This window comes from Sylvia atricapilla, chromosome 4, assembly GCF_009819655.1.
Source record: "Sylvia atricapilla isolate bSylAtr1 chromosome 4, bSylAtr1.pri, whole genome shotgun sequence".
NCBI classification, from domain to species: Eukaryota; Metazoa; Chordata; class Aves; order Passeriformes; family Sylviidae; genus Sylvia; species Sylvia atricapilla.
The window spans coordinates 72,862,860-72,934,676 of NC_089143.1; the positions used below are offsets into that span (position 1 = coordinate 72,862,860).

Here is a 71,817-nt window from a genome sequence, read left to right on the forward strand (position 1 = left end):
AATAGTTCACCAAAAAACAACTTCTCCCAGTGCTTTGCTCCTGCTCTTCCGGAATCCGTACTATATAAGTTAGGAATGTCAGTTCTTTCATCCCTGTTGGCAGAAGCAGCATCGCTCTACAATGTAAAAGCAGAAGAATCTTTTCCCCGTTGAGTCCAGAATCAAATGCTGGACATGTTTAATCCTGTAAGGTTATTATTTCCATGCACAGGCCTTTGTCTATTGAAAGGAATGGAAATACCTGTTTCATAAGCAGAAATGACACACGCGGGCAGTCCTGTAGCTGATGATTCTGTCTTTGCACAGCTCCAAGAACTGTTTGTGTCAGAGCTTAAATCCACATGAAGTACTCCTGAGCTACCAGGAAAGTAGGCACAACATCTCATGTCCTGCAAAAATCTGTTTCTTCCTTCAGATGAGGTCCCAGTAGGTTTGGATACCTGTTTCTAAACAGCAGCCTTCTTAAAAACCTGAAGGGAAGAGACAGTCTTGCACGTAGATTATCAAGTAATGCTTGCTGAATACTCATTCACCAAAATTTTCTGAAAAAAAATAATTGTCTAAATACAATTCCACTTAAAAACCAGGTTTTATTCTTGGTTAGAGATTACATGATGACAGTCGGATTCATTACAAGAATAATTTGGAAATAGAAAGCCGCATTCACTGAGAAGTTAAGCCCATTTCTACTAAAATTCTTGCAATACAAATAAGTACACAGAGAACAAAAAAAACCAAAACAACCAAACCTGTGATTATGTTTTACACGTAATTCTAGAGGCAAAACAAAAGGAGATCTGACCCAGACTCAGAAAGGCAAAGTGGGCACCTCTCACCTGGCACAGCACTGGTGGTACCCTGATTACAATCACACAAATGGGTTTAAACAGGAAGCAGATTTCCCGTTTACCAACCAAGAAGGAGAGGACAGAATTCAAGGTGATATATCAACAAATCATTCCCTGGAATAAAAAAACCCCTCATAATTCCCTCATAAACAACAACAAGAACAACAAAATATCACACCAATATTGAGTTTGTAAGCTCTTGAATGTGACATTCAGAACCAGAAATGGCACTCCGAATCCCCAGCAAGAACTGCATCTCTTCTCATCAGGCTTTCAAAGAGATTCTCACAAGGCAGCACAAACAGCATCTTCAGAACAAAGGGCAGTAATGCTTCCCAGCAGAGTTTAACTGGATCCTGAGGATCACCACACTGTATGAGCTGCTTTTCTATTGTCCTCAAAGGGATTTTACCAGACATAAATCACATGCACTGAAGAGATAAGGAGCTAGGGGCAAAAAAAAAAAACCCCAGAAAACCCAACCAACCAACCAAAAAAAATCAAATCAAAACAAAAAAAACCCAACCCCAAACCAAAAAACAACCCAGAAGAAAAGAGAATAATGAAGTTGCAAGGGTCCCTTGCAGCCTTTGGTTTACACTTCTCCAGGCTGGAGGCTGTCAGCGATGGGCTCCCTTCTCCAGGGAGGAGGCTGCAAAAGCAAAATCAACGGGAATTATTGTGACATTGAGAAATGCAGCTCACTTAGGAGCCATTTTCCTCTATTTTGTAACCCTCTCACACACAGAGCCCCCCAAAGCCAACACTGTTCTTCATCACGAGACTAATTAACCAATGCAAGTGGCAGGCAGTAGGAGTGAAGAAGCAAAAGAGAGGGGATATCACAGAGTGCTCCAGGAGTCTCTGTCTCAACTTCTCTCTAATCCTGATATTTGACACAGACAGAGCAAGCAGGAGGGTCTAATGGGTTAAAGCCCCCCTAAAAAATCTTTCCAGACTTCTGAAAAGATCAGCTGACATTCAGCAGCGCTCAGAGGTGTACATTGGCATTAGGTACACCCAAGAGAGATAAATCTGACAGAGGCAATAATTAGGTGGTAGTACCCATGGCTAAGCAGGTGTCTGTGGTTCAAAATTGTGTCTGATAGTAAGTCATTCAAGCTAGGAAAACAAAACAAAATTGAAGAAAGGAAATAGACTATTGCTGGTGCAACACATGCATCCTGAAGCTTCAAAAGGTTTTGGAAATGCTCTAACACATCTCTAGTGTTAGAACAGAAGTGCACTCAGTATTTCAGTTTAAAAGAAACATTAGGAATGATGAATCCTGATCTGCTGGCTCAGAGAAATAAAATTATCAAATCTGCAGCTGTTTAAATCACAGAGCCTGTTCCTCTTCCCATGAGACTTTTCTGCCTGCTACTCTGAAGAACTACAACACATTCTGTGATCTTCAGCTCAAGCTGACTTTTGAAAGCACTTTATCTGCACATGTTCTGGAGTTAGGAATCAGAAGTGTGCTAATGGCCTTTTTGCAATAGCAGAAATCAAGTTGTATCAGTAAAAATGCTGAAAACAATCACATTTTCATTCCCAATGGGGATGGCAAGCTGCTAATTAAATCTGTCTTGACTACTTGGAAGCACTGATAATTTCTCATGTAATGTATGCACTGAGGACAGGCTAATACCAAAAATGTTAAGGGTCCGGGATTTTTTCCAGGAAAATTAAGATGTCAATTAATTGATTTTTTTTTTTGGTGGTCTGGTTTTTATTGAAGACCTCCACAAATCCATTTTTTCCCAGGTTTTCGTATTTTCCCTCCTCTCCCTACAGATGTCATTATTTTCAGTGGCAAACGCCACACTTCTCCCTCCTCTTCTTCCAATTAGCTGTAATTATAACAACATTAGCAGCAAATTAGGTGCCTCCAGGGCAAAAATCTGGGAGGCAGCAGAGTCTGGAAAGGAAGAGGAGCTGAGATTGTAATGGAAGTAAGAGGGCACATCCATGTGGTTATCTGGGCACCCTTAGGGCTTTGCAGGATGAGCTCTGCTTTCCCTGAGCATGCCAAGATGAGGACGTGACCAGCTGCTCCCACAAGCCTCCAGAGCTACCCCTGGAGAGGGAGACCAAAGGCTCCATTTGGGCTTTTCCCCATGCCTGGCATCACTGCATCCAACACAAAAACACCCAGCTCAGGCTGGAGAAACCCATTTGGTTCTATCTGATGTTCTGAAGGGGTAACCGGCGCCCTTAAATGTATCTGCTGGGAATCTTTCTGCCAAGGAAAGAACTGCAGTAGGATTAGTTGTGGAAATGAAAAAGTCAAGATATGCCAGCAGATGCAGCATGCAAAAGGGTTCTTGCTCCAGCAGGCTTTTGAGCAGTAAACCTTTTTTCCAGAGAATTTTGCATTAAAAATCTGGGTCCAGGGAAAATCTCCAAGATCAAGCTCTTTTTTACAACTGTCTTTTCAATTTTGCACAGTTGGATAAGGAAGGAAGTCAACACTGCTTGCCAAATAAAGTGACATTAAGTACATTTGCTGGAAACCTTTTTGCCTTGCTCCTTAAAAATTAAAAAAAAAAAAAAAAAAAACCACCAAAAAACAAACAAAAACAAACAAACAAACAAAAACACACAAAAAACCCAAAACCAACTCAATACAAAAACAAAAAAACCCAACCAAACAAAAAACAAACAAACAAAAAAACAAACAAACAAAAAACACAAACAACCCAAACAACAAGAAAAACCAAAAAACCCAGAATCAACCACAAAACCCAAACAGAACCACATAACCAAGAACAAAAAGGTCAGAAACTGACATCAGGGTGTGACAGAGCACAGAGAGACTTAGGATCTAAAGTTCCTCCTAAAGCAGCACTGTTGGTCTAACAAGGCAAGGCTGGGAGAATTTAAGCACAATTTAGAACTAAGACTTCCTGCACAGCAAGGTACCTGGGGAGGGACCAGTCTAGAGGTGGGAGAGAAAAGTTATTTCCTTGGAAATATATTGTCAGTGCAGTAAGGAAATATCTCATCATCTTCCTTAATCTCTGTCTTGCATCACCTACATTTCCACTTTGCTTCTCCTTCTTTATTGGGACCTTAAAGGAAACTCCTTTGGTTTTTTGGAAGACAAGCTAAACTCTGCCATGAGTTATCTGAGGCTCTAAGCAGTTATTTGAGGGTTGGGGGTTTTATTTCCTCTCATTTTGCCCACTCTATTCCCCTCATCCTTCCCTGTTTTCTGATGAAGTTATTCCCAGTTTATTAGAAAGGGCTCAAATCCAAAAGCGCCAGATCTAAACCATCACACAACCATGAGAGCTCAGGGCTGGACACAACATTGCATCAGTGCTCCTCTGCCAACTACCAAAAACACATCTCTGGGTAAAATAACAGTCTGGAGAGCAAACTTTAGAAAATAGCATCAAATAGTGTTCATCAAATTTCTGTAGCAAAAGTTTCGGGGTTGTTTGGTTTGTTTGTTTTTAATAAAAAAAATCTTCAGAGATAATTCTATATTATTTAAACACAATAGAACAACAAACTGGGCTTAACAAAGGCAGCAGTCCTTTGAGACAGTCTCCTCTTACCATGGGAGCAGCTAAGGAAAGTGGTGCCAGTCAGAAGAAAAGTACAGATATGGTTACAGGAGAAGCAGACAACATGAGATTACAGCTGGTTACAGCAGGACCTGCAGAACCCAAGTCAAATCCCAAAGTACCTGGGCGCAAACACCTTTCTCCCTCACAATGAAGGTGAGAAACTATACAAAACTACAAAAAAATTAGTAATTTCTGGTTAGTGACCTTTAAAGTCCCAATCGTATTATGAAACTTTCACAGATTTCAGATATTTCTAAACCAGGCTTTTTAAATGGAATATTACCAAAAATACCAGTTTCCTGATTAATTTCACTTGTGTTCAGCTCTGAAGTTACAACCTGTGACCTGTGTTTCATTATTATTACTTAAGAAAAAATGCTCAGCATCAAAGGAAAATTTGTTAAGGGAAATTCAAAGGTTTTCCCTAGAAACATTAATCTACTGAAACAGCATTCCTAGCGGAAACTGTTTCATGCCTAAAAGTTGCTGCACTGCTGATTTGCTTCCTATCATGAAGATCTAGCTCAGCAGAGAGATTGATTGGTGCATTTATAATCTGCTGAGAAAACCATGGATGAGAACTGAGAATCAGGAATGCTGCTGCACATATGGGCTCATTTGGACCCACCGGTGTAATTAGCACTTGTACAAAATGGAGCAAATGGGAAAGAAATGGGAACATCAAGAACTCTTGCTCGTGACATATTCTTGGAGCTTCTGTCTTGGAAACCCTTCTCAAAACACTAACAGGCAGATTAAATACAGACAATTATATATAATACATAAAGGCAGGCTAGTGACTCAATATTTTGAGAGTGGAGTTTGACCTCTGCGCAATCAATGGATAAATCAAAATAATCTGTTTTAGCAGCCAGGATAAAAAGAATAAGAGCACAGAAGGTGTTAAAGCAGACATCCCACACACAGCACTATGACTGTTAAGAAACCCTCTTTAAAGGGACTGGAGCAAAAAGGGAAGGGAAAAGTCTTCAAGTTTCCAAATCCCTGTTCTGTTGTTTGGATATTCTGGCCAAGGAACAGAAATAGAAAGATAGAGCACAGATTTGCAAGAAGTTTTTTTCAGGGAGTGAGAAGTCAAGTCACATAGTTGAGCAGGGCAGAAGAAGAATTCTCTTTTTTCAGATCCCCCAAGTGCACTGCTCTGGACCACAGCTGCAGTTGGTGGCTGGACTGGTTTCATTGCCTGTTATAAGCATCCTCCCTGCATCCTCTGGTGCAGTAAATCACTTGCAATTTGAGTGGGAGGAATGGCAAAATTAATCTCCTGTTCCGTTGTGCAGGCACAGCACTACTTTCCCTGTGACCACATCAGAACCCTCCAAAGAGTGGCTGTGTAATTATGGGACATTTTGGTGAGCTACATTCCCACCCTACCCTCTCTTCTGGGCAAACGTGAATGACAGCAAATAATAGAACAGTTCCTCTTTAGCCATCTTCTTCCAGGTGTAACAAAACAGCTTCTGGACTCAGCAGTCCCTGCTGCCCCACAGGGGTGGCACCATGGGATGGCAGATTCCCACCCAGAAGAGATTCCTTGTGGTGTCCATCTCTTGAGTGGTCTGAAACAAGTACTTCAAAACACCCAAGAATGATTTCAAGTCCAGATACAAATATTAATTAGTCCTCCCCGTTTCCAAAAAATTAGTGTGCACTGACCCTTTGGCAAGTATTTAACTCTGTTCACTCTGTGGCTCTATTTTCAGACCTGGCACCCTGGACTACCAGAAGAGATCAGGAACAGCAATGGGCATTTTGCCTAAAGGTCCTAAACCCTGCACTTTGTTACCAAGGGCTCCTAAACCTGCCCTATGCCCCAGTTTTGGCACATCATTAAATTTGCCTTTGGTGGAGCAGCAGAAGCTCTAAGGAGAATTCTGAGGGTATCTTTTCTTTAGGACTATTACTAGGTTTTTAATGAGGCAAAAGTGTGACCCTATAATGTGTAATAGAGACATTTTATGAATTGCAACTAAGCTATAACATAGATGGTGTTACATCAGAAACCTCACCTGTGTTGCACCTTGACTCTCTGAGGCCAAGCTGTCACATAAGCACTCAACAGATAGACTCTACATCTCTCAAAGGCCTCCATTTGAAAAAAAAAAAAAAGTACATTTAATACATGCTCTATACAGCTGTTGTCTTACCATTTGCCTTGTGCTGCACATCTGGAGGAAGCTGGTCAGGAACATACCACTGATAGTCTGGCTGCACAGAACAATAAAACATTATTGCAGCAATATGGACTTCACAGGCACTTCAAACAAAAGAATACTGACATGATAAAAACATAATTGTGCTGTGAAGCTTCTCATTAGCCTTACAAAAGCAGTTTACAAAAATAAAAATCTAATATTTAGGTTGGTATCCACCAATCCCAGTCTTCCACCTTGCTTCCTCTCCTATGGCATTAGAAAAATTGGTGTAAACCTTTCTAGATCCCATAATCACACCAAAACATTAAGAGAACCAAACCAGATTTCAAAAGGACTAAGGAATAAAGTGCAGCAGAAGATACCAGCAGGCATCTCCCTGCACCAAAGAACTCCACAGAAACCTGTCCCACCTGACAGGTGAAGTCTCTTCAGTTTGAATGCATCTGTAACAGCTGTAAAATGCTCCAATGTGACAGGAATTCACCATGGAAAAAAGTTCTCTCCCCTCCTCCCTCTCCTCACAGGTTAGCATTGCTGTTACTATAACATTAGCTATTATCAAATAACTTTCTGAAAATACCGTGGGATAGGGAAAATCTTTCCCATCTTTCTCGTGAGAGGAAGTACTGGGAAGGTTATGTCCATGCAGACATAGTTTTGTCCAGGGAAATCTTGGAAGAAATAGTGCAATACAGTTTATACCACCCACTGTGGTAAATGAGTAGCAAATTACCACTAGAGAAAACAACTGTAGGACCAGCCATTTCAGCTGAAGCTGTGTTAGGCTGTCTGTCTGGAGTAAGAAGTCCATGCAAGCTTGTCAAATTCTAGGTAATTGCTGCTTCAAATTAGTTACACTGGAAAAATGATTCTTGTTCTGCAGAAATTACTCTGACAAAATCATTGACTTGTCCCAAGGGGAATCCTGCAGATTTCAATTTGCAGGAAACAAATTTCATAGACTCCTACAGAAGTTTTGCCTGAATTAAGATGGCAGCATGAAGCTGTAGATAGAGAAAACAGATCTAACTTTAATGTTTTGCTGCATTCATGCATGTACAGCAGTAATCACTCTCCTATATTGTCAGGAAAAAAAAGGAGCTACTGTATTTTAACTTAAATTGTACCAGTCACAGGAATAATCAACTAATTCTGTGCTTGTGGGCAAATAATGTGAACTTCGATACAAAGCTATAAGCACAGGTAGTTCTTCACCAATGGCTCAAATTACATTCATTTGCATTGCTTTTTTTAGTTTCTGGTTAATTTTATGTTCTCTGACCACTTCTTCTCTTTTTACGTACGTACATCTTGCAAACTTGAATGAATTTTAGGAACAAGATGTGTGTTTCACATTAGACTAACCAAAATGTTTCTACTAGAGTGCAAAAAGGAAAGAAAAAGCACAAGAACAGAAAAAGAACGAAAAAAGCAAAAGCACAGACTAAACATGCAGGATTATGTATCAGGACACCCATTAAATTCTAACACCTTTCTCCATTGCTAACAAATTGCTCAGGGAGGTACCCAAAGCTCAGAGCAGCAACTCACACAGGCAAAGAATTGAAAAAAAAAGGGTCAGAATGAAATGGGGAGTTACAAAGCAACCAGTCAGACTGACACCGGTGCTCCAGCAGGAATGACAGAGTTGTAAACCCAGTGATCCCTCACAGAATTAGAAACCCAGATGATGAAAGTTCAGGGAGAAGAGCCAAAATAATCTGGGCCAGTGTCCAAATTGCAGGGAAAAACATTCTGCAATACTTCCAACTCTGATAAATAGGCAGATAAGCACACTCCTGAAGCACAGAAATTACTTGTCTGACCACAGCTTTTCCATTGGATTTCTACAGCCTGAAAGCCTTACATGCATTTTGCAAAAATTCAGCTATAATTTCTCAAATAATGAGCATCTTTCCATATGTGACAGCTTTATAGCCAGAAACAGATATTGTGTATTTAAAATGACATTCACCATGTTTAAATGCATTCTCACTGGATTGGAACAAGCCAGCCCACTTAGATAACCCAAAGCACTTAAAAAAAAATGTTCTTTGAAGCAGTATTTTCCTTGGAATAAATAACTCCCCCTCAGAGAACCTGCTCCAGTGCAAAGCTATCCTTCTTCACGCTGAGGAAGACAGGACTTTGTTGTGTTCCAGGAAAAAAGGCACATTTCCCATTGTGTTAGCCACACTCAGACAGAACTTCCACTTCCGCTGATTTGGTTTTTATTATCTTATGTTGAAGGCTCAGAGCAGATCCCTACTTCTGAGGTGAGGTAATTATAGAAAAGACTCTGAATGTGTGTCATGGAAATAAATTAATCTAAGAAATCAGCAAGACTCCAATCAAACAACCTTATTTTTTTTAATTAACCAACAGATGTAAAAGAATCCTGTTTTTCTTCTTCGCACTGTCACAGATAAAGAGTATTTGCCAAAGCAAATTCGATTTTGATCTGGACTAAACAACACACTAGGAGAGCCCAGATTCAGTTGCTGCTGAGGATGGCAGGGTGATGGCCACCACGCTGTGAGAAAATCAGTGTCCTTGTCACACAGGTGATGGTGGGAACCTTACCGAGCGCTGCTCCTGCTGCTTCTGTGCCCTGCCAGGCACCGGATGCACTCGGGGGTCTGGATAGTGAAGAACCATCCCACAGCCCCCATAACTGACACATGGAGAGAGGAAGAGTGGAGCTGGGTAACTGGGCCTCTCAGGCTGTACTGGGAGGTCTTTTGTCTGTCAAGAAAATAAGAACAAGAGGAAATGCATTAGCAGTGGAATGCAACCAACAGAACATTCAGGTACAAGTGGGTTGCAGCACTGCTTGTTTAGACCCTTCAGAATACTTATAATTAAAAAAATCATTTAAGACAGCTGACTTGCGCCACACCAGAGTCTTGATGCCTTTTATGGGAGGAAAATATTGGTTCCAAGATACGACAAGCACGTTTCTGTGTGTCTTTTATATTCCAAAACAACTCTATATTTTCATTACACACAGCAGCTTTCAAGAGTTCAAAGCAGAACTACATGGACAGTCACTTGCATGACAAGATAAGTAAATCATTTTGGTACAGGACCAAAGTTGTTGGCCTCAGATTTGGGTCTGCCTTTTTTAAGCCCTCTGCTTTCCAGTAGAGCCAATAGGAATTTGCCTAAGGACAGAGTAAGGAAGGGTAAGAGATGATTAATATTTTGTGACTGTGAGTCACAACTAAATAATTTGACTTAAGAAAACAAACTAATAAATATTTTATATGCTTGCTCTCATCTTTGAAATCCTCCACAAGCTCTGTTTAATCAAATCCCAAGGCAGGAAGAGACAAACAGGAAGATCTCCAGTGTGAACTGTTGCTGCACTGCAGGGACAGTCAAGCACAACACCTCTGAACCTGGCCAGAGTGAGGGGCACAGGGCAGCACCTGGCCTCTGACACTTCAGCAAGGCCCCTCTGATGCATGGCTTGGCTGAGAATGAGACAATCCTGAAGTTTCTGTGTCACAACAGTGTTGGGGAGGACAATAAATCACCACAGAGCATTTTGGTAATCAGCCGTTCTTTTAAAGTATTGCACAATTGCGTCAAGACAGGAAACCTCGGAATTTCACCATTCTTAAATGGGGATTGAGAAAGCTCAGAGTTTTGTACACCATGATTTTACTATGGCTTCCTACTGACACTACTTTGAAGAGATAAAAAGGATGTTGCAATAAAAAATTATTGCAGAGGCTGCTCAGCCAATTTGTATGGAGACCTTTTTTTACTCAGTGATATTAACATCACTCTGTAATTCAATTGCAGAGGTCAGGATTAACTACAGAAGCTCTTTATTTCAAAAGTTGGTTTGATTTTACAACTCCTATATCAAATGCCAGTGAAACAATCAAAGTCCTCTGGATTTGTTTTTGGTTGCGTCCACCCTCTCCCTCCTCCATTTTCAGATATGTTTAAGAAGTTTCTGCAATAAATACTCCCTTCATCTACTCATTTTGGAAGTCTTCTCTAATCGTTTCTCATCTTCTCACTGCATTACTTCAGAATGATTTCATCCCAGGTGGTGACCTCATATAAAATCCAATGTCAATTAATGGAAGCCAGAAAGCCTTGAGCTGTGTGGAAAGTGAGAAAAAAAAAATACACATGTGCTGGCAAGGGGAGCTTTCTTTTGACTCATACCTGAGAGCTGAGTTTACTCAGTTGAGATTGCAATCTTTCATTAATTTTCTGCAATGCTTCTTTCTCCTCATTAAGCCTCTCTCGGTCAGATCTCTCCTTTCTGAAGTCTTCCTCGTATATTTGGACCTGCAATCGTGGTGAACCGTGTGTGAACTTCAGCAGAGCCACTTTGTGGTTTGGTTGCTTTCTAAACACTGCCCAAGCAGAAGAGTGAATTCCAAGCAGGGGGATCCCTGCTCTGTACAGTTCTCCAAACAAAAGCTTCCCTGGTCTTTTTTTGTGACCAATACAAAGTGATAAGCAATGACCATTCTCCAGTGGCACACATAATTGAAACAGTCCCCAGTGCCAGTTTTTGTACAGTCTTGCAATTCAAAAAGCTGACTGGCAAACATCAGTTCCAAATTTTATAAGTGAGATAGCAAATACTAGCATTGGTCTTTTTAATGGACTGGCAGTAGCAGGAAAAAAACTTTACCAACGTTTTCCCAGTTTTCTCTTCAGTTATGGGCACTTTTAACTCCCTCCTGTATCTCAAGTGCAAGGAGTTAGAGAAGAACCTCCCCACCCCAGTGTAGAGGCAGAGGGGAGCATAATGTACACAATTCCAAATGGAATGTAATGCTCACAGTTCCCAGTGGAAACACAGATGTTTGTCCTTGTTCCTAGAAAATAAGCTGCCTTGCAAATGCTGAAGGATGCAGTGGCTTAGTTCTTTTTTTTTGTGGTCAGGAATTACAGAGCCTCATCCCATTAAAAAATATCTGACCACCTCAGGCATAGGCAGCGAGCACACAGATTTGGAAACAAAACAAAAATCCAGCAATTATTTGGTGTTAAGATGACTGCCTTAGTTCTTCAGCTAATGGGCAGGCATCCACCTGGTGAGAAGCTGGAGGACGGTGGCACTCTACTGACAAATAACAGCAAAGGCATGTTTGGGTGGGAACCACCACCAGAACTTTCAGAAGCCCTTTCATGTCCTCTTGGTTGCTCACTAAAGCCTGCTGACAGTCTCCTCCGAAAAAACTTGCTGTTGTTCATGCCCTGCCCATTGGTCAGACCCAGTTTTCTTTTGCTGGAAGCAGTGCTATGACTTCACAGAAGGACTAGAAAACTTAATATCTCAGAGGAGGAAAAGGGTCAACACAGGGCTCTATAAACTCTTTTCCTGACCCTCTGAAACAGAGACAAAGCTGTTACTTGCAGAAATCCCCGCATCCCTTGTCCATCTACATGCTTCTCTCCTCAGTATTTCCTCATTTCTTCTCTCCCAGTTCCTTCTCTGTTGTCCATTTCCCCTCCTACTCCCTAGCTGTACAGCTCCTGGCTGGAGCTGCAAGAGAACCTCTTTGGCACAGTTTTGCCAAGGATTCTGTTGCCCTGAGAAAGAGGGGACACCTCCCACACCTCCCAATGCCTTCATCTCTGCTGCCATGACCAGGGATGGGCTGACGACAGCCAAGCCCCTGTGGAACTCTGTCCCCTCACTCCTTGTCCCAAGAGTCCCTCCTCCATCAGTTAGAGCTTTCTGGTCCATTTCATGTAGAAGGAATCACTGTACTGATTTATACAACTAGAAAAACACATTCATGAAATGGATACCCCATGAGAATTTTGGAAAAAAAAAGCCGGTTTACTCTATTTTATTGTGTAGAATGAAATAACTCATTACTGTACAATCAAGTGCAGGATTTTGTTCTCCAGCATGTGGCAAGCATTACAGTAGAGAGAAAAATCTGGCTCTGCTGTCAAACGTGACAGAAACAAGTATTTTATTCCCATTGAATAAAATTCCCATTCTGATCACATCCATTTGTGTGTCAATAACATTAACCCTGACACTATCCAGGACAACAGACCTGAAGTGTTAAAACTATCTGAAAACGATACTGTTTTTAAACTGATTCTCTCATATGGAAAGAAAGACAGTGCACAAAACACTTGAGCTGCTCAGAACAAAGATGGAAAAAATAAATAAATACATGTCTATAGTGATACTATAGACACTATATACATGTCTGTAGGGCTTGGGATACAGGTTATGGGTGCAAATGGTTTGTCTCACACTGAGAAAACTGAAATGCCAATGCTCTAGTTTTCCAAGACTGAGATCCTTGGATATTTCACTACACTGGCAATTTCTAAGATAAAAGGAGCAGAAGAAAAAATCGGTAACTCATGAAATTTAACATTCCTTCTGGATGACCATCAGCCCCTAGGAAAAAAGCTGGCAGGACACCCCCAGGAGTCAGGAGAGCCATTCTGCTGCTTTGAGTCCTCCACAAGTCCTTGCTCCAGTCCTTTGCCAGGACTCAGTTTCACTTGGTGGACACTGCTGTGATGACAGCATCCGGGGAAACATCACTCCAAAGGGCTGTGGCTAAACTGGCTCTCTTCCTTTCAAAAGCTCTACACAGCAATCTACCAGCCGCAGTCTCTGCCAGAGAAGGCAAAAAATTATGGTGTATGAAATCAATCCAGGCTCTCTTGAGCTGTTCTCACCTGCTGTTTAAGAACTTCAAGTTGGGTTCTCATCTCCTCAATGCTGCTCCTGTCACCCTTCCCTGGAGGAGTCCCGACAACAGGTGGGTGCTGCTTTTTCAACACATCCAGAAGGGCCTGCAATGTCAAACAGCAAAATCACTAAACAGAGATTCACTACATGAAAAAGAAAAAAAAATACTTTAAAATTATTAAAAAGAGGTTTCCCTTCAGTTGTAGTTGCTTCAATTATATACATGGGATAACAAACCCACTTTACTACAGTGAAGTCTGCCTGAAACGTTTTTTGCTCTAGAAGTAGAGATTCCTTCACGTGGAACCAAGTAAACCCTCCTGTCTGAGGAAGTTGTGTAGTCTCGATAGCTTGTCACTAGAGGGAGTTACGGATACACACAACACCGGTACCACTCTCAACTCTGTTTTACACTGAAATTCTGCCACGGTTCTTTGCAGACTCTGTTTATTTGTAACAGCACTACACAGCGCTCCCTTGGACTGGAATAATCTTTAAATCACTCCGACATCTCTCTGTCTATAACCACACATTATAATTATCTATTATTTTCTCTGCTCTTGCACAAATACCATTCAGCACTTCTCAAATTCGGTCACAAAAGATATGAATCCCTAACTTCACCCCTTTTAGAAGTTGAATTCATGCCAATGAGCCTCAGCTCTCCCTTGCTGCTCACACTCCATGCGGGAAGGATGGAAGATATTTGGAGGAGAAAGAGACAAAGGGGGAAGAAGTGGTCAAGCAGCAGAACCAGTATCCAAAGCAATCCAAGGATTGGTATTAATTATCCAAGGCCCAACGAACACCAAGCACTTTCCACGGAAGGCACAGAAAAGGAAGACTTCTTATCTGATGAGCTGCTGTCCCTAAGAATGGTGCAGAAGTGAAATTGGCATAATAGTGGCAAAGCTTATGTTCCATGCCTGTACATAAAAGAAGGTTGAACTTAAACTGGGAGGGTGAAAATACTGTTACCCTGATTAACCCTTCTTCTGCCCCTTTGAACCTCCCTTTAATACCTTTTTGAGAAGATTCTACAACTCAGAGTTATGAAGGAAAAAAAAAAAAAAAAAAAAAAAAAGAAGAATCCATAAAATTAAATCTTCAAAACGTTAACTGTAAGGTGAAGATTATTTTCAAACTGCATTTGGAAACAGTATTGTGTGACCCTGCTTTATCCATTCACATAAAAAGAAGAAAAAGTTGTTTGATTTCAGAGAATTTGTAATAACTTCAAGTGGCTGAACCTGAAATAGCAGGCAACTAAAGTCAGAAGGGCACGGAGGGCCCCTTCCTGTCTCATGTGTATTCATGACATGAGGCTTGAAGGATGCAAATGCACAGAAAAATCAGTAAACTGCTTTTGGGAAAGCGTATATGAAATTGATGCTTCATGCAAAAGAATGCTCTATATACCCATCTGTCTTATTACAGCCACATCATAAGACAGCAAAATAAAACATTTAAACAAGTTGTTTAACAAACAAGGCCTTGAATTAGACTGGTGCTTTGAGCAAGTCTTGTCAACGCATTTCAAAAAGAGCTAGAGACCATGGGGTCTGTCCTATTTTTTCTTATGGTAGCATTATGTTTTCTGTCTTGATTTCTATACCTCATGGTCCTATAGCTTATTAAAGCATGTATTAAAGTTACACAGCAATGGTTACTGCAGTGCATTTCCTCAGGAAGTGTTCGTGGTTCACCATGAAATACAAAATTGTTAGAAAACACCCACTGCTTTATGTGATCATTTGATTAAACGAAATTACATTTATTACTTTCCCTCAGTTAAAAAAAATTCCCATTTAGCTATTTAATGACAATTTTCTCAGTGAGACATATATACACATAATATTATAGGTATGAATATGTGTATGTATGGACAAAACCAGTAAGGCAGGACCATGTCTTGTGAAGAGAAGCCATTATTCTCAAACACAGAATACATGTACAACAACAGTTTTAAAGTGTGTGACCTTTCTTTTCAACCACAGTCTTTCACTAGATGCATACAGAAGCATCTTTGTGCTACTTCCCTTTTGCTCTGAGGGGGAAGGATGTAGAAAAGGCTTAGACATGACATGTAGAGAGGTTTTACAGGAGAAGCCAAACACTCTCTGAATTTTTCTCCTTGCACTGCAGCCCTACTACCTGCCAAGAGCAGCATGCACAGGTCTGAGCTGAAGTGAGGTCTTGTGTGTTTCCCCAGCTCCCAGATGGTGATTATGTTTCTGCCACCAGGTTGTTCGCCCAGGATTGAACTGATGGCATCTGGGAGCTCACTGACAACAGAGATCCCAAAATCAGAGGAATCAGTAGCTCACTCCTGTTCCTACCTTGTTGAGACGACTTATTTCACTCTCATAGTGTTCGTTCTTTCTGGTCATTGAGGCGTTTTTCTGCTTCAGGAGCCTGTTCTCTTCCTTCATTTCATGGAGAGCTTCACTGAGGACCTCTGTATCTCTCTGGGATGCAAAAACACAGAGAGATGCTGCAGAAATGCAGATGGAAACATTTTTCAAGAGCAATTTTTCAGAATACTCTTCTGTCTGACAGATGTGCTGCATTTTTGTTGTCCCAAACATAGTTGGGAAGGGAAGCAACAGGAAGGCAGATCATTAGTACACCCAGATATGATAAAGTCTGTAGAAATTGTTTTGACCACTCACCATATGATGAGACAGAGACAACATGCCAGACTAAATCCCTGCTCTCTCCAGTTGCACGAAGGCATGGGAATGCTGGCAAGCCAAGCAGATCAAAATCACATCCAGTTACCCCAGTCCCACATTCCTCTTATGTACTCAGAGAATAAGACCAGGGCTAAATGCTGGTGGAGTCCCAGCCATTCCCAGTGCTGAACAACGTTGAAGAAAAAAAACAGTATTTCAAATATTTTCTGCAGCTGCTTTATGTGAATAAAAAAGTGAGATCCAACAATCACAGGCACAGCACACCACAGGAATGGGGTTTTTTTTCTGCATAAAAGGCACATCTTTGTGCAGCCAGTCACAATTTGAGCTCATCAGAAGCTCATCGTGAGCTAATTAAGCCAGTGAAAAACACCCCTGAGTAACTGTTGCTTAGACAGGAGGAAGCTTGACTCTGCTGTGTTCTAAGTTATCTGGAACATTTCATTTTCTCCAAAAATTAGGCAGGATTAGCCGGGTATCTCTGTAATAACTATAGGAACTCATCCTAATACTTATACTAGCTTGAGCTAGCTCAAGCTAACAAGCACTCACTGGTTGAGTGTGCAACTCAAGAGAAATTGCAGATTTGAGACCAAAGTTCCATGCTGGTTAACCTCATAAAAAAAGTTTTGGACTATACTGTCTTTTAGTTCATTAGTCATGTACGCAGTAAAAAAATCTGGGAGAGTGTACTACTCATCCTTATTTTTATAAAATGGTAGCTATTCTCCCAGGTATCATACATTAAAAGGCAGGCAGTAACATGAACAGAAATATGGACTGTCTCACACTGAATCAGCATTCAGAGCAAATATGAGCAATGATTCAGCAAGTACATAACACAGCTTGTCCTAAAACATGTGAACACTGCACTATAGATTTGGAATCAAGTATGTGCTTAGCTAAGACTGATAAGCAGCTAAGATGAATGCTCTGCTTATGGAGATGTAAGCTAAGGGGGTTGCATTCCTTTTCATGCAGCAGCTAGCTCACACCTTAATCAGAGCCTGGAAGCAATGCAATTGCCACTTGTTTCAGGTTACCACGTGAATAGAGAAGCCCAACTTCAGCCATCATCACCATCTAGAAACTCTCACTAGAGGTCAGGAAGTACATGATACCATGAAGCAGAATGAGAACAGGAAGCACCACTCTGTGGGGTTTCTAAAATGGAGCACAAAGTTTTGTGTAGGTGTCCATCATTCAGGTGGTTTTGCTGAGGTGGGAATCCAGCTCAGGGATCTACATTTAGATGCAAAAGCCCACCACAAGTGCCAGTGCCCAAACAGTCCTGAGAGAGCAGTTCAACCATTCTGAGGGTGAGGTGAACACTACTCCGGGGCAGCTGATCAGCCCAGACACTTCCAGCCCTGATTACTGCACTGATGGGGTTATGAATATTTGCAGGGAGCTGAGACAGCTAGCACATGTATGAGAGCCTGTATTGTCAGTACCAAAACCCGGGGAACTGGAGCTGCGTTTATTCCTCAAGGATTTCTTGCCAAGCACTTCATGTAACATCTGCACTGGTGCTTCTCTTCCATTTGAAACAACAGCAGCGTTTTCCTCCACAAACAAATTCACCCTGAACTGAACCCTGAAATCTGTGCAGTGCAGATAACAACCTGCTCTTTACTCCCCTCCTCCACACACAGTAATGCTGTGCTGCCTGCCAGTCCTACTGAAATGACTCTTTCTCTACACACAGTTCTGTGATGAGGCAGCCCGGCAGCCGCTGCCTTGGGTAGGATATTGAGGAGCCACAGGCTCCCCTCTGGGCTGTGCACAGCCCACGCTGTGCCTCGTGCAAGGGGAGAACGATGAAAGGCAGGAGGCAGCTCACCACAGAGCACAAAAGGCGTGCACAGGGCACTCTCCTACCTTTTCCTGCAGGAGCCTCTCTCTGCCCAGCGCTCGCTGCCTCTCCTCTGGAGGCTGCCGGTGTCTCTCCTGCTCCAGCTCACTCACTCTCCTCTCCGACATGTCCAGCTTTGCCTTCACCTCTGTCAGCTGAAAAGCAAGTGACAGACCATGCTGGGCTCACCGGGGATTCTGAAAGGCACAGCACCTTCAGGGCGTTGAGCCAGAGGCATGAAACAGTACCAGATTAAATGAGGAAGAGCCATCTGGATTCCTCTTTTCTTTGGGGGAAAAAGAAAACGAATGATTCAGGATCTCAGTAAAGCTTTCAGGAAAATATTAGAGAGAAAATTTTCCTGATAAGCACATTAAGTCATTCGATAAACTTCCTTTTCACAGAAGGAAAGAGTAGATGAGATGTGTCAGTCAATGAACCAACCTGGGGTCTGGAATAACAGACAAAATTGTAAGCACTGAACTTCACTAGGGAGCTGATGATAATGTCTGCAGCAATGATGCCACACAGCCACAAGCAAGGAATAAAAGCTATATCACTTGGATCTTGGATGGGGAAAAAAAAAATATTTATTTACAATTTATTTTGAAAGTCTCGGCTTAGAGAGTGAAGTAAATTCTCTTTGATGGAGAATTTACCAGAGAGCTCCCAGACTTTACAAGAGATGGGACAAGAACCAGCATATATGTGATAATGTGGCACACCAGGCTGATTTTCAGTTAATTGTACTCTCACTTATGTGCAATTTTTACTTTTCTTTGCAATTTTACACACTGGTCCCTAATATTTTAGGGACACCCTGCTTCTCTGGTTAGTTTGTTCTACTGAAGATTGACACACATTGGCTTCACTTTTATATGATGAAGCCTTTTAAATTTATGAGCTCAAGACAAAGTAAGGCATTGACCATGGCTATGGCTGGCTGACGTTTGAACACAGACTTAGCCGTCAGCAGGTGGCACACATATTGCAGCAGAAGTTGTCAGCATTGTTACCTGCTTTTCATAAAGCTGTTTCATACTTCTAAATTGATGATCCCATTGCTTGTTCACCTCCAGAAGCTGCAATTATCAGGAAGGCACAGTAAATAACACTTATTTCAACATTTTCAGTAAATCAAAACCAGGTTGGCATTCTAATCCACTGTCAGTGAGTGTTCCCAACCTCCTCATCATCTGGCCAGTTCATTGATTTCCAAAGAAGCAAGTTTAAGGTTTGGCAAGCCTTGCAGCCCATCTTCCAGTGCTTTGGTATTTTGGTTAAAGCCCATGAATATTCAGGAAGCAACGCTCAGGAAACATGCAAATACACGATAAGCTACAGGTGGATCATTTGCAACCCTGCAACTCCTAAACGGCCAAGGACTTTCCTGCTACTTTGCTACAAGTTCCATGAACATATTTCCAATTAGGAGGTGTTTAACTTCAAAAAAATGAATGGAAGACACCTACTGACTGGAATACTACTGGGTGCAAACCCTTATTGTTCCTTGGCCTTTAGCAATAATGGCCATTAATAATTTTTTCCCTTTGAACTAAATAAACCTCTGCTCTTCCAGATTCATGGGCATGGTACAATCAATCATCATGTGGTTAAGGGTGTATTTAGGATTACCTCTCGTCTCTGTCTTTCCAGTGTGAGGATCTGTTGCTCCAGAGAATTGGATGATAGAGGCTTCTTTTTGCTCAGTAATGTGTGCCTTGACTGGGAAAAAGGAACAAATTAAAGCCTCTGGCCTATTCTCTTCAAGATTCTCATGTAAAGCTCCCATCCACCCTGACAGGTGCACATAAAGAAACTGAAACAAACATTTTCTTATATCAAATTTGTATCTAAATGCCTTCACACCTGCTGACAGCTGATTCTGGAGCATACGCTTGCTTTAAACCCACTCAGGCTGTGTTTTAATTGAAGCATAATACAAACAGCCACTGAAATAACCAAAATTGTATCTATTTGTACCTTGTGAGACACACACAGAACACAAAATAGGATTTTAATTATCTTGCTGATGACAATTCAAGCAAGTAGTGCAAGCCACAAAAGTTGAGCATGACTTGGAGTGGGTGTAAGTAATTCCCCTCACTTACAAGAGCAAGAATAATTAGTAGGATTGCCTCTGGTGAGTGCTTGCAGGCCCAAGGTGATAAACTTTAGGGCAATGGCCTCAAAACAAGCAGAAAACAAATAGGCCATTTGGAGAGATTTAGAAGATCAGTCTATAATTGTTCCATTTTTTAAAAGCATGGCATTTCACCCATGCAGAACAGCAGCAGCTAGACCGTAATTTTTATAATGGCAGTGTTGTAGATCATAATTTCCAAGAAGTTTCTATGGATTGTCATGAAAACAAACATGTGATCTATTAGAGAGAGCAAGAACTGTACTGGAAAAAACAAGACAGCCTCATAAAAATAGAACATACTCTGTTCAGATCCATGCTCAGGCATTTTTGCTTCCCTCCCTAAATTGTCAACCAATATATGAAAAACGAGAATAATAGTGTGAGCACTTCTGAGGTCTGGAATAAATTTTCTGTAGATAGAGAATTTAATGCTGAAAACCAGTGAAGATCAAAGAACAGTTCTGCTGTGTCTTTTCAAAGGCAAAAATCCCAACCACATATTTACCCCATGGCTAGTCCTGCTGAATTCTGATGTGGAGCCCTTGACTTCCAGGCCAGAAAACACTTAATCCCTCTTCTTGTAGTTCACAGACATGTTTAATTTAGAGTATCTGAAGCAATACCTGGCAGCTAATGGAATTATTCCCATGCTGAATTGCTTTCAGCATCGGGGCCTTAGGAATATGTTGAAGAGCATGTTTAAGAATAGTAATAAAGTGAATAGGACAACTCACAAATCTAACAATTACACATATGCTTGGCACTAACTAGCCCAAATACTACTCACAGAAGTTGTAGGGTCACTCAAATGAACCACTTTGCACCCTTTGTGCAGCTCCTGGAGGGCAAAAAACACCCATTAGGAAGGGTTTTTTTTTTCTAAGAATGCCACATGCAAAAAAAATTTCTAACATTTCCTTCCAGTCTTAGACATTTCAAATAACTCAGAAAAACCTATTAGAACATGAAGATCAGCCCATAACTGTCAATCTACAAAGTGACCTGCACCAGCTCCTGTTGATCAGAAAACACTTCAGGGAACAGCCAACACAGTCACTTACTTGCAGTGGTTCTGCTGGTGCTTCCATGTCACTCGCACCTGCCCAGGTGCATCCAAGCCGGCCTGGAGTGTTTCCTGCACTGTGGGTCTGTGGAGGAAGAAGAGCAATGAACCAGAGATGTTTATGTTGGATAAAGGAGCAGGAGAACTGCTTTCAGTGCCAGAAGATCCAGGAGTGCTGCCTGTGGAAGCAGCCAGGGTCCAGAAAGACGTGGTGGAATTCTTATTTTTACCTTTTCCTCCTTCCTGGCTGGGGCTTCCCAGAATGAACGAAGCACAATGCCTATGACTAACATGCCAGGCAAGGCAGCTCTCTGCTTTGTGTGCATGGAAATCACAACTGCCTGGCCAGTCCCCCCCAGAGAGGAAGTTGCATGTGTAAGGGAAGGAAGGGTATTTGTTTTTCCAGTAAATAAGAGGACAGGCTTTCCTATCTCTGCTTCCAGTTATAAAAAAGGACTGAAATAATTACAACAATTATTGACACTAAGGTCAACTATCAGAACAGAAAAATGAGTGAGTCATGCTTCTAAAGGAGGTGTAGCAGAGTCCGTTAACAGATACAGGGAAGAGTACCCCCGTAGAAAAACCCCAAGATGTTTAGGGGAAAACCAAAATTGGAAAATTTATTTGTTTCCCTGAAGAAAAGCTGCACGAAGATAAAGAATGACAGATGTGTTATTTGCACTTCTGCCACTTGCCTTATCTGAGCACAGATCCAGCTTCAAGCTACTCAAGACTTGGGTACTCAGAGGTACCCAACACTCCAAACCTGTGCCTCAGTCTCCCATTTGGAGGAAGACATTAGCCTTAACCAAGTTAAACTCACAGAAAAGGTTAACAAAGAAAAGGCTTCCATGGACTTCCTATACAAAGTCAGAAAGAAACAGAAAAGTGCCTAGTGTTCTCATCTTCAGTCCTGGAATTCTGAATAGTAATGGATTTCAGAGGGAAGCATGAAAGAAAAGGTCTGCTCCTTATTGTGGAATGATGTCTTGGGTCTGTGGCTTTTGCAGTTGTTTATTTCATTTTCAAGGAATGAAATGAAACCTAGCCAGTAAAATTTGACATAAAATAATAGAAACTCCTCTTTCAATTTCCAAAAATGGATTTAGATAAAGTAAAGCAATCCTGTGAAATGCTGGAATTTTGCAGGCACATTCCAGATCTCTGGTTCACAATGTGTGACTAAGCAACTCCTCTTTTGCAAGATACAAACCCCAGTTCCCAAGACAGCTACTATTTTAGAATATTTGCATATGAAATATGTCCTGTTACCCTGAAGTTCTTTCCATTTTCCCCCCGGCTTATGGACCAGCTGGAAAACTTGTGGAGTTCCAAGAGAAAAATAATAATAAAAAAGGTTATTTTAATGAGGACATTTCAGATTCTACACAGGACACATCCTGCTCATCAAAAAATTAGAAGAATTTCATCTGTACCTAGTTCAAAACTAGACATTGAGCATACTAGGTACAGCACTGAAGACTATAAACTGGTGGAGAAGAGCACCAGCACTGGGCATCTGAATTATGAAAACATGATCACAAACCTTCCACATTGCACATCTGCTCTTGAGGGCAACGCTTCTCAAGCCCAGACAACATGGCCCCTTCCCCAGCTCCCACTCTCAGCAGTCTCATTCCCACTCCAGCAGCACACTCACTTTTGGAGAAAGCTCAGGTTGGACAGCTGCATTTTATGGTCTGGCCTGCAAAGGTGAAGCATCCCCAGTCTCTGGCTTCCTCCCAAGAACACTCTGGGATGTGGTGAGTGAGGCACTGAGCGGTCCCCGCAGTGGGGACAGAAGGGCAAACCCAGGGCACAGTCCCACTCAGCAATCACAGTTCCCACTTGAAAGATATTAATGCTCAAATTACTTTGAAGAGAGGATGAGGCTGAGACCTCGGCTGATGCTGTAATCTAGGTCACAACAGTTTCCTGGAGAGCTGAGTAGTTTCCTGGAAAGCTACCTGGACATTAGGATGCTAAGTCCCTTGTTAGTGATTTTTGTCATGGCTGCAATAATGACGACTTAAAATCAATGATTTTACATAAAACTGGACAGACTAGAACTCAGACTAAAGTACTTTTCAGTGCCTGTCTCATCCCCCTAGTAGTCATAGGAAAAAAATCAGTAATAAGTAATAAGATAATCTGTTAAAACATATTGGAGAGAGAAGAGTATGTCTGAAATCTGTATGAACAGAAGAAATGCCAATGAGTAGGGAACAAAAGCTCAAGCTCTTCAAAGGTATTCTAGTGGTATTCTTCCAGCAAAAACTGGGAAGTTGAAGCAAAATCATTGCCTGTTTCTGGTGAAAACACTTAATAGCACCAAAAAGAAAGAGAAGGAGATGACAACATTAATTTTCATTGATACCGCAGCAATAAAGACACTATATTTGTTTGTGTTTACTGCTATCAAGAAAACTCTCAGCTGTACAACAGCACTCCAGAAACCTGAGATATAGAGAAATCCTTAAAAGAAGGACACTTTGAGACCTATCAGGTTTCAGAATTCAAAAAGCCCCACAAATATTTTGAAGTATTTGTATTTGGTTTGAAGCTATTGAACAAAATGCAGAGTTTTAAATTGCTTGGAAAATTCCAGTTGACAAACAGACTGTAAATGCAGTCACAAACCTAAAAATCTGCCAGGTGTGGAAAAAGCTGCTCAGGAAGAAAACAGGAGAATTATCTGCCCCTCACACTCCCTAAGTTAACTCCCAAGTAGCATCTAACAACTACTTAGAAGGCTCTTAAGTTATTTCTATTTTATTTCCATGATACTCCACAATTTCTATTAGTAGCAGCTTTAAGATCATTGTTTCATTTTCTTTTAATATCCTGTTTAAAAATGAGAAATATTTTAGTTCGTATTCTAGAATGACCTGGGCTCCCTGAGCACACAGGGCTTTTAAGCATCTTTGAGAAGCTTGCAGTGGGAGAAAAAACAGAACCTTGGAGCTGTGGCCAGTACTGAATCCTCTCACAAGCCTTGGCATCACAAGAAGATAAAAGTTCTCATTTTTCAGAGTGCTGGGTCTTAATTCTGGGAACAACTTGTGTCACAGTATTACAAAATATCACTCAAATTCAGATAATGAAAACTATTTCTCACTTCTGAAAATTCTGTCTGTTCAGCAACTGCAGTTAAACCAAGAACCATTAAAAGGCTTGATGAAAGCAAATGTGAGACTTTCCTTGAAAACAAAATTATACAAAATGACAAAGTCATAATTTTTTTTTCCTAGCTGATCATGCATCTGCTGTGAGGTTTCCTGGGGATTTTTTTTTTATTTTAATATTTTAAAAATTTGTATGGAAAATTTTGTTCAGTTTCAGACGTGTAGAAGCTAGATTAACTCTGAGATTACTTGGGTTAAAATTTGGTGGCTTTTGTGGAGCCTTACTTTGCTTAGGTTTCAGCTGAGCTTTGTTATTTGGCTTTATTGCTGAAGCTGTTATGCCAGCAGTGTTTGCCACAATATCCATTTTCCCATTCTGAGGCATGTGGTGAAATGGTAGACAACGAGAGATTTTGGCTGAAGAATGAAATTGGCTCTTGAACCAGAAAAAGAATCTGCCTCTTCCTGCCTCCGCCTGGCCCCTGTGCCTCACCAGAGAGGTGTGCTAGAAAAGGGATTTTCCCTTCAGTAAGACTGTCAGCCTCAGCCTTTTGTGCTGCTCAGTTATGTACTGCCTCTGACAGAAAAATAGGTGCAGATGCAAATTTGTGTCTTAATATGTGGGAGCCAGATAAAATTACAGCAACACATGGTTTCAGTGTAAATCAAAATATTTGCGCACAGGCTCCTGCTTCAGGATTTCCTTTATCCACTAACCACAAGGGCATGGCTTGTACCCAAGTACCTAAGCATTTGCAAACTCAGGCCTGCTGATGAAAATCCAACTTTCATATGAAAATAATTGGATGACAATTTGCAAATCTAAAAAATGCAAACCTATTCCCTTTCCTGGAATAGAGAGTGCAGCATCAGGACAAGCTGCAACTGAAGGAATCATGGACTCGAAGGATGTGCTGAGAGGTTCATTCTGCAGAACTCTATTTTCTCTGTCTCTCAAATATTTGCATTTAAAACCACACTAATATAATAAAATTTTATGGAAGAAAAATTCTGGCAAAAAGGGGAACTTAGTTATGGACATTTACAGATCAGTCTTGAAAGCGATTTAAGGTCAGATGGAAATGCCTTTCTGCAGAGTGCAATTTGTACTCTTCACTCCAGAAAAAAAGTTACAGAATGAAAATGACCTGCTGGCTCTGACAAATAACTTCCTGATGAATGACTGACACTATGGTGAAGGGTACACTTGTGTTTCATTATTACCTTTTTCTTAACTCTTAAACATATAATTTGCCCCTCATTTTAAGTTAAAATCAGCATAATTTCACAAATGGATATTTTCTGGTGTGGGTTTCTAAAAAATATTATTTCATAATCTTCACAAAGTCTACTAGGTGTTAAAAATAGGACCTTCTTTCCCAAAACACACCATCCAAGACAGATACTCCCAGCACCTTACACTGAGGTGGTTGAAGCTCATCAGAACTGTCAAGCTGTCACTCAAGCTGTCACTTGAACCCCAGCTTGATAAGCAGCCAAGTGAAAAGTTGCTTGACTTAAAAGTATAAATGAAAAATAACCAGCAGGTGTCTACTGCAGAAATATAATGAAGTGTCCCTCTTTGAGCTCTGAAAATCACACACACACACAGACTTTACAGGCAAGAAGTGCCATAAATGCAAAGAGCATAAAAGCACCACAGATTAAATACCGCTACAGTCTCTGTGTGAAGCACTGCAGCACCCCTCAGAAAGGGTCCATGTAAGCACATGTGTTCTCTTTCTACCCCATACTCCCCACATCCCCCAAATCCTTTCCTATGTCTCCTTCTGCTGGAGAGAGGCTAACATATGGAACCCGGTGTTTGCATGGATTACTTGCATCTTGTAATTTCAGTTTGGTTCTGCACTGACTTCTGCTTTACCACGCTTATTTCTCCCCTGCCTCCGGGAATCCCCATTCCTCCCTGTGGCTTCTCTCTCACCGTTTCTAATCCCACTGGTCTGACCCTGTGGCGTCTCCTTAGGCTCGGCTCAGCTTCATGCCTGAGGTCATGAGTCATTCTGGAGAAGGCGGTTTGCATGTGAAAGGAGCCGTGTGTAATTTCGGATTTCGTAGAAGAGAGTCATCTCCCTTTTACTCCTCACCAATTTCCTGCATCGTGCCCCGGGGTGCAGCCTTCAGAGTTTTCCTTTCCCCGTCCCGTGCTGGAGTCACACAGGTAAGAGTGTCATCCCTTGCAGGTAGATCATTCACGGTTTAATCACTCCTCTCCTCAGCACCCTTCCCTCCTCCTGTTCACAGTCTGTGGAAAAGGGTAAATTCCTTCTATTCTTGCTGTTTCAGGGGAGAGGAGCGAAACTGAGAGGGAAACCCAGAACAAGTTTCTGTCAGGCTTGTTAACCACTGCTTCACTGCAGGCAAAGACAACCGCCTTAGCAGGTGGCTTACGATTCTCTGTTTGCAATACCACAGAAGTGTGGGTTTGAATCACCATCCTTTTCCTTCTCCTCTCTTCCTATTCATCTAAAAGCCTTTCTGACACTTCCACAGGTGTTTGTGTCCCACCCCTCTGCTCATTCCCAGTTAAATCAGAACTTCCAAATCCTCAAAAATGACAGCGTTCTGGGGGTTACACAGTTCCAAGGCACTGTGTTATCCAAAAGGCACATCTGGCTACAGGATTTGACACTTAGGATAATAATCAGTGGGTTTAGATGACCTTTTAAAGCACTATAAAATGTACCTTCTCAGTCACTCTTCCTCATACCAGAAAGTAGCTATATCAGGGGAAAAAAAAAAACCAACAACGTGTAGCAAGTTCATTGCATCATTTCAGAAATCCTAAAGTTTCATGCATAGTCAAGTCCCACAGAGAACACCCCCCGAATGTTCTTTCCTGGCAGATAAATATTGCAAAAGCACACTGATTACCTTAAGGGAACACGAAGTTCTCTGAGGGCTCAGCCTCTCTTGGGCAAGAGGTTTGGGGTCCTCACACGACTCAAAAGTGCTGCTCTTCCCTATCAGGTTCCTTATTTCAACATCCAGCTCTTTACTTTCACACCTGCTTAGGAAGAAAAAGCAGTGTTAAACTTTACACCAGAACCTGAGGCTTTCTTCTGAATATAAGAACGCAGAGCTGGTCCTGCACCAAGCTCCTGCTCCCTTCCTTCCTGGTAACACAAGCAGAAAGCACCAGGGCAGTGACACACAATAGCTAAGTGCTAAGGGCAGAAATTCATTTGAAATACTTACACAAGAAGCCTTTATGAATTGTACCGCTTTTCACCTCCAAAATCCAAATCCACCCTTTCGGAGATTATATGAGGACTGCCATGTGCCCTCAACCTCACCCACTCAGTTTCAAGAGTTTTAAATTCAGCTTAGGCAAAAATGCTATCAGAATAATTTAATAGGTTTAGAATTGCAAAACTAGGTAATCAGTTTGCAGCCTTTTGATGGCACATTCGTTTTCTCTAACACTTTGTAGCAGACACGTGACATGCATTTTCAATTTTTTTCCCCTTAAAGGTTCCTTTAATAAACATTTCTATCTTGAAAAAAAACCACATTTCTATCTTGTAAAAATTTGTCTGTTGAGAAAACTTAAAATTATCTATTCTTAATGGGAAAATGCTTTTCTTTCAGTCTCTCTGCTAAGGACATAGAGGGCTTAAGTGCACCATAAGGACTTGTTCCAAATTCACAGAACAAACTTGCAACTAGGGCTGATTCAATTGAGGCACTGTAATGGTGGAATGTGACTTCCAGACAACTAACTGAGATGTAATTAACAGAAGCCTCTAAATTGCCCAGATCAACCCAAGTTATCGAGAAAAATTCATCTCTTTTGCAAGCTTAGACTTGTTTAATCAACTCAAACCAATTCTAAATATTAAGTAATGCGTGACCAGAAAGCAAATGGCAAGGCTCAATATCACCAGCCTGTTATAGCAAGATTACTTCTTGATTTAGGCAGAAAATACAAAATTCTTTATTTGAACCATCAGAAAAACTGAAAGCTGTAGGAGTTTATCAATTATACTTCCTGAAGTTTTGACAGGCAATCCCCAGGGATTGCACCACAGGTTCTGAGGAAACTCTTGAAGCAAAATTGATAAAACTACCTAATAAACAAACCCATTCATCTTAATCATAAGAGTAAATAAGTGTGGTGATTTTCATGCTGATAGCATAGAATGATTCATTTAACGCTCCATATTTAAAACACAGATACTGTAGCAGGAATATATTTTCACTAAGCACGAATACAAAATTATTTCCAAGAGGAAATAAAACACCAACAATAGCAAATAAGGGCTAGGAAAATTCTAGAAGTTGTTGTTGTCGTGGTTGTTTTGTTTCTTGCGGGGTTTTTTTTGTCGTTGGTGGTGGTGGTTGGTTGGTTTTTTGACTTGCTGCTGGCAGTTGGATAAGCTGTACTTTCACGGCCACGAGGATTAAAAAGCAAGACCTTCCCAAGGCACATTTTGAGGAAGGCCACGGTGGTGCAGGAGGCTGCAGCTGCTCTGAGGGCTGCTGGCAGCTTCCAAAGCCTCAGCTGTGTGTGGGTGGCAGGTGAGCCCCAGCCGCAGCTCAAGGAGAGAACTGCAGGGAGAAAGCGACGAGTCTTGCGAAAAAAAAATCCAGCCCTTCTCTGTCTGGCTAAATGTTGCAAAATCCTGGATAACCCGGGACAAGGGGCACTTATTTTCTAAGCAATTCTGCGCTGAGGTTCCGGGACCTCGGGCAGCAGCCAGAGCAAGCGCTCTGCACTCTCAAGCGCACTTCCCTGGAAATCAGCACCTTCAGCCCGTCTGAGCTGATAGCATCTGAGGGAGCTTTGTGGAACAGAGGCGCACACAGCCCTGAAGAGCCCTGGCTGCTTGTGAGGCTGCTCAGAAGAGCTGCAAAGCCACAGCACGGAAGCAGGCGCCCGCTGCTGCACTTTACCACCCGCAGCTGCCGGCACAGCCCACTCTCCCAGCTCGGGCAAAGGAGCCCGTGCTTCTTCAACTCTTTTAAGCCAAATAAAGCAGCTTAGCCTAAGAAAAAAATGACTCAGAACACAAGAGCAATGCCCAGGTGCAGCCCTGGGGACACTCAAAGATGAGTCTGGCGAGAGTGCAGCAGCAAATGCTTAGGCAGGCTGCACTCAGCCTTGGCTGCTGGTTCAGCCACAGCAGGCGGAGATGTGTGACCACAACCTCCTGAGGTCAGAGCACGAACCAAGCTGAGAAATACCCCATAAACATGGGCGGTTGGCTTTTAATATCCTTTTTTTCAGACAGGAAGCGTTCATTCCTCTGCTCCCCACATTCTGAAGTTGTAGCTGTAAATGATATTCACCTCCTGCTGCTCCTACCCTTGCCTCTCTCTCCACATTCCTCTTTCTGGACTTACCTGGGAAAGAGCACGACCCAGCTGTGCCTGGGTGAAAGAAAAAGAACTACAAGAAGCTCAGATCTCTACAAACCAATTTCTGCTCTGTAATATCCATATGTTTGACAATTATCATGAAACTCAGAAAGCTACTTCATTTTTAGACTGAGGAAGGATTACTGCGTTTATCTGCATTATCAGCCACTTTGATAATCAGAAGGATACATTCATGGTGAGCTAGAACATTAATCACATCTGGTGTGTAGATCTGATTTAGAATCTGGGCTTTCAGAGCACACAGATGCTATGAGTGCTTGACTACATCAAGGGACTCGTGACGAGGAGCTAAAGCAGACGAAGACAAGCTGACCACCAGAGCTCCCCTCAGAGAGCTCTAGAGGGCACACAGCACTGAGGTTCTACACAGAACAGCGTTCAAAACTGCTTTTGGTTTCCTGGAGTTCACAGGCACACCTCTGCACCATTAAAACTTTTCAGAAAATATTTAAAGCATTTTTCTGTGGTCATACAAGACAAAGTATATCCCTTCTATGTGCTAAAGCTTTCTAAAATATACAGAGATATAAAAATTACACAGAGCAAGCTGTGATTACTGCAGGAGACAATAAAAGATTAGAGTGTTAACTCTTCTCTGTAAACTTTGAGCTAGTTTGAGTTCTTGTTTTGAAAAATTAAGGTATTTTCCATGAAAGCAGCAGGTACAGATGTAATGAAGGAAGCTGGCCTCCCACCACAAGTTTTAGCAGCTTGCAGGGAAAGAAGAGACCCCCACCTTCCTCACCATTTCCATATCATATCGGAAAAGCCACGTCCTCCAAGGATAAAAAAATTAGGCGTGCTTCCTTTGGTTTTCAAGTTGTCTTGTCCATGCAGAACTTCACTGTGCACTCCATTGAAGGTGTTTTCATTTCTCCCACATGTTCAACTTGCTGCCTTTAAAATGGTTTTCACTTCTTGCCCTGTGATACATCTTTGCACCACTTCAGTTTCTAGGCTCCATTGGCCTATCTATCTACAATTATTGATATTATTTTTAATAGTGTAGTACTCTAAGTAATGATTGGCATTTTTATAAATCGTTGCATACTTTTTACAGCAATTCCATTTTTTAAGCTGAGAGCCAGAACACGATCAGTCCCATGCTTTGGGCTTGAGCAGCACAGATTGAGGGCTGAAAAAATAGAAGTTTCTCAAATAAGAAGGTAGAAGCTCCTTAAGAGACCCAGTTTTGCATCTCTTGGCTTTCCCTGCTTTTCACTGGAAACTGACATTATTCCTTACTCATAGCAGTTACATGGCAACAATGGACATACCTACGAGATGTCCCAAGGCATTTATTGCACAATATTAATACCTAAGCCACATAATTCTAGTTGAAATATTAATTTCAAGGCTGGTAGTGCTGGGGTCATTCTCTTGTGGTGGTGAAAGCACAAATACACACGATAAACAATTGTGAAAAAACGTTTTCAGCAAGGATTTACAGCCAGATGCCAACACCATGGACTCCTATTTTGATGGGAAATGAATTCCAGAGTTTAATGGTAAAACACGTGCTTCATCCTCTTGGGTGGGCACTTGGGATGTAGGATTCTTGCTTGGCTAAGCCTAGGGAGTAACTTCATGGAAAGAAAGAAATTTCTGCATTTGAATTATGGAGAATGAACTGGTCAGATAAATTACAAATGTGGCAAATTTCAAGACAAATTATTTCAGCTAATATTTCCCTTATTTATGATAATAGACTTCATGTCGGAAAAAGGCCTGTAGAATAAAGGGGAGAATCTGATTGAATTACAGAATATTTAATCTAACTTGTACTAGAAATAGACTTAAAATAGGAATAAAATTAGGGCTATAATTATTAAAAATGACAGTTTATCTATAGAATGAGCCTATTCTCTTATGTTCCATGTGATTTTACAGGATTTTTCCTCACTTTTAATTCAGTTTTGTAGAATTCTTAGGGTTTTTATACAAATACATCGGGATTTTTATGTTAAAATCTTCTCCAGTTAAGACTAAATAACAACAAAGAATTTCCAGTCCAGTAAGCAACAGGAAGAATAAAATTTTGCCAAGAAGACAAAAAGACTTTTGTTACAGAAAAAAAAATTTTGCAGCCCCATAAGCTCTTAGAAGTTTAGCAGACTCTGAGCTGATAGAGAATAGTTAAAATGTGGTGCAACTCCCTGAGGATCAGCGGTGCTATGCCAGTACTCAACACTCCACTCAAAGTTTAGGCTCAGGAATTTGAGCCGAAACTTTTGAAATTGAGCTCCACTCGTTCTGTGTTCCACCTCACATGTACAACCATAAAAAATAGTTTATTGGGCATAAATCATGCTGTGCTGAGACAAACACAAAAAGAACATCTGCCTTTGATAATTATGAGTAGATACTTAAAAAGTGAGTTTGGGGGGGGGGGGGGAAGGTAACACGTTATTTCAAACTGTTTCTGGCTTAATATTTTAACCTGAGTTTCACCTCAAAAAAACTTAACCAGTATTTCAAGAGCACAGCTGGAAAGCCAGCCAAGCATCAGCTGAGATTTACCTGGCAGAACTGCGCTGTCTTCAGAATGAGATGTCCCACAGGTCAGAGTGGGATTAGGAATAATCTCACCCCAGCACCAAGAAGAGAGCTCCATAAGGTCTATGAGAGGGGTCAAAACATTCACTGCGACCATAGCAGAGAAACCACTTAAAACTTTCCCTCAAATCTTATGTAGCCAAAACATCTGCCTCTCACCCCATAAACGTCCCCACACTTCTGTTCCCTTTACGACAAAGGAATGAGCCTTTTAAGGCACATTTAATAGCCAGCAGCTGTTGGGCTGTCAAATGCCACATCTGGAGAAGCTGTGTGTTGTTAATGTGAGCAGAAACAATCATTCTTTAATACTTTTGCTTAATTTTAAGAATTACACAAATGACAACAAAAGGGGTGCATGTTCTTAATGGAAACACATCTGGTTTTCTCTGAAAACAAGCCAAAAAAAAGGGGGGGGAGGGGGTTGCCCATTTATTAAGTGAAGCTGCACTTATAATCCATCCCAGCTCAGTGAGGAGAAGGACAGCTACTGATACACAGACACTCAGCGTCTCTCAGTGTTTGACTATTCCCCTCAGGAAATTTGCAACATGCGAGACGACCACGGCTGTTGGTTTGCATTAAACGATGTTACTTATCACACGGTGCAGTTCCCTCTGTGCCCGGATATTGCTGTCCCTTGGGAAGCTTCCATGCTGCTGCCTCACTCCTCTACCCTATACAGCATGTGCATCAGGGAAGGAGCATCATCTCCCCTTCATTTGGATCTTCTACTTAATTATATCAGCAAGACATTGACTGTCTTCCTGATGGACAGCATTTGGGCTGCATTCAAACCTCAGGAAAGCCAGTTAAATTATTTCCACCAACTTTCTCAGGCTTCAAATGAGCCGTGAGTGAGCTGCAGACAACTGTCTCCCTGGAGAGGCAGCAAGTGGGGCACTGTCACCCAGACTCATCCCCCAAGGCCCCTCACGTAGCTGCATGTGGATCACCAGTGGAAAGGGAATTGATTTTTGCCATGAAAATCAATCAACTGGAAAGCTTGGCCAAGCAGAGCCACCAAGCAGCACGTGCTGTCTGAGCAGATGAGTTCCCCCACTGAAAGGCACACATGCAGAAAGCTGTGGGGATGTGGCAGGAACGTGTTGAAAGAACTGAAAGCCAAAAGGACCTGAAGGGAGGCAAATCTAGATGTTTTCAAGTGCTTACTTGTTTTCTGTGGAGATCAATGTCTAGGAAAGCTTGTGCCCCTTTCAGGGCACTTTCCTGGCCTCCGTATGTGCCTTTTTGGAATTGTGTCCCTCCCATGGCCCCTTGTGGACTGGCTGTTTGCCTTGCAGACTCAGCTGGAGTCCCACAAGTCTTTTCACGTCCCACATGTGCTCGTTCCTCTGGAAAGCTGGGACTCTGATGCAGTGCAATTGCACAGAGCTGACATTTTAAACTCGTACCTGACACCACTACTCTCTTTTTGAATCAGACATCACCACAAGCAGCCAATTTTGCCTCCTAATTCAGCCTGGGTCACTATGGGGATGCTTCACCAATGCCTTGCTGAGCTGGGCTCACAGCTGAGCTGAACTTTTGGAGGTAAACAAGGCCATGATTTGAGTCGATGTCTCCCACACAGGGCTGAGGTATTTGCAGTGATCTAGTAATAGCACAAGCAGGACAGACAGATGAAAACCACTTGGAAATGCAGCCAGGAAGTGTAACATACAGCAGCTGATAGGGGACAACCAGCTCTTTAAGTCAGGTCGGCTCCTTGCCTGTGGTGGCTGCCAGGCAGCCTCAGCTGAATTATACTCATTGCATTATACTCAATACTCTCAGAATTATCAGTAGAACTAATACTACCTCGTGAAACTGCAGGTGCCCCCAAAAGACATTTTAGCAAAGGAGTTTTTCCATGTAACGTTAACACAGTACCTTTCCATTTCAACACACTGATGGGGGCACAGCTCCATGCAATCCTCTGCCTCTTTCTTCTTCATTTTGAGCTCCTCACAGTGAATCTATTAGGAACAGGGCGAAAAAACAAGAGTTTTTAAGGGAAAGTAAAAAAACCCCCAACAATCTAAGAAGAAAAAAGCTAATTATTCAATTAGAATGAGAACAAATACCAGTGTCTTGTATTTCTATTTTGTTCATCATTAACTACAAATGGTTGACAAGCAAACCAGGAATCCACTTCCTCCTTCCCAGCACCATGGTCTATTAAGTCCTCCACTGTCAGGGGACAACTCTGCAAGAGCAGGAGCAACAAAAACCTCTGGTACAAAAATCTACCCAAGGAACAAAGCTGCCAGCAGTCACAGGAACATTGGAAGGGCTGCAAAAAGGGCTTTTATTAATCACCCTAAAAGAATGAATTACTTTTTATACTCTAGAATTCAAGCATGTCCTCACATTGTCCAAAAAATTCCTATGCTTCATGGAAATGCCCAGTAGAACTACTGCTCCAAAATGAAGAGAATTTGAGTAATGACTCTAATCTAAATCCCTTGGAGAGAAAAGAAAAGGAGCCACATGTAAGTTTTGAGCACGAGTGTGTTGTTCAAGCACTCTACAAGCTCCTAACAAGCTTCCCTCTGGTCAGGAAAGTTACTCCCCAGCACTGCATTTCCTAAGAGAAGGGAGCTAAATAAAAAATCCCATACCAAGCTCCCAGAGAAAAGAGCTGCTACAGGTAACTGTAAGCAGTCCACATTAAGATAATCCCTTGAAACTGAAAGTTTTGAATTAAAACCCTGAACATGAAAAAAGCAAGTACTACCTCTCCATCTCAAGTGGGAGAAGAGATTGTGTAAAGAGTGAGCCAACTTCATCTCATCCAGAGGAATCATTCTGCTCCTCTGCTGCAGGCTGGTGACAGTCCTGTGTATGCTTCCTCAGACACCCCTAGTTCATCGGAGCCCAGAAGCCTTATTCTTCTCTTTAGATCAAACAATATCGTTATGGTAGCTGCTAGAACTGAAAATTGATAGGTTTCATAAGACCCATCTTAAGGACAGCAAGGTGACCACTGAAATGAAGTGGGGAGCCATCCAGAGCTAAACCTGATATTTATAAGCAAATAAGTTTCCAATTACAGGTCACTCTCTTTATTGGTAACATCAACTTAATGTGAAACCACAGCTGAACATTTTATAGAAATCATGCTGCTTCATCTATGTGCACGACAGAGATTTAAAGGGAAAGGTTGCCAACAGAAGATCTGAGGCGTTTGGCATCCCTCCCCCTTTTTAATTCCAATTCCTGCAGGCATCTCACACATTCTAAGTGCATCTGGTAATTACACTAATTACAAGGATCCTATTAAGAAAAAAAAAAAGTCAATTCAGTTTCATGTGAAACTTGATTCCAGTTTGTCTGAGTTTTATGAGTGTTTATTCATACCACAATCACGTTGAAGTACGGAAAGCTGCATTTGATTGATTTCAATGGGAGCAGCAGACATTGGGGACTAATGAGGATTAAGCCTTATTTTGGAGTGCCTGAACTTGGCCTGCATGTGTCTAACTTAAAAATATCAAATTTGAAAAACATTGACCTGGAATGAACACGCTCTACTGCCACTGAAACAACAACAAAAGAAAAAATTAAGCAAAATCACTAAAAAAAAAATCAGAATGAAAAAGAATCCCAAAACTGACCCAGAACACCACAGAATTCAGACTGCTACTCCATCTCTAATTTCTCCCACTGAGCTTTGACATTTCACCAGTTTCAGATATATTTGCCAAGCTGGGCACAGTATTGCAGCCCACATTAAAGGGACGCAGGTTACATGCTACTGAAAATACGACACCCATGTTGGTAAGAGCCATGTAAGAAGCAAGCAAGGTTCTGAAAAACTTGAAGGGAAAACAAAGCAACGGTGAATGAACAAAACTATATTTATTTAGTTATGAGATGTGCTCTTTCCTGGTCCTGCAGTGTGAGGCAGATTTGGGGGCCCTGCTGGGGGGTTCTCTGGGGCTGCATTGTGGGTGCTCCGGGTTTTCCGTGTCCCTGCTCTGCCAAGCCAGGGAAACACAGAAAAAGCTTCTCAAAGCTGACAAGCCCAACATCCCTGCCTTGCCCAGCTGCACACCCAGGCAGCATAAACACGTATTTCTCCAGAAGCTCTGCTGCTCACGCTGCTGGGGGACATGTGGCAGGTCTCCTGACTCTTAGTCATATGCAGATTTTGCAGCTGAAATCCAAATCTCCACTTGAGAACCTGAACGAATGAGATGCGACCCAGTCGTTGTGCCCTGTGCAAGTGTTTGTTATTAAAAAACAACCAGCAGTTTTTATAATCATAATATGCAGTGTAATACTGTAGGTTTTTATTAGATCTGGCAGACTGAAGCCAAGATGGATAAAATTCAGCTACTTCAAAGAAGTAAGGCTCTGTAAAAGAGGGGGTTGTAATGGTCATGTAAAGGATTGCTCAGAATTACATAATTTTTCTGCTTTCTGTCAAGGCTTTTAAGAACAGGAACACCCTGAAGTAAAACAGAATCAGTTCTACTCACAGATTTATGGGATTTTGCAATAATTGGAAATGTTTGTCAAAAGGGTGCAGAATTTCCTTGGTGCTCAGCCACCAAATTTATCATGGCTCCAAGACCTAAGTATTTCCTAGATACTCCCAGAATATGTCAAAAAGGCTTTTTTTTTTTTTTCTATAGTATTAATTTGCATTAAAAACAAGTTTCTCATATAGAAAAAAAACCCCACATTTGGAGAGGAAAAAAATACATTGTTCAAGAAAGACAATGAGACTCACTAATTTTAATGAGATCTTAACTGTAAAATTGATTACAACCAGAGAGGCACTCATCACACTGGTGTTTCAAAATATTTTCCAAAAATGCTTTTTGAAACATCCTTATTGTAAATTTTAATCCTGCACTGCTCTTGCCCCATTCTCTTTTTCTTTCTCCAAGTCTAGTTCTAGCTTAAGAGCATCTGATGTTTCCAAGCCCTTGCTCATTTTGCCCTAACTTGCTCGGTAATTCACTTGTATTTCATTTGTACCAAAGCAATATTTTGTGGGAATGCAGTGTAATATGAAGGACATGAGATGAGCCAGACTAAAAGCACAGAAAAAGGGAAAGGAGATGTTTGGTTTGGTTTTCCTGCCTAGATCAACTCAATGGCTCTATTTTACCAATGACCACCATCACCAGACATTCTCCCAGTAGAAAGAAGAGAAAAGAAATAGTATGTCAAATAAATTAAAGTACATGCTAACAAAATTCACATAAGGAATAAGCCCACTCATAAGTTACCTTTCCAGTAATACACATTTTTGTTTTCTGAAAGCTGCAGGGCCTGTCACAGCCAGGCTGACTAAACTTACCTCTTTTAAGCATTACCCATATTGCAAAATAGCTCCAAGACAAAGTGGAACAAACACCATCACCAATGCTGTTGATAAATAAGCCAGCAGGCTACACGTTATTTGGCTGTCATGTAGGAGGAGTGGGAGGGAGAAATACATTTTTACAGTAAATATGATCAAAATGGAAGAACAACCAGAGCAATAAAAGAGCATTTGATGAAAGAGAGCCTGAGCAACACTCACTGAAACCAACCTAAAACAGGAATAAAGCCTTCAAGACTTTTTTGGCATGAAGAAATCAAACATAGAACATTTCTGCCACCTCCCCCTACCCAGATACTCCCAGGTTTGGTTCTCAGAGTAGCACCTGAACCAGCCATTACACTGCATGTCTGCCCTTTGCTGAAAATGCAGCTTCATACACAAATGTTGCCTAGAAAAAGCCACAAACATAGCAAGAGCTGCCAGTTGTCTCCTCCCCTGTTATTTCCTGATAAAGTGCTGCAACTTCAATATGAGACAGTTTCTAACCAAAATTTTAAATCTGAAGCTTGATTTTAGCAAAAAATAAAGAGTAGATAGTTTCCTCAATCCTGTCTTGCCTTATTTAATTCGGACAAAATGAAACTGGTACCTGTCCTGTGGGATGCAGGAAGATTCAATACCTTAAGCTGATCTCAATATTAGGTACAATTCACCTTGATTAAGGTAACAGTAGATTTTGAGCAGAAACCCCCCCCAAAGAACTTAATTCCCAAATGCCCTCCCATGGAGCTGTGATATCCACAGCCTGATAAACAGTGTGGGCTGTGCTCCCCCATACAGGGTGTGTGAAAACGCCCCTCTTGGCACACACACACACCAGTTCGTGTCAGTGGTGAGTGCAAAACACTGCTGTAAAGGACCTTATTCAAAATCAATACAGCACTTGTTTCTTGAACAGAAACTGAGACAAAACCAATTTACAGGCATGTTTCTCCCTTTGCCAATCAGCAAATTTCTAAACATCTTTGGACTGAAGATCAAATTTCTAAACATCTTTGGACTGAAGATCTTGAGAAGATCTAAAAGTCAGAAGATGATTGCCCAATGAGTAAAAATCCCTTCTTCAAGTAGAAATCAGTTGCACAAATGTCACCAAAAAGCCACCACAGTCATGCTCAGCCTCTGGTAACACACATTTTACATTTGGGCTTACCATGTCAGCCACTTTGCACAGGCATCTCCACAAGTGAGTTTAAAGCACACAGGCTCATTTGAAAGGCCACAAAACATGAGCTCGGTGCCAAAAATATCCTGACCACGCTTCCAACATGCAAAAGAGTCACATAAGAAGTGACCAGAGGAAGTTGCAAATATCATCTCACCAAGCCATCAAAGTCACACACACAGCCTATCTCAAAACACCCTCAGTACTTCTCCTGTTAAAATGAGACTCCTCAATTTGAATACATTTAGAAGAAATCTTTTCTTCATGGCAAATGCTCAGTTCAGCTAAAGCCAAGTAGTGTGCAGAGGTCTGGGTGCAAAGTCCATGATACTTTGAGCACACTTACTGTACACAATTTCTGCGGAATGCAATTGTTAATAGAATACTAATTAATTTTTAAAAAACTATCAAACATGTTGATAAAATAAAGCCCACAACAATTAATATCTTTTCAATGCTGTTTTCTCATTATCTGTGTCTGACTTGAATTTGCTCAGCAAATTATTTGGAGGTGGGCAAGATGGGAAGGAAATACTTAGTTATTTGTTAAATGTCAACTGTAAATTATGCAATAAAAAAAGAGATTCTTTATTATCATTCACTGCCAAAGCATGGATAGGAAGCTTTCCTATAGAAAATAAAGATAAAATATAAAAGTAAAAAAAATAAAATACAGAAGTGAAAAGGAAAAATGCTTCAGGATAAAAGCAAGATTACTAACTTTGGTGTTCATTGATAGCGCCCAAAATGTGGGATTTTTGCAGAGCAATTTTTTGATAGCATTGTCCCTGCAGTGAAACTGTGATGTCGTGACAGGAAAGGATGAAACTTTCTCGTGTAATCCAAACCAATAGATAAAAGTTAGGATGTATCACATCCACAACTTTGGAATCAAATCTCTGCAGTGTAAGGAGGTAGAATATAAAAACGTACCAGAAGGGAGATTGCTCCAAGTACAGGAGCCAGGTGGCTGTAAAAAAAGGCACAGGCAGGCCCAGCTACAAAAAGCCATGCACCAAAAAGAAGGGAAGTTTAACAGCAAGAAGACAAGAACGGTTGGTTTAGAAGAGGAATGCAGTCCTGTTCTATGCAGGATTCATACTCTCCAAACAAGCTTCAAAATCCCAGGACAAAAAACAACAACAACAACAACAACAACAACAACAAAAAGGAAGAAAGAAGAGCCCACAGAAACGTAGGAACAATCCAACCAGCCAGCTGCAAAAAATCATTGGCATTGCTTGACTGGCAGGAACACCAGCCCTAAACGACCCAGAAGCACATGTTGCTTTCCACACATTCCAGCATTCCCACACTTCTGGATATGTGCTGCTGCTGCTGCCAGAAATTTGGACTCTGCCAGCAGCACGTCATGATGTCCTGAGGATCCAGAACCAAGCCAAGAGAAGATGAGAACTTTTGCTTCATTTTGGGAGGGAGGTAGAACAGCTCCTACAGCTGCCCCAGCACAAACAGGAACGTGCCCTGTGGCAGCAAACAACACCAGCCCTGGAAAAAGGAGGCTGTAATACTGCAGCTCCAAGTATTCCTTACTCAAGGTTAGGATGCGTCAGAACTTCTGAGGTGCAGCTTTAATGCCAATTTACAGCCATAAAGCAAGCAAAATATCACCTAGCCCATACTCAAATGCTATGTGGACTATAGAAAATAATTTTTAGCAGATGTCCTAATGATAGAACTACCTAAGGGAATCCTGTGCCTGCTCCAGGCAGAGTCAGTAGCTCAGGGAACATTCCAAACTCCAGAGAACAGATGAAACTTCCAAAGTTCTCAGCAGAAACCTTATCCAAAAAGAGGGGTTTTGGTCAAACTCACCACAGGTGCATTGAATCTACTCCAAAACAACTGTTCAACATGGTCAGTAACATATATGGCAATATATCCTTTACTATCGCTGTACTCTTCATTGTCCAGCTTTATTCAGGAAAAGTAAATAAAAGAACATTCCTACAGCCATTCTATATAAACAGTAGGAAGAAATTAAAAAGCCACTTAGGAGAAAAAAAAGTAACCCAAACCCTTCAAAATATCAGATTTTGGATTTGAGGTCTGTTTGGTAGATGAGAAAGGAAAAGAAGCATATCACTTCACACTGAGGCTAGGAAGAGACTCCCCAGTACAAATTTCTATCGAATGTAGACGTTACTCACCATATTTAGGGAAGGTGTCCCTCTCTGTACTGCCAGGTTAGGATACCCCAGTCACAAATAAAGGCTCTCTGAATCAAATGAGAACTAAGTGGTTTGGAGGCAAAAGTGTATCTGTGTGTATATATATCTCTCAAGGTTTAACCTACAGCCCAGGCTTAAGGGAAACCCCTTTCCTAAAGTCATTCTACCATTCAGAGCACATTCATCTCTCTCAAACACAACCCACACAGACCTACTTGAAAGCACTGCTTGTAAGAGACCACAGAGGATTCCCTCTCATTCTTCAGATTAGCACAGAACAGTGACACAATGCTTCACCCACGCATCAGCAGGAGCTGCTCTGTGGGAAAAGTGGCACTCTAGCATGGTGGAAAAGCTGCATCAACTCAGATTAAACAGAACACACCTATCAATCTAGAAGGAGAATAATTTACTGTAAGGGGCAAATAGGTCAGGGATCCATTTCTAGGAATGCATTTTAATTAGAACTTATTTCAAATGTTTCCCTTACAGAATCACTGCTCAGTTTGACCAGCTACAGTCTCCTCATCAGCAGTGACATTCAGCTCTGCCCCTGACCAGAAACACCACCCTATCATATCTGATTTTCATTCTGAGAAAGAGGGCTTATAGAGGTGAAGGCTGCAGAAATCTCTCCCCTTCACCAGACAAGAAGTGATACAGCATTTTCAAGAATCTACTATTCATTCCAGGCTCTAGCCCCCTGCACATAGGAGTTGATTAAACAAGTTTCACAGATGATAAAAATTAACATTATCATGCTGTCACCTAAAAGTGGAAGATTCATGATAGGTTAGCTCAGAAAAACACTCTTCTCTAAGTCTGACTGTTATATCGGTTTCAGTTTTGATGACAGCAAAACCTGTGCAGTTCTGCACCGAGGACTAAAAACCCTGCTGAGATTTTTAGGAGATTCCTGTTGTAACATTGGTGATCTAACTGCCCTGAGAGCATTCCCACCCTCCTAGCAAAAACATCTCACCAGCTCAGGAGTGCAGGGTCGATCTTCTTCTGTCAAAGCACTTACACTCAGCTTCCCACATGCACACAGAGAGCAGTAATTTGCAAACTCATGTCCAGTTCACTGCAGGTTTGTTCAAACAAAACTATTCTGGACATATTTGCAAATAGAACAGAGGAAACAACAGGCCAAGGTCAGGATCAGGATGTGGGAAACCAAGGTCCAGTGTTTTTTTCCTTGCCTTTCCCTGAAGGGAGTTTAACTGTGTTTGTACCTCCTGGATCAATGTTTTAACTGCTGGAGATGCAGGGTGATTCCTCCAGTCTTTTGCAATAATAGTGTTCCACTCCATATGAAGCATTTACCATCACTTTCTCAGACAAAATGTTAATGACTTCAGTTTGATGGTTCACACATTTACCAACAAGAAATCAGATGTACTGGCTGCCTGCTTAAAATAAATAATTAATAAATAAAAAGCAAAAGCATCAGTATCTTCCACTTCTCAGAAGAGCGTCCTATACACTCAGCTCCACATCAGTCACTTGTTCTTACCCTGATCTCTTGTTTAATTCTATACAAGCACTTATAAAAAAGCTGGACAGCCTCGACAGGGGACATTTGAAACCCAGCAAAGGTTCAGTAGCAAAGTGCTGGAGCAGCGTCATGGGAGGTGAGTGGCACTTACTCAAATCCAAGCAGCTAAAGAAATCAACGCCAAGAGGTAATGCTCTGAGGGGAAATGCTTTTCCCACTGGATGACTGCATAAGAAGGGAATAGCATTAAATATCACTCAGCAATGCATTCACACAGAAAAGAGTGAATTTAGCCTTCTATATTTTTGGCTTCCACTGCACTCAAACACAGCTTTCACCTTTGGACTGACCAACATGCTTAACTGCAATGGCACTGGAAATAATTCAAGGCAGCTCCACAATGACGGGGCTAAATTAAAACTTCGCATGTGTGAATCTCCTGGGTTTATTATCCATCACCTGTTCAACTGAGCCACTGTGGCTTCTGCCAGGGACACCAGGAATAGCTGCTGCTCTCCTTATGCATGACAAGGCAAAGCCAGGACTGTTAAGGCTTTAAGGTCAGGTGCCTTCTTATGCCATCCCATGAGCTAAGAGAAGTGACCAAAGATGAGAATTGATTCTGGGAAGCATTCCCTGAATAAAATACAAAACACTTAAAAAATGTTTTAACTGGAATCCTTCTGAGCCTGGACATTTCCTGTTCTGCTGGGCTACTCCAAGCTCCAGCCATGCCCATGGCAGGCACAGGCAGGGACGGGATGCTCCATCTGTGCAGCAGAGGTTAACAGGGCACAGCATCCTTCCTGCTTCCAGAGAAGAGGAGATGAACACGTGGGCCCTTCCTTTCCTGTTAACAGCAGCTTCACAGCCCTCCTGACTCAAAAAATGACAGGGTTTTCTTTTTTAACTTCTGTAAACATTGGTGATATGAAAGTATTGACATTTTCAGCACAGCAAGGCAAGCACAACAAAGTGTTTTGTGGAGGCAGAGAAAAGCAGTCAATGGAAAATTTGAAGGGGGAACCCTTTCTTTTAACCTCCAGTGGAAAACTGTGGGGGTACAGCAGAAATCACCTTTTTACCTGACTTTCCCACTCTCCCCATTCAGAAGAAAACCCCTTTGGCTACACCACTTACAATAGAAAAATAAAAAATTCATTGCTTCTTATGGATACTCAACTCATTTATCTAGAAAAAGGCCAGGTTGGATGGCTGCCATTCAAATTATTTTATTATCCACTGAAGAACTGCTTGTTTTGGGGCTTCCCATAGGGGAAAAATAAGGAAATGAGTTAGAGAAAATTTAATATAAAGCAAATACAACAGCTTAAAGTACCACATCACTGGTGACTTGTAAAGGGCTTAACTGACATGTAAGTATTATTCAGGAGAGAAAAGACCACTACAAAGAAGAAAGAAGGCAGGGGAAAAGAAACCAATTTCAAAAGTGCTCAAAACACTTTGGGACTCCAGTATTCTGGAGGGGCAGCTGAAGGCACATTTGTTGCCCAGAAATGTTCTGAGATTTAGCTTGAGGCTGACACTTTGATACCACACTTAGGGCATTAGGAGTTCTGCTGAAACAAGGTGGCCTGCTGTCCTCCACACAAGCCTTACTTACTCTCTGGCCGTCTGCAGCTGTCTTCCTCTCTCTCTGGTGCACAAATGAGAACTGCTCCCACGCACTCAGGGCTTTCTCAAGCTAAAATACTCTCTTCTGCTTCACTCACAAGTAAGGTGGCTGCTCTTTTTTAGCTATATTTGTCTTGAACAGGTTTACATGCCCCAGATCAAGAAGCAGCAGTGAGACAGCCAGCTCAGCTGTCAGGTTTTTGAGGAGAACTAAACACTTAAAGGTGAGGTTACATCTTATCCACACTTCATACGCTATTAAAATATATTTTTGTGCTATCACAGAAGTGGCTTTCTGAAGGAAGGAGATGCTGCTGCCCAGCTCTACCCTAAATTTTAGCAAACTGCTTTGATTTTAGTTTGGACTAAAGCAGCTTTTGCCTGAGATGTATTAAAAGTCAAGGCACTTCCCACTCATTTTGTTCCTGCTAGCTGTGTGGCTTCACTGCTTAGCCATGAACAGAAGACCACCCACAACAAAATTGCTCTTCCTTATGGAATAATTGGAAATGCCACAGCTCCTTTATGAGGTCTTAGATGGGGATTCTTTGAATTCTTTACTTTCACTCAAATATATTATGCTATTTCACTGGATTTTCCTGAAGATGTTCATGAAGTTGATACAACATTAAGTAGGAAAACAAGTTTCACATCAGGCCAGCAGGAGGTTCCAGAAGAACACCCCTTCCATCACATTTGTCAATCCCACAAACTTTAAGAGTGCAGCTTAGTGTCAGGGTGTCACAAACTTCTTTATCTTGGCAATAAGGCCACCTTGTTCTCCAGTTGGTTGCCCACCCACTGGTCTCTACCACTATATTTTTTACTGAATAACTGCAGTGTTTAAATTCTGGTCCAAATTGGAATTTAACCTAATTTTAAGCAGTGCCTAAATCCTCCAAGAAAGCATTTTCTCTTTCTGCCTTAACTTCTGAGAGATTTCTTCCCTATCCATAGACACTTTCACCTGCTTGCTAATTACCAAGAGAGAAAAGTCAACTCTGGAACTATACTAAATTTACTACCCTCTACATCAATGAAATCTTAAAGCAACATGTAGTGGTTTGACAGAAAAGTGACCTTTACCACATGGAGACGTGGTATTTTTGCAGGAAGCAAAGCATTTTCACCCAGATTCAGGGACTGCCCAAACCCGCAAGTTGCAGACACTTTCCTGCCTTTTGCTATTTCTTGGCTGAGCTGCAAAAATAAAATCCGACACACAGCCCAGAGGACTTGGAATTTTCTCAACAACTTGATCTACCACAAAACGAAGTTCTTTGGGTCTCTGCTTTTTATCCCAGCAGTAAGGAGTGCAATGGGCTACTGTGCTCACCCAGAATAGTGGATGCCCCCACAGACAGGGCTGAGAACGGAGTAAGGTGATAGACAACAACACGAGTCTGGGTTAAAAGTGAAAGGAAAAAGGAAGCAAAGTAAGAAAAGGAAGAAAGGAAATAACTCTGATGTACCCAGTGAGAGATGGTGTTTGCCCTCAGGACAGGTCTTGAATAGAGGAAGATGCTTCCACCTGGGTTTGCAGCTGACCAAGGGCCAAAAGAAGTGAGGGTATCTCAGAAGAGGTATCCTGGCTGTTGGTGGACAGGAGGAAAGGCACTTTGGAGGAGAGGAAGCTGGGGAGAGGTGACACATCTACATTTCAGATGAGAATTTTACTCTTTCCCAGCTTCTCTGGAGAATCTGATGACCTTTCCACAAGCAGCAGCATTCATCACAGCACTGAAGCAGAACTTGTTCGCTCCACCTTCCCCATGAAGCATATGAATCTAATTTTCCCTTTTTGTGAAATTAAGAGTAATATCTGCTTACAACTGTGCAATATTGTTCTCCAAGTGTGTGGTAAGGCTAATAATCACGCAAGAGAGAGCTCTCTGGCTGTTAGAAGCCAGATCCAAATACTCCTAAGGCAGCTCTCCATCACATAAGCATACAGACACACACACACAAATCTATAAAGGCAAACCCTCCTATATATTCTACAAGCAAACTGCCTTAGAGCTGTTTCCTGTTACCAAAAGAAGGGACTATAAAAATGAAGGAACTCCTGATCTTAGGCTGCTATTTCCACCTCATATGACCCTAATTTTATGGAAACTGCACCCTTGTGTTATTTAGATTTTGCTCATAAAACATAGGCAGAGGCATTGGGGAACAATCAAGAAAAAATGTAAAACTTCTTTGAACAGTAAAGAAAAAAGTTGTTAAAATGATTAATTTTTATAAATGATGTAAGGAAAAGCCATTTGCTGGAGTGGAGATAAATTGGTTTTATTCTTTTCTATTTTCCTTTAAGAAGAAAAAAAAAAAAAAAGAAAGAAACCCCCAAGTTCTGGGAGCACTGAAATGTTACAGCAAACAAAGTTCTACTTCCCTTAGGTACTTCTCCAGCAATTATAACCTAGAAAAAACATTAAACACTAAGGATTGTTTTATAATATACAGATATTTATCTACCTATTAATCATGACCTTACTCTAAGCTTCTGCAGTGCTCTGTGAAACCTATTTGGAAGGAAACCTTAAACCAAAGCACAGTGCCAGTGAATCTGAGAGATTATTACTTGTAAGTCTTCTAAATATTTGTAAGCATTCAAGGTTAGTTCGACCTAAACTCTCCAAAAAGCATATTCACCCTTTGGCCCTGTTACCTGAGAGGACTGCGGCTAAGAAAATCAGGCATTATATGGCATTACTATGGGATTCTGAGTCTTCAGCATTAAAAACCTTGGAAGAGATGCAAACTCAAAAGCATTTTGTGGGGTTGAGGGATGGAGCTGTGTCCTCCTATTCAGCACAGGCACTCCTGTCAGGAAGTTAGGAATCAACTGCCTCCCAGTCTGGTTCAGAGCAAGGCCCTTTCAAGCATTCTTCCTAAGGAAATCCCCCCACCTTCAGCTTGGAGTGTTTTTTTTAACTTCTGTCTTTCTTACAGCATTAGTCAAAGGCTATGGGAAATTGTACATCTTTGTGGCTTTTATTAACTTATTTCCTTTCCAGCAATATGCTGTAAAACCAGTAGTGAGACTCTTTTTACACTCAAGTGTTACTGCAGCACTATCAGCAGCCTCGTGGTCCTTTTCAATGCTCTATAACCACAGCCTCCAAGATCTTAGAATTGAACACATGGACACAAAATGCCTTTAAATGGTGCCTTTTGTGTTTTGGGGGGCTGTTTTGCTGTAGCCTGTAGAAGTTCTCAGGTGAACTCTGAAAATAAGGAAGACAATCCAGAAAGAAGGTGCAAACTCAGCGTTCAGAGGATAGACCTGGATTGCCTGCATCCCTGACAGGACTGAAGCCTACTTCAAATTACAAACTCCATCTCCTGTATGCACACACAGGGATTTGGAAACTGGTCAAAACTCCAGCATGACAGAGCACTGCAGCAGTTACTTCAGCTGAAAGAAAGTGATAGACCATGGTTTCAGAACATTGCAGCTTAAAGCAGCAGGGCTAAACCAGCAGTAATAAAGATGTGAGGATAGTCAGATTTATAATGAAGGAAGAAAACTGAATGCAATTTTCCATGTCTAGAAGAACTATTCTTATAGCAATTCAATTTTGAATCCCTAATGAACATCCACAGACACACAAAAAAGCCCAAATGAAACTATGCTTCTTTCTGAACTGATAATAATATCCATTGCTAGAAACACACACACTATTATGGTTTGGGGGTTGCTTTTTGGTTCTTTATGCTCAGCTTCAGAGATACAGAACTGCTTTTCAGTTAGAGATTGGTCTTGATCTACTAGACTTCAAAGCTGCTTACTTGTTACTGGAATTGCCATTAGGCCCCTAGTAAACAAACTAGCAGCACCACTGCTTGCTCACCCTACGACTCCCCCAGACCTTTCTCTGCTTTCAACTGCAACCTACACAATGGAACAGGATTCTATTTTAGCAATAATACAATTTCATAGTTGGAATCCCCTTCAGTTTGAAACAAACAGCAGCAGTGACTCATCACAAGGCATTCAAAAAAAAGGGGATTTCCTACTGAAGTAAAGCACCAATCAACATCACAGAAGGCAAAAATCAGCGAAGATCACAGTAAAGAGGGAGACCAAGGATTCCTTAGGGAGGTGATACAACTACAGAAAAGAAGTAATGCCTTTTATTTCAGCGGGAGGCTCATGATCCAAACTGGATTTGTTATTCCAAAACTGAAACCAGACACACACCAGAGTGTGAGGCTTCACTCTGAAACGCAGCTGAGCTGCTTTCAGCAGCCAGTAGTTTTGGAGCCTTTGATGCACTCTGGATTCTGGCAGGACCAGAGCCATCATACACATCACCTACAATATGGTACCTGAGACAGAACTAGGCTTGAATTAACTGCTGAACCAGGCAGTAAAGGGAAACGTTAACATTCCCCAATACCTGGGCTCCTTCCATGAGTCACAGCCAAGCACTCTGATGCTTTCAGTAAGTATGAAGGTCACATTTCAAGTTACTGTTTCTAGTAAAGATAAACTCCTCTGCGCAGTGAAGGCAGAAGAGTGGTTGCAAACTACATGGGCTGTTTCATACCTAGGCTGTACACAGGAAGGGGCTGCCTCCTGGAATACAGATGCCAACAATTAGGATTTTTAGTAATTGGGTTTTTGCTCAGTGGGTGAGGCTCTCAGAGCACTGGCACACCACAAGTTTGCATTGGCATCACATTTTTGGGGAAAGACCACAGGCAGAGCCTGAACTCAGGGTTGTTCTGCCACTGGACCACAGTGCTACCTCAGCAAGTCACGAGTTCTGTCTGCTTCAGCCCCGGAGAGAATGAAAACTGCACAACTTCATGGCCCTCCTGCACTCAGCCCTCCAACAAGAGCTGCTTTAGGTATCAGCTTTGGATTAAGTTTGGCTACAAAAGTTCTATTTCTTCTCTACACAGAGATGGAAACTGGAGGCAACACCAGCAGGTAAATCTGTCTTCTGCCTCTGCTACCTGTGCTATCTGCATGCAAATAAAATACCACAAAACTGAGCAACAATTCAAATATCTCACTTTCACATGCCAGGCATGGAAAGCAAGAAGTAAGCAGGCAGTATTAACATATATTACCTAAAAGAAAAGCAACATAAGGGGTATAAAACAGCTTCAGCTCTTCACAGGAGCTGCAGAGGACCTGACCAAAACCTCCCCCAAACTGTTTGTCTATCATTAATTACTATATCAATTAGAGATCAAACTCACCCCTTTGTAAAGCTGTTGTTCTTTCACAGCAGGGTTTTGTGGAAGGTCTTTAAATAAAAGAGGTCCTCTGGACTCTGGATTAGTAGATTCAGGTGTTAAGAGACCCTTTTTTACTTTTCTCAGGCTCAACTGGCCCAGTGCTTCCATCTAGGGAGAAAACATGGAAACAAACAACACTCTCAATGGAATCAAGGGCAGCAATTAAAGGACTAATCACACAACTGCAGAAGCCTGCAATGGCTAAGGGAGGGGTAGAAAGCCAGAGGCATGCAAGGGAAAGAAAGGCTGAGTGTTTAGACAAAAAAAAAAAAAAAAAAAAAAAAAAAAAAAAAAAAAAAAAAAAAAAAAAAAAAAAAAAAATCAGTCCAGCTGAGCTATGCTGGAAAACAACCCACAGCATTTTCTAGAAAGCTCCAATTCCTCCTTCTCAGTCAGGAAAGGATCAAACTAAATTTCCATTCATTATACTTATGCATAAGCAGAAGAAATATTCTTCTGAGCAAGTAAGAAACAGTAAATCTTTTTGAAATCTCTTTTCAGTCCTCTTTCCCAAATTCTCTTCATCTAGCAATTTATCTTTCTACATCTCTCATCTTCCCCGCTATAACCTCCACACCCATAGGCCCAGCAAGAAAAATTCAAATTTTTATTTGGTTCTAATTATTTCAATTTGGTTCAAATTTCTCTAAAAAACTGGTCTGTCTCAAAAATAAAACTGCTCTGCTCCCCCAGGGTTAGCTGGGATTCATCTTCTGAGTGGCTCAAGGCAGCAGGCATTTTGAAATGCCAAATGGGTGAAGCTGCAACCAGCACAGAACTTTAAGAACATAAGAGATTAATTTTTTACATTCTCTACAGGAGATTTTGGTTACCCCCAGACTTGGCCATTTCTACAAAATGAGAACAAGCAACAGGAAACAAATCTTTCAACACATCTGGCCAGAACAGCTATCCAGTATCAGTCAATAGGAAAAAAAAAAAAATCTTGCAAGTAGGTGAAAATCACCACAATGTTCTAAAAATTAATTATTGGATAGTGAAATATCGATTAAAGTTCTCTAAATACTGATTTCTGAACAGAATTTGAATTATTTGGGATATTTTTCCTGGCCAGTTTTTCCTCAGAACATCAAACCTTTACCAGGCAGGACAGTGTGTAGTGAGTACACCTAAATCATGCCAACTGCAATTGATTCCCACGTTCCCCTTTTCACGCTGTTTCCCTCTAAAGTGAATGTGAATATGTTTATTTCTAAAAGTTAAATTTTATTTCTAAACAATATTATCTGTATATCCACAGCAGGTGTTTAACACCTCAATGGACTAAGGAAGGACAACTTCAACACAAGAAGGTGTATCTGTGTAGTTTATTTTTAATTACAGGAGAGTGCAGAGGTTTAAGTGTATCCCGGTACTTGGGCAGCTTTTTGCACAACAAACTTTGCAGTTTATTCCTTCCCCAAAAAAGTTATAGGCGAGTCTGTGAAACATCCCACAAGATGTCACTAGAGATGCATCAGCCAAAAAAATCCTCCAACACCTGCCCTTATCCTTGCTCCCCCTGAACTACCTCAAAAAACTGGCCCCAATACAGGGGGAAAAAAAAAAAAAATCAATCATCAGCTCTGCCTCAGTGCCATGCTAATGCTAGGAAAGATGGTTTGACTCATTTTATTTTGATCACTCACAGTTTCATGTCCACCTTTCACAACTGACCCTGAAAGCTACACAGATGTCTTGCAAAAATCTGCTATTAGATATTATGGTGTGCTTGTTCCTCATTTGCAGTTATCACTTAAGGCCCTTTCTACTGAGCACTGCATGAACACAGCATGAATTCCAGACTACCGTGCTGGATTTAAAAAGAATATATCCCCTATGTTCCTTCTTCTACAACCCCACTGCATTTCCCCTTCTTGAAAAAAAACCAAACCAACCCAGATCTCACTTGAGGGAAGGGTTGCTTAACATTCAAAAACCATCTCTGACCCAGCTCTCAGGCAGAAATTACAATCCAGTAGCTAATTTTTCATAATCTCTAGAAAATAAGTAGGATTTGGAGCCTTAGAAGATGACATAATTACCCACAGGTGAACAGAGGCAGAGCTGACCCAGCACTCACATGCTCCAAGATGCCCCAAGTACACCAGGTTTAAGGACTTACTTTGCCTACTGACTGGAAGACACACAGCTGCAGCACATCTTCCAGGAACAAAGTCCCAGGAGCATTTGGGGTCTCCAAAATTTATTTAAAAAAATCAGGAAGGAATAACATGGCTACTCTGTAAGTTTACTTCAGAGAGGAAAATGCCATATACTAAAAAAACTAACATTATGTTCCTTAAAAAAAAAAATAAAATAAGGCAGTGTTTGCCTTGATTGTCACAACATTATTGAATATTTCCACTCTAAAGAGCTGATTACTGTAAATTGCCTGTTCAGGTTACTTTGCAAACAAACCACTTCTGTGGCTACATCCTCCTCTGCTCCTCCCCCCTCATCAGTAAACTGGGTTTATTCTACTTCAGACTTTATGAACACACATCAATACCTCCCTGAAAAATATTATCATTCCATGAGCAAATTCTGACAAAGACTTTCCACTTCTCATGGTTTGTGTTACCTTGGATAGCCAGGAGTCTTATCCTCCTTTGACATTCTTAACAAGGTCAAGTAGTAATATCTTCATTTGCCCTAGTATGTGTGGAGCCTTAACTTAAATCACTATGGCAAGACTTGTAATTTACAGCTGATCTTGACAGGCTGCTAAATTTGTTTCCCTGCACAAGGGTATTTTTTGCCTTTTTTAAACTTCATTAGCAAAGTTCTTCCACTCCCTTTGAGAATTTAGAGGTTTTCTTTTTTTTTTAGTGTGCATAAAATGTTTAAACGAGTATCTGTGAAGACTGTAACAAAAACAGATCACTTTTTGAGACCCTTTATATTTTTAAGTTCACCATTTAGGAACTGAGATTTCTCCTGAATGCTAGTAAATAACACTTTATTCTCTCCCCTTTCCATTTCCCCTTTGGCTCCCCTCCACTATATCCCCAGATTTGGGAAGGGGGATGCCTACAGCTACAGGCTCTTTAGTACACTCAGGGGAATCTGGAAATTACTTGTCTGAAGGATTTCACGGAGCTTTGATCTCTATTATTTTTTTCCATAGATCCATCCACTAATTTGTATTTCAAATGCTCAGCTTCAAAAACAAGAGACCACAAGAGAATGGTTTATTGCCTTTTTTTAAAAAAAACAAGTTTGGAAAGCAAAAGGGATGATTTCTAGATGAGAATTTAAACATCTGAGATACAATAAAACCAATTTTGACTGGGTTGTTAATACCACTGGTCCTCGTTCATTCACGAGCTCTAACTGCTTTTCAAAGCACTACTTCACAAAGGAAAAAAAAAAAATCCAACACCTCTCTCCATGTTTCTCTCTAATCCTGGGGAAAGAAATCTCTGTCAAACCCTTACCAGGTCCTACCATGAAATACATTGTTCCAAACGCCCGTAGGATAACAATTCCCTTGGGAGGGACTGGAAGAGCTCGGCTTTTCACGTGCAGCAACGGTGCCATCTACAGCCCGAGCGAGGCCACAACCACCCCACCGAGCTGCTGGAGCCACACAGAGTTCTCAGGCGTGTTTTTGCCACATTTCCGCTCTCCCAAAATTCCAGCCAGCCTGAGGATGAAACTTTAATATGATATTTACTACTGATACTTAGTAGGGTATATTTTATACTTCACCCATGGAGACACTAAATATTTTCTAGCTGTTTATTCTCAGGTTGCGTGGTCTTTAAGATTCTTCAGGCATGGACTGAACTCACTAATAACTAAATTGGGTGTTTAGCAGTATGGAAACTGTAACTGTGTTAGAGGCAAGAAGCTGAAGAACATTACGTTTTTGTTGTCACACACACACAAAAGACACTGCACAGAGTGTATTTTACAGACTGCCAGAAGAAAGTTAGTGGCCCTTTCTATGAGCCATAGTTTAGCTATCATCTGTATAATAAAGACTGACACCTGTATTTGTTATTTAAAGCAAAAAACCCCAAACATTCTCAATGCAGCTGGCATGTTATGGAAAAGCCTCACTTCCTAGGAATTACAAATATTTAAAGTCAAAGAAAAATTATTAAAATGGAAGTATGTCAATAAGCAGCCTGAGAAATAAAATGTCAATATATAAAGTCGATTCAGAAGCAAAACACACACATGCAAGCCTGATGTAACCAGTAGAGCGGGCAAGGTCTTTCCAAGGGTGCCTGAAATAAGGACTGGAATTGCAGTTTGTAATCTGATAATCAGACTTGACAGAATAACAATTCCGAACCACAGAGCTGCTTCGCGTTGTTCTCAAGACTCATTGCCTGGTTTTTCTAATCTGTATAAAAGAGGTAAGGTCACAAGGAACTCAAGGAGTTGCTTCAGGGAAAGCAATAGGGAAAGAAGCAAAGGACAGACACTACGTGAAAAAGTAAAAGAAACCAATGAGATAAAAAAGGAGCAAGGCAGAAGGCAGAAGTTAAAACTCATCTTCCTACTACACCAAGTTAAGTTGCTAGGGATCTTAAGCAAAGACAGCCGCAGAGTTTAGTGAAACCATGAAAGCAGAAGCTTCCCAGGGATGCCAACAAGCAGAGCACAGAGCAGCCCTGACACAAACTGAGAACTATAATCCAGCCTCTTCCCACACTCTCCAGTCAGCAGCTTTCTCACTCTGCACAGCAGAATCTGGGCATCAGGGAAAAACACCTTAAAAAGTAATAAAGGACAAATTTCTTTAAAAAAACCCCCAAACATGCTGACCTTTTTTCTTTTACAAGTAGAAAGATTAGCAATTTTTAGCAATTTTTTTCTCCTAAAATATCTGAAATCTTTTTCCCCTCCAGTGTGATGGATCTGTAAGTCAGTGCACTTCTGCTTTATTAAGTCAGTAATTTATTTGTCAACACTGGAAAATACAGTTCAACCCTGACTAATTTTTGCTTGAGCAAAACTGTTGAAGCAGAAAATGAAATTAAAAGATTGCACCTGTGATACCACAGGAGCACTATCTCTGATCCTGCAATGGTTCTATGCCAATACATTAGAATATTTATCAAGGTGGCATAAATGCAAATAGCAAGGATGCCTATTTCAGATGGGAAAATGAAATGGATTTACAAATCAGATCCAAGAGCACTGAAAAAGCCTGAAAGCTTTCTCATGATTTTCCAAGATGCAACAGGAGATTTATGGACACTGTGCCATAAATTTTAAATCATTTAAATTAAGGCTTTTCTCAGAAGCATGGGGGAAATGGTGCAAGACCATACAACTTCATAAAGCATGGAAAAGATTAGAGATAGACAAAAAAAGGACTATGTCCAAGGGAACAGTAAATTCAACTGATGAGAAAGAGGCCTGAAGAACCTTGGTGAAATTAATTTAGAAAAAACTAGTGATGGCATTGAAAAGAGCAAACAAAAATTAAAAGCCTGTAAAGAGATTTCAACAGAAACTTAAAAAAAAAAAAAAGTAGACATTTTCCTCTAAGAAGTCCTAATATAAAAATAGCTTTTCAATGCAAGCACATTATGTCATTTTAGGACAGAGTCTCTTTCATAAACTGAACATATTCCACAATATGTTTGGGGAAAAGGTTGCATGATTATTTCTCCAAAGAATAAGAAGTTTCTGCATTGTGGGGAAAAAAATGGAAAATGCAAGGAAATAAGAGCTTTTCATAGAAAGCTTTGTATTACTCCACAGGAGGCTGAGAAACAAAATTCTACCTTTTTCAGGCAGCAAGGACATCTTGTCAAGTCTTGGTTGGCATTTTAAGTACCCTACGGGGCACAGATGCAATTTATAGAAGTTTGTTTGTATCTCCAGTAGATTTCTTCTTTTATGAATGCAGAAGGTACATTCAAATACCCCCAAATCTTCTCAAAAACAACCCTGCCTTGTAGGACAGCACTTGTGTAGGAAAACAAACATTGTGTGAGCCTAACTTGTCGGACTGTGAGCCTGTATTTTTTGGAATGATAAGAACCAGGTTTTACTTCTTTTGACTGAGCGGGTTTTGTTGTACTGATGTGGAGGAGGAGCTGGGGGGGAGATAAAACTTGGAATAAACCAGCATGAGACCCTTCATCTCAAACCATACCAGAGCTCTTAAAATAACTTCATAATCCATCAGTTTCACTGGAGCTTCAACAGAGGAAGCTCATGACTGGTTTGAATGTCCAGCAGTCCTGCTTCTGGAATAGCTTCCAATGTCCTACTTCTGGAAGCCAGTTTCAAGGGGTAAAGCAGGACTTTGTGGACAGACAGAAATAAAGAGATTGTTATGTCAATGTTTCTGAAGGAATACACATAATGGCACCTCTTCAGTGTGCATTAAATCCACATTTACCTGTCTCCTCCTCAGGCTGGTGAAGCTCCTGGTCCCGTCCACTGCTCCCACCTGGAGAGGCACCAAAAAGGCAGCTTCCACTCTTCCCAGACTTCTGCCCTGTGCACCGAGATGCTGTTCTGTTCCCAAAACTGCTCCCTGAATACAGTTCTTAAACTCCTCAACTTTTCTAACACTCAGATCAACTCTAATCTATAGAAAAAAAAATCTTGCCATGATTATTGTCCTCTCCCATCTCTCCAAGTCAACAGCTCTACTAAATCTACTTTCCTCTACTTATTTCTTCTTGGGTTTTTTTTTTTCCTCCTCCTGGGCAGTAATAATCTAAATCTAATGTATTTCTCTGATTGCTCAAGTGTCCCTTTCAGTCTGCTGGATCATTTGTTTCAACAGCTTCTGCTATGCTCAAAGACTCTGCCAAAGTACTGCACATGAGCTAATCCTGCAATCAGCACATGGACAGGCCTAACACATCTCCAAGCTAAGAATTCATGTACTTACTCCCCGGATGCAGGCACATCACACATCTCTGCTGCTTTGGCAATCATCAGCAACTGGTTATTCCTTGGAACAGGTGGTATTGGATATTTTTTAAATTGCTACTGTTACAGTTACTGAGAGGGGTTCACTCTCTTCTACTCACTGTTTTCCTTTGAGTATCAGTTGAACAAGCTGACAGATCTCACACTTTTCCCTCATCCATTTAATTTCCAGAGTCTCTGTTCAGTTGAATGTGTCCTTTCAGGTTCCTGTCTTCATCAGCCTGTCAGTTCCTGGCATCATCACACTGCAACTTAAAGGCTTAGCTCCCTGCAGCTCAGAATAAAAGAAGTTTCTCTTTAACTTTATCAAAGATATTATAAATAATTCATAGCTAAGACATAATTCATAGCTAAGACAATAAAAAACTTCAAGAAACATTTTTCCTCAAAGAACACAACAGCTTTGATAAATATTCTCAGTTTAGGGAAATGAGCATAGTTATTTTTTCTGTTCTCTGATAAATTCATTAGCCAGGATTATTTTTGTGATCAGATGAACCATGCAATTTTGTTACTGGGAGATGGAAATAAGCCCAGGCAGGCTGAGGGACAGCAGGGCTTTTCCTGGTTTGAAGCACTCAGTTACAACCATACACAGGGTAGAAGCCACTGCAAGGGACAGGACTCAAAAACTGACACACTTCAACAGAACAGCTGCTTTTGTTGGCTACAGCAAAGCTGGAACTCAGAGATTTAAAACACATGGGCAAAATCCTGGTGATGCTTACGTCAATAATGGATCTTTTATATCTCTGCCTGGCTTCAAGATAACTACCCTGTCAAAAATTCACAAATAATAGAATTACCATCAGGAACAGTATGAAAACTGTCTTTCATATTTTGGTTTCTATTTAATCTAATCATAGCCCCATAAATCAGCTGAAACATTCCTCACTTCTCTTCTACTTGAGAAGGAAGTCCTAGAGATCAGACTTTTTTTCCCCTTTCTCACCTTATTTTGTAAAGTCCTTAAAATCACAGCTCTAAGGATTACAGGAGCAGCTGGCACTTGTAACAGGACAGGAATTTAATCACTAAAGAGGCACAGATAAGCTAACATGAATCTTTAAACAAAGACAGACTCAGCAGATACCCCCTAGTGCAAAACAGAACCAACAAAGCTATAAAGGAATTTTAATGAAAATAAAATTAATACTCTAACAGTTACTCATTGACACGTTTTATCAGACAACAGAAGATGCAGGGAAGACAAAACAAATACACAAGATACTTGGAAGTTTTGGTTAAATGCTTGTTAAAATCTGTCACTGAAATTAGCAGCGCAAATAAATGAATAGCTTAAATTAGTTTTCAGTCACAGATTCTATCCAAACACATAGTTCTCACCATCAGGCAGTTGAACTTTACATCTGCTGAGGAGAACTATGACAATAACCCAATAAACTCTTAATTCCTGGCCCTCAGGACAAGTCAGGAATTCCTGTCATTGCACAGGAGTGTATCACATAGAATATTAAACATGCATCTGTAAATAAAGTGTGTCACAAACCCAGTGCAAACTGTAGACATGAGAGAAGGATCAGATTACTTCCAAATTATACAAGGCTATTTTATCCTGTTTTCATTTACAATGAAGGGTAAAGTGCAATGTAAAACAATCTTAAATTGACTGCCAAGGCAGCACCAAGTTCCCATAGGTGAGGGTGACAGAAGAGAGCACTGACATTTTACAGGCTGTTAAAGGATCCAATCTAACCTCAGATGGAGTGCCAAATTCTGTATTTCAAGGCCTTATTTATGGGATCAGATCCCAGCCTACCAGTCTAGATCACACTTCTCCCCCAGTCCCACAATGGCAAACATACCTTTGCAATTTTGCACTTTGGCCCAGTAAGAGGAAAAACATTTAAAATTTGCACAGATATCAACCCCAAAATTTACTGTGAAGCCTAAAATGACAAAGCACTGGCCCAAGTTCTCAGACAGCAATGAATCCCCTTTGAAGATGATGGACAGACAGAAAAATACAAGCATGTCTTCAGAGAAGTGTCTGGTCAAAAGACAATGATGTTCCATTGAAAATATTTGTGAAGCCCCAACAGGCTCTAGATCAGGCCCTCATAACCCTCCAGAAAACGGCAACACCACCTGAGAGTCACATGTCCAAGCATGACTGAAGTTCCAATCAGCATTTACTCCACAGACCACACCTCCTGCCTCTGCACTCTCTTGTACAGCACTTTTTCAGCTTCTCCATTTTCCAGCAGAACAAGGCAGTTTGCAGGGCAGTACAATGGCATTTAAATTTCTACCCAAGAATAAGCCTGTAAAAACAGCACTGTAATTATGCATGCATTGTTAATTACTAATATGCTTCCTTTTAACAAAATCTGAGCACGCATGCAATGTTTAAATCTTAAACCTCTTCAGAGTCATGTTCTGGATAACTCTTTCATATTCCCTTTCTTTTTTCTAAAACAGAATTGCATCTCAATCTCCATCTTCCCTGAACTCAGATCCGAAGTTCCTCTGTCCTCAAAGCTGCAGAGGGCAGATCTTAAAGCGCCAGCTCCATGTCAGACTTCCAAGTTATCCCAAAAAGGTGCACATTCTCTCCGTAGTTCCTGTCTTCTGGCCTCCAGCAGTGTACAGCCCAGACACAGAATAAACGGAACAAGCAGCAATTGTTTTGTTTACCTAAAGCAGAGGGCAAACAAGCCCTAAATTAGCTGAGGAAGATTTTTTTTTTTTCTCTCCTGGAAATCATACAGTAATGTTGTTCTCCAAAATTTTACTCCTTTTCATTACAAATTAAATATTACATTTTTTCAGCCACTATCCCAACGTTATTAGAGTCCACACATCATTTTCCCCTCTCCTTTCAGCATGCAAAGTAGCAAACTCTTTTAAATGGCTTATTGAAATGATCAGAAAGAGAATGACTTCTCCATTCCCAAACCCCTTGTGATGCTACTGTCCGTTTCCCACTGCAGAGTGCACAGTAAGCTCAGAGCTGAACAGGACCAGGTGCCTTTTCAAATTCCTTTTGGAAGCTGGCTGATCACAGAACTTGACCTCAATGTTGCCATCACTGAATGCCTCCCTCCTGCCTCCATCCGAATCCATGGGATCTCTCCGAGATGCACTTGGCTTTTGCCTCCTCATGGTCATTCCTGAGTTCCCAAGCTGTCTGCTTGGGGATGTGCTCTCTTTCACAATGCAGAAGCAGAGGGCAAACAGAAAATTTTTCTTGAAGTTCTCATTCATGAAAGCATACACAATAGGGTTGCAAATAGAATTGAAGAATCCTATGATCTGGACAATTGCAAAGATCATTTTGATTGTCACATCATCATACTCCTCCTCAAAATTACCTGGGGAGGAGAAGAGATATATGCTGTAAGCACAGAATGTCATAAACGCTTACTGCTTAACCTATTTATATCCAGTTTGGCTTTAGGTGCTTCTCTTTAAAATGAACAAAAACTCATGCTGAAAGTTCTTCACATTAGCAATTGAGTTTCATCAACAAGATAAAATCAAGTTCGATCACACAGTCCTGGTCTGTATGCAGGTAGTAACAGAATCAACTGAAAGAGAAAATTTATGAGCCAAAAAAGCTGACTGCCTGAACTATTGATTTCTCTGCTACAATCTTATTTTTGATAGGAGACAAAGAAACAACTTCTGCCTTTAGCAAGTAAAGTAGAACTGCTGAAAATTTCCTCTTGTTCCTGCACATAGGCTGCTCCAGTATCCAGGAAGGAGGTGGGAGACGAACAGTGGAAGACCCCAGCAAATAAGGCAAATAGCAAAAAAAGCCAACACAACAAGCATTGAGGGCGCTTCCAAGCCAGTTTTCAGTAAAGAGCACCAGAAAACTCCAGCTGGATTCATTGGGTATCATCACTGTCATGTCCAGTATTTATATTTCCAATATGTCTACCTCAATAAAAGGGATAAATGTTTCATTTTAACTCAAAACAGTTAAGTTAAATTAAATATAATAAAAAAACTTCAAGAGGTTTTATGCTCAGAAATAACTTTTGCCTTCCAGCCAGTACTTTTGACCTTTCAGCAAATGAGGGCAGCATAAAAGACATGGTAAGAAAAAGAATCTACACAGAGATGCTCACCCCCCTAATAGTCCTGTTTTTCCTTAGGTCGTTCTTACAAGCAGAACATCAACCTTTGCCAGCAGAAGGTATTTAGAGCTGAATGATGTAGCATCATTAGCTTTTCACAACCTGAAGTTCCATTACTAACAAAATCCAAAAAACCCCAGACTTCGTTCTATGAGATACAGCAGGTACTCACTGTATTCCATCATCATGTGAATCACGTGGAAAGGGGCCCAACAGACTGCAAAGAGAAAGACCACTGTCACCATCATAACAATTGCTCGCTTCTTCTTCCTGAAATTGCACCAAGAATTCCACACTGAGTCACTGGGAACCGGCTGGCAGTTACCTATCTCTCTCCAAAAGTTAGATCTGTGACTCTGTTCTGATGGCTGCAGATGCAAATAAAATGCTCAAGGAATGCTCAGAAGTACATGATTCCCTTGGAAACAAAAAAAATGCAGCACCATATAAATCTAGAATTTAATTTTTCTCTTTTGGGGACAGCAGAGCACTTTCAGCATGACATTAGCATGTCTTGAAAGGCATTTTCAACTCTATTCAAGAGGAATAAAAACGTCAGGAAAAAAGCTTTCTAGAAGTCAAACTTCCAAGTGTATTTTGCTTACAAACCTTGATATTTTAGACATTTCACTCCCATGAATGGTTTGAAGAACTGAAGCGTCTCCCACCCGTTTCTTAATCCAGAGTTCATAGCCAATTTTAGTGTACAAAAAAAGCATCAGCATCAGTGGAAGAAGGAAGAGTATAACTAGAATAAAGGTTGTATAGATCTTCTGATAAATGGGACTGGCCCATTCTTCCAAGCAACAAACATGCACTTTTTCATATAGAAAATCATATTTAACCTGTAACAAATGCAAAGAAGGTGAGTAACTAAGATGTTTATCCCAAGTGTAAAACCCAAGCACATTCAGATATTCCATGCTCTTAATGGGACAATCAAAATTCAACAGATTTTTCAAAGTGACAAAATTCTTTCAAGCACTTTTCCACATCAAGTGTCGGGTTCGATCCAAATTGACAAAGAGAGGCTGGGAGATGGTCTGATTTGCACTCCAAAGGAGACCTTGGCTACACATTTTGCAAGTAAAGATGGATGTATAGAAGGCTCACACAAATTATTAGCATTCAGACTCACAGGCAGCAGATTCTGCCAAGCCTCCTGCTTAACCCCCAAACGTGTGTGGTAACTCATCAACTATAATGAGCAGACAATTAATTTTAAACTAAGCACAGTTCTTCCAGATCTTGCTTGGGGAGCACTATGTCATCCTGAAACAGCAATCTAAGTCCTCTGTTGCTGCGTGCCAGTGCACCTAGGAACCAAAAGAAAGCCACAGTGACAGCCACAGATGTAATTACTGTTCTTTGACATAATTAGGGAGAGTAGGCATGACTAGTCCCTGTTGGTATTCCTTCTTCCAGTGCATGCAAGTTCTAATCCTTAGCCTTTCCTGGGCTGGCGCAGAGAACAAAAGCCCCACCTCCCTTATCCCCCTCTAACTTCATAGGAGTTGATTCAATTTCACCTAAAGGTAAAGGAAGATCCAGCAAGGACTGAGTTGAATAAGCAAATCCCCACTTGACCTAACCTACCTCAAGCCGTTGCACGTACCACATGGGTGACCCAACAATAAGAGCCAGCAACCAGACTATGCCTGTAAACAAATACATTTTTAATACTTTGTCCAACAAGCAGGATTTGGCATGAACAATTTAACAGCTTTGAAAAGTCAGGCAAGGCAAAAAACTGTAGCAAAGAACAAGGTTTCCTATGAGGCATACATCAGTCAACGCTCACATCAATAACAGCATGCTCTTTTGACATCAGCTTTCTGTCTCCCAAACTACCTCTGTTTATTGATATTCCACAGGAAAAGCCACTTAATGCTCTTGTGCAGATTAACTAAATCTCATTGTGTAACAACTGAAGGACCATTTCCCTGTGACATTGCTTAAGCAGCGCTTGTGCATTTTGAACCTTTCTTTAAAAACAAAAGAAGAAATGGCTGCTAAAGGTTTATCCTTATTAAGTACATTTTTGACTTCAGATGCTAAGTCCCTCGTGGGAGTTTTGGCTAGCAAATACTGTACTTGTAGGCACTGTCCTTGAGCAATTCATTTTATAAAGGTCAATTAACTCTGTCTCTGAATCACTAGTCCTATGAGTGCCTTCTGTTCTGCCAGGCCATCCACACTGAAGATTGTTTCTCACACATAATTACTGGAGATACTTAAAATCTTACCAAGCATCGTGAAAGCTCTTTTATTGGTGTACTGCCACTTCATTTTTAGTGGATGCACAATTCCCTGGTGTCTTTCCACAGCAATGCAGGCCATTGTAAGAATCTCAGTTACAATAGCAGTGGACTGAACAAATGGCACCATCTTGCAAGCGAAGGCACCTGCAATAATCAGAAAATAAGGCATGCAACAGCTAGTAACACTAGACTCCATTGCTAAAAATAACAGACCAAGATTCTTAAATTTATTGTAACATCTAAACTGCTAAGTCACCTCTTTAAGCCATTTGTCAAATGCAGCTCTCCCTAGCCATTCTTTATTGTACACATCTGCAAAGCCAAGATTCTTAAGGATATATTCACTTGCTCTGTTACCAGTCTGACACTTACTCCTATTTCACTTTTGACAAAGTCTTCCATCATCTGATTTCAAACATGTCAAGTTACAGAGCCATCTATTATTTTTTTTATTTTGGCAGATTATTCTGCAGTTTATGAAGGTCTGAGTGTTACCTGTTTAAAAGTTTACCTTTTCAGCTGTTGCAAACACATTCCTTAAGCTTGTTTAGATACCACTCTATCTGTACATTTCAGCATTTAATGCATCATCCCGTCAAGTGAGATATGCAGAGGAGGAGGCACAAGAGGAAAAGTTCAACCTCTTCATCATCCTTCTGGTCTCCAAGTCTCCCTCTCTGCTGATTACCAAACTATGTTAGTGCCACTGTCCAAACCAAATGCAATTTCCTGCCCGCATTCTCTAAGTGGTATAGATTCCTACTGTGTTCATGCGACTTCAAGTTTTATTGCTGCCACAGCTTTCCAAAGCCTACATTCAATTCTTAACACATTAGTCATTCTCCATTACCCATTCTCAAGTCCTAGCCATCTTAGAAAGTGGTATATATTATTCTGTAAAAAAATCTTACCTGATTGCCTTTCCCAATCTACTTTTCATTTACCCATTTGGTGACCCTGAGATAATCTTCCCTATCCATATTTCCACAGTTCCCTCACACTTTTAAAGTTCAAGATCAGCTATTCATTGCAGTAACAGTCAGGGGTATTTTCCTTATTAGACCCTTATTTATACCTTGCTCAGATATAATCCAAAACAGCCTAAGAAGCATTGGATTTTCAGTCAAGCTTTAAGGTGCTACAGACACTTTAAGAAGTAACAGCACAAAAAAACAGAGAGAAAACAAACCGAAAACTCTGAAAGCTTAATCCTGAAGGGAACAAGGAACAATGAAACTTCTGCTTGTTTGGCCAGACGAAAAGCCACTCCAGCTTACAAGAAGGAACTGGTATGCTACTGGCCTTACCAATTCTAGTTGGCCAAAAATCCCTTTTTCTGTGGCTCAACAAAGGGAAGGAAAGGACAAGCAGCAATGGGTGGAAACCAAGCACCTTTCAAGCACGTATTCAACACCAGCAACATGATGGATGTGCACACAAATCTGGCTTAAACCAGAATAAAAACACACCCCGCAGCCCAGTTTCAAGTTCCTTGAATGAAATCCTAGCCTGGCCTGGTCTGGTATGTATTTTTCCAGGGCATCAGGAAGAGCAAGAACAGACATCCTCATATCTTGTATCAACTGCAATTTACTAAATAAAATTCCCCCTGCTCCTTCCTTGGCTCAGTAATGCGTAAGGAAACGCCTCATGAAACACAGCCAATATTTTACTAACTCAGCATCTCATCAGTTTCTCACTACAGTACAGAAAGTGCTGCACATAAGGCACCAGACCCACTCTGTAAAATTCACATCCTTCACCCAGTGGGCCTAAACTTCTGCTGTGAGACAAAACCAAAGGCAAGCTCAAATCCTACCTATTCTGCACATGGCAAATGCTGGATGCAACCAAAGAGCTCGTTTTAATTTTTTGCTTCACTAAGTTAGAAAGGGACCTCCTGCAACAAACAATAAACAGAAAAGCAAAACTTGTTAATGAAATGTTTAAGTTCCTGTCTCGCCAAGGAAATGAGTTCTAGTCTGAGTGCTGAAGCTGGGGGAAAACCGAAAACGAGGAAACAAACACAAAACAAAACTGAGAAAAACAACCCAATCTTTCACCATCGGCTATTTCTTGAAGTTTGAAAAAGGCCAGACTTAAATTAAGTCCACCTGAGCTACAGTAGGCACTACAGGGATTTCCCTGTAATGCACTACTCCTCCACTGAAGCCCCAGTATCCCAGGGTATTCCTAGGAAGCAAAGAAGTATCACTATTACTCTAATAACAAAATGAGACAGACTTCCACTATCAGTCTGCGTGAATTTCCAGCTGGTGCCCAACTATACAAACTACAAAGAGAATACCCCAAACTGCATATCCCAAATTTGGGAGATGAAACGCCCAAATTCCCAGATGCCCATAGTTTTTTTAGAGATGTCTTCTCATTTTCTTCCCAGTAATCACACTGTCAAAGAGCACAGGATACCACTCACTATGCCTTTAGCTGAACTCCCAGGAGAAAAGGCTGCAAAGCCCATTTCATCTTTTTGACGACAAATACATAAAAAGTAAGCACTTAAAACTATATAAAAAGTAGCTAAAAGCAAAAATCTACATAATGCCTGCAGGTGGAGCCTACTGAGCTGTACAAGGAATGACAATTAGCACTTCCAGAAATGCAAGGCAAAAGGGTATTTTCCATTAGACACAGTTGTCTGGAATAGAAACACCTGCTCTGAGGCACACAGCGCACACTTTGGGGACCTGGAGGCCACAGCAAAACAGTCGCAAGTTTTGGGGTTTTTTTAAAAGCAAGAAACAAAATCGATACTTTCAAATGAACAGTAGGTAAAAGCTGCTCAAAAAGCATCTATGTACCAAAAGTAAAAATAGAACAGAACTTCAGCTTCCCTGAAGGTTCTGATGCCACCACACACAGGGCCTCTGAGTATAACTGCTATTAAAAATATATTATCCCTTCAGGGCTCTTGTGCTGAATTGCCACTCACTACACAAATGCTTCCCATTTTCTGAAATCATGGGACCCTCCAGTGCCTTGAAATTCAAATCTCCATCAAGGATAAGAGACTGCTGAGCAAGGAAGTCAACTCTCCTTCACAGAAGTATTCCCCACAAACAGATTTGTTTGTGGGGAAAAAGGGAAAGAAACTGTTTAGAATGCCAGGGCCAACTGAAGAGCTGTCCACTTCCATGGAATTCTGACATCAACACACCTGAGATCCAGCTCCACCATCCTTACTGTGTTTGAATGGGATTTCATCCTGAGATACCAGGGGTCCTTGTACTTGGCAGCAAAGTGAATGTTTCTCACCCTGAGCCTCTTCTTAGTTTTCAACCCCATAGTTTTGTTTATAAATATATAGCAGCCATTCCCAACTGCTTAGATAATTACTAGAGACTTACTCCAGATCTTTCAATACTTTAAATTATATAACTTCTGTATTCAAACTACAAAGATTAACAGACCTTTACACATGGAAAATGAAATTTACTGTTAAATAGGGTAATTATTTCAGAATAATGCATGCACATTTCACTGAAGAATTTAATCCATTTGTGTAGAACAAGTTTCACCTGCAGCAGGAAGAAACTGATCCAATCCCATTCTCAAGTGTCTGTTAGTTTTAAGTCCCTTAATGGAAAAACTGAGAAAAAAAGTACCAAATTTTACTGTAAGGAAGACATGGTAAGTTTCGAGGAAAAAAAAAATTATATAAATAAATATATAAATCATATAAATACAGTAAAATTAAAATAAGACTGAGACAGGCAAAAATCAGCTGTGTCAAACACATACATCAAAACCATTTCAAGCAATTTTTCACATTCGTGCTCAGACTTAATGCAGAATAAAAGAATATTTTAAAGGAATATACTAGCTTAAATCTTTGTTATAATCCAGCTGGTAAAAATGTGGCTCTTTGGAAATTGGTTGGGAGGTTATAAGACAAACAAACACAAAGAAAAAAAGTCCCCTTCAGTGATGTTCAGTCAAGATTACTGAAATACCACTTCATAAGTTTTCCCAGTGCTAGGTTAAAGGCTAAAGTGCAGGGATCACCTCAAAATCACTGGAACTGTGTTAATTTCTGCACTGGTGGCAGTACAGAAAAAGGTTAACTCTTACAAAAAATTGAAATAATGGTAACACTTTGATTAATATCTTAAGTACCTATCAAAATGTTAAAAGTTCCACAGTGTCAGGCTTTCAGAGAACACTTCCAACAGATTGCCAGTCAGGACAGCACTGCAGCATCTAATACTGACCACTTTCAACTGGGGGAAGAAAATCATTTGCAGGAGAACGCTTTGAATAAAAGTAACTAATTGTTTCTCTTTTTCAAGAAGCAAAAAGTATTCCTGAAGCACTGCTTGCTAAAAACTGTCTAAATTATTCAAGCAGTGAATAGTTTTCCCAATGATTACACATTCAGAGACTGCAAATATAAGTGGCATTCCCTTAAACGATGTTTTATGCCTTCATTATCGGACATTGTGCCTGGAACTGTGATTTAGTAATTTCAAATACCACCTTTTTTTTTTTTTTTTTTTTTTTTTCTTTTATCAGGGTAACAAAAGTAAAAGCCTGAAACCATTCTCTGACAAAAGTTAAATTGCTCCTTCCCCTGGTAAAATGCCGTTGATCAAGAATTGCACTAGAATTTCTATCACAGTCTATAATGAGCTCTCTCCACCTCACTTGAAGCAAGCCATTTGATTTTTCTCACATTTTTAACTTGGGGCAGTACACATCAGCCATCATCACACAGATGAGATCCTTAAGGGTGTTGCATACCTGGGCAACACATGGTTTTACATTAGTTCTTGGTATAGATGCAAGATTTAGCTCTCATCCCTCAGCAAGGAATGTTTACATGTTCTCACACAGGGAAGTTCCAAGGCAACACACTGCTTGACCCAAGACACTTGGTAAGTAACAGAAAGCACCTAAAGACTCAGCTGGGTAGAAGGTGCCACTCAGTTTTTCACCAAGCCTTTAGAGAAGAGGAAGCTGTGACATCAAGAGGCACCAGACATGACAGCGACATACCCACCCCTCTCCTGAGCGGCAGCTAGAGGCCAGACAAGACACACGAGGGCACCTCAGCATTCAGGAGGGCTCAGATGACCCACCACTCTCAACGTGTCAGGCAAAGTCACCCTCTGACACCCGTCTCCAGAATGCACATTCCAACTGATAGGATGCAAAATCCCCAACAACGCAGCACAGTGCTGCCTGTAAGCTCAAGTTGTGTTCTCATCTTTTTGCCAGGACACAATGTTGTTATATTACATTATATTGTTGGTATATAATGTTGTTTTATTACACAACATTAAATTAATTCTCCTGTCGCCCCAGGCAGCTCTGTAAAGACAAGACTCAGCTAACTAAGCAGTGTCAGGAAACAAAACAACTGTTATAATATTTGACCCAGGGACAAAAGCCCAAATGTATCTTTAATAGTGCTGTCATCAGTATGACAGGACCACTGCTGCTGCCTCCCACCTCCATGGGAGCAAGTCCTCAACTGCTTCAGCTTGCACCAAGACAAGCTATTGCTGTACGCATCCATTTACTCCCACCTGAGCTCCCATTCCATCCTTCTTATCAACAAATATGATCCCAGAGATCATTTGTGACAAAGCCACAATCTTCGTTTTCTTCTGCATTACAGAGTGATGAGCATGCTGGATTTCCATTCAAAGCTCCCCTAGAAATCTCAGCCATTTCAGCTGCAAAGTTTAAATTTGGAAATTAAATCATACACTGTCACTATTACACTCACACAGCTACACAGATTCTTCAAGAGATCAGAGAATCAAAAGCAGGACCAATTAAAATTTTTAGTCACTACGGTGCTGCTTCCAGTTGCTACCCATGCAGAGTTAAAAGATCTGAGTCAGTCTCAGATGCTTGATGCTGCTTGATCATCAGGCAAAGTGAGGCACACTGAGATTTTTAACTGCAGAAGAAGTTAAGCGTGTATTAGTGAAAATACTATGGAAAAAATGACAGCTTCAGCGACTCTGAAACTGCAGCTGTGCTTTTGTTTGCATTACAGTGTTTGCAGCTCTCTCCTCCCCTCTCCCATTCTTTTGTGTGTTTCTGAAGGAGAAGAAACACAAACACATATACAAGCATGGAAATAAAGAACCAGTTCTAAATTAGAGACAAGTACAAAATATACACATCTCGGTTCACAGCGCCTAGTACAGATGCTTGTTCTAGTGATGCAAGTAATTCGATATATGAAGTGACTAAAGGCTCAGAATCTCCAATTAATTTCTAGCATCAAGTGTTTCAGGATGTGCCATTTTGTCCACCAAGGATATATCACAAGTCAAATCACTTTTTTTTTTTGTTATAGAGTTGGATCTTGCACTACCCAGTCATGTTGCATTACAGTGGATAGAAACAAGATTTTTCTTCAGACTCCCAAATGAAAGGCAAATTAAACCAGTTAAGCTAGCAAGGAAAAGACTCCTCCAGGACTGGCAGGCTCTGATTTGCAGTAATTACCCACTCATGCTTCACCATGTAAGCATCAGGAAGCAGACACCTTTGGGATACCATCAGTTCACGCATTTGTTTTCCTCAATTTTACTTCACCCCCCATCCCCCAGACTAAAGGGTTAACACCCACCAGTGATACCACTTCTTATGTCCTCCCAACACTGTGTCAGTTCAAGGTAATGATTTCACCAGATCAGAAGACCTGCAGATTCACTTGCACTGAAAATGCTCTAGCACACCAAAGAGGGCAGGCAAAAAAACCAGTAATCCCCAGAGAACAGTGTACTTAACTACTCCCATACTGAATATCTGAAGAGATTTGTTGTGACTATGCTAAACCTTTTACATTCAATGCTTGTAGATTTTTGTCAGGCATCCTCAGTAACGAAGTATAAATAAAGACATACATATTTTCCCCATCCTGTTCCACATGCCCATGCCCTATCTCCTGTAGTTCACCTCGCACGGAGGCTTCAGTTGATTCTGATCAGATCTTTGGTCAGGCTGAGAGATCAGAGCCTTCCTCAGGAGAGAGAAGAATCACAAAGGTTATCTTCCCCAAAATAGCACAGTTGTCCTCACAACCAGTAGTCCCAGGAGTTTTGCATTCGTCACTTCTCACTGAAGTTTCTCTAATAAAGCCCATTTCTCACATCTGCTCCAAGTCTCCTCTGACCTGTCAATTCCCACCCAGCATTCTAGTCTGTGGGAAGTTGTGGAATTAAATCTCCATGTTCTGACAATAACCTTCACTGTCTCCAAACAACAGAAACACTGTAAGCCCTGGAAATTGAAACATAAATGTGTCATTTTATCAATATCTTTCCTGATCACTCCAAAATATTCTGAAAAATACTTCAATTTGTGGTTTTATAAGATGTTGTCTGCTACTTGCTGCAAAACCAACCCTTTTATTTTTCCACTTACAGCTGTCAAACACTGTTTTAGGAACAAAAAAAAAAAAAAAAAAAAAAAAAAAAAAAAAAAAAAAAGAAAGAAAGGAAAATAAATACCATACACAGTTCTACTGCAATTTTCTCTGCTTGCTCTTTACTGCTTTTGAACTGGGATACATAGAAAAGGGAAAAAAAATCCTTCTTTCTAGGCATCAGGGAAGCTTTGCCAAAAGTTCTTCAAATCTACAGAAATACAACGTAGCTCCCAAGAAAAAAGTAATTTAAAAAAATTTAAAGGACGCATTATTTTAGCACAAATTCTACGTGTTCTCTCAGTCACCTGTTCCTCCAAGGAAATTCGTTTTCCTCACAGAAGGTTAAGGAGGCCTGTCTCCGAGCTGACAGCTACCAGAAGAACCTAAGCTGTATAAAGACTGATACCTCACTTGTCAGACAGATTTCATTACTTAGTGAGAGAAAAACGGGGAGGGGGTTAAAAAAGAAAAAAAAAAAGACAGAGAGAGAAAGTAGTACGGCAAGGCTTCCTGGCCATCTCCACACAACGAATCGCTTCCCACATGCACACCGCAACTTTAAAGGAATACAAGCAGGAGGGCGCCCCGGGCTATTTTAACGTGAGCTGAGGGAGGGATGGAGAGGGCATTCCTGGCAGGGGGCGGGAATGGGAAGGCTCCCGAACTGAGGGCAGGAAAGGCTCCTCAGAGACGGGGCACGGAGGTCTCGGCGGCGGCGCTGCCCCTCACGGCCCTCCCCGCCGCCCGGCCCGGGACCGGCACCCACCGCCCAGCCAGTCGGAGGAGATGTTCTGCAGCATGGTAAAGGGCACGCAGAAGAAGGCAATGAGGAGGTCGCTGAGCGCCAGGGAGCAGATGAAGATGTTGGTGACGGTCCTCATGGCTTTGCTGCGGGTCACCACGTAGAGCACCAGGCAGTTGCCGAAGAGCGCCAGGGCGAAGATGAGAACGCAGATGAGGACGAACGCCACCTTGGTGCGCCTCGGCAGCTCCGGGATGTACACCAGCGGCTGCAGCCCGTAGAGAGCAATGAACTGCTCCCGCGTCACGTTGTTGTCCCGCAGGAGCTGCGCGAACTGCTCCGGGGTGATGTTCAGGGACCGCATGGCGCCCGCTCGGGGACCGACACCACCTCCCTCAGCCGGCTCAGCGCCGCCGCCCGCGCCCCGCCACGGCCGGACCACTGATCCTCCGGCGGGCAGGACCCCGCGGTGCGGCGGCGGAAAAGGGAGCGCTCGGGGCCGGGAGCAGCCCGCGGGCGGCGGCGGAAAAGGGAGCGCTCGGGGCCGGGAGCAGCCCGCGGGCGGCGGCGGAAAAGGGAGCGCTCGGGGCCGGGAGCAGCCCGCGGGCGGCGGCGGCTCCGCCCGGACACAAACTTGGAGGGGCAGCGGCGCCCGCGGTGGGCGGGGCGGGCAGCAGCCAATCAGCGCCAGTCCCCGGCCCCAGCGCTGAGGAGCGGGACGAGCGCGCGGGGAGCCCGTCAAATCTCCGCCCCTCACAGCGCCGGGACTCCCCTCACAGCGACAGTGATCTCCCACCACAGCCCCTCACAGCGACAGTGATCTCCCACCACAGAGACAGTGCCCTCCGGCCACAGCCCCTCACAGCGACAGTGCCCTCCGGCCACAGCCCCTCACAGCGACAGTGCCCTCCGGCCACAGCCCCTCACAGCGACAGTGATCTCCCGCCACAGCCCCTCACAGCGACAGTGATCTCCCGCCACAGCCCCTCACAGCGACAGTGCCCTCCGGCCACAGCCCCTCACAGCGACAGTGCCCTCGGGCCACAGCCCCTCACAGCGACAGTGATCTCCCGCCACAGCCCCTCACAGCGACAGTGATCTCCCACCACAGCCCCTCACAGCGACGGCGCCTTCCCGCCACA

General features: G+C 41.4%; 2 protein-coding genes and 1 long non-coding RNA gene across 4 annotated transcripts; all 3 read right to left on the bottom strand.

The window, feature by feature from the left end:
* Nucleotides 1-570: 570 nt before the first annotated feature.
* TNIP3 (TNFAIP3 interacting protein 3) lies at nt 571-37,101 on the bottom strand. The gene is made up of 14 exons (XM_066318474.1): nt 37,030-37,101; nt 34,047-34,132; nt 27,090-27,222; nt 21,065-21,151; nt 20,791-20,841; nt 19,493-19,582; nt 18,874-18,939; nt 17,884-18,012; nt 15,646-15,774; nt 13,294-13,410; nt 10,789-10,914; nt 9,187-9,348; nt 6,595-6,655; nt 571-1,500 (listed from the first exon to the last, which is right to left on the bottom strand). Exons 1-14 carry the CDS (start codon nt 37,099-37,101, stop codon nt 1,469-1,471), a joined length of 1,341 nt encoding a protein of 446 aa, XP_066174571.1. The 3' UTR covers nt 571-1,468.
* A 9,216-nt stretch (nt 37,102-46,317) lies between these two features.
* LOC136359990 (uncharacterized) lies at nt 46,318-49,265 on the bottom strand. Its single transcript, XR_010743400.1, has 3 exons — nt 49,202-49,265; nt 47,842-47,882; nt 46,318-47,405 (listed from the first exon to the last, which is right to left on the bottom strand). It is a non-coding gene; the product is annotated as an uncharacterized lncRNA (long non-coding RNA).
* An 8,010-nt stretch (nt 49,266-57,275) lies between these two features.
* On the bottom strand, nt 57,276-71,124 carry QRFPR (pyroglutamylated RFamide peptide receptor). 2 transcript variants are annotated; one of them, XM_066318434.1, is made up of 6 exons: nt 70,700-71,124; nt 62,508-62,666; nt 61,858-61,919; nt 60,871-61,106; nt 60,434-60,531; nt 57,276-59,490 (listed from the first exon to the last, which is right to left on the bottom strand). In XM_066318434.1, the coding sequence occupies exons 1-6, from the start codon at nt 71,037-71,039 to the stop codon at nt 59,087-59,089; spliced, it is 1,299 nt and encodes a 432-aa protein (XP_066174531.1). In that variant the 5' UTR covers nt 71,040-71,124; the 3' UTR covers nt 57,276-59,086. The 2 variants fall into 2 exon arrangements, with proteins under 2 accessions (XP_066174531.1, XP_066174532.1); XM_066318435.1 differs by having other exon boundaries at nt 59,401-59,490; nt 60,434-60,478.
* Between the last annotated feature and the right edge of the window lie 693 nt (nt 71,125-71,817).

Bases quoted from the DNA above. Each gene is read 5' to 3' on its own strand.
- TNIP3 (XM_066318474.1), bottom strand. From the start codon at position 37,101: ATGAGCAAGGGCTTGGAAACATCAGATGCTCTTAAGCTAGAACTAGAC. The intron at 27,223-34,046 runs GTACTGTGTTAA...CTTCCTAAGCAG, and splicing joins CAGTGTGTTGAAATGGAAAG to GTGTGAAAGTAAAGAGCTGG. The intron at 13,411-15,645 runs GTAGGAACAGGA...TTGACATTGCAG, and splicing joins AAATAAGTCGTCTCAACAAG to GCCCTTCTGGATGTGTTGAA.
- QRFPR (XM_066318434.1), bottom strand. From the start codon at position 71,039: ATGCGGTCCCTGAACATCACCCCGGAGCAGTTCGCGCAGCTCCTGCGG. The intron at 61,920-62,507 runs GTAAGATTTTAA...ATTTGTTTACAG, and splicing joins AAGAGCTTTCACGATGCTTG to GCATAGTCTGGTTGCTGGCT. The intron at 61,107-61,857 runs GTAGGTTAGGTC...CATTTGTTACAG, and splicing joins GGTACGTGCAACGGCTTGAG to GTTAAATATGATTTTCTATA.